The sequence below is a fragment of the Pistacia vera genome, unplaced genomic scaffold (assembly GCF_008641045.1).
Source record: "Pistacia vera cultivar Batoury unplaced genomic scaffold, PisVer_v2 Contig40, whole genome shotgun sequence".
NCBI classification, from domain to species: domain Eukaryota; kingdom Viridiplantae; phylum Streptophyta; class Magnoliopsida; order Sapindales; family Anacardiaceae; genus Pistacia; species Pistacia vera.
Window position 1 is genome coordinate 656,688 of NW_022196224.1, and position 72,089 is coordinate 728,776.

A 72,089-nucleotide genomic window follows, 5' to 3' on the forward strand; every position below is an offset into this window, starting at 1 on the left:
AAGTTGTTTACTCTTCTTTATAACGACAAAATTATAATAAAAGTAAAATAAACCGAGCGTCCGCTTAACAATTTAGTCAATTCTATTCTTTGAATGCTTCCTCATCTCGATGGTGGTTTAAGCAGTAAGCACCACTCTCACTTTTCAAGAGTTTGAATAGCTGCTTCTATTGTTGACCATAAACCCTTACAAAATTCAAATGTTGAAAACAACTTTTTTTTTTTTTTTTTTTCAAAATCTTTACAATTGAAATTTTAAAACCAAAATCATCTGAAAAATTTAATATTATGTTATCCTCCGCTTTTACACATGGGTAGAGTTGTGATTTCAAAAAGAGTTAAAAGACTTTTTTCTACCAAAATAATGACTTAATGACACTTTTTCACCCATATACTTTTAAAATACTTCTTTACTATCCAAATTTATATTCTTATGTGAACAAAGAATAAACTTGTTTCAAGCTATTGGGACTTTTGAAGAGGAGAGGTCGATGAATCTTTTGGTGGTGGGAGTTTGAATTTTGGTGGTTGGAATCAATCAGAATTTGAATTGGAAGGAAGAGTGGTTGCGCAAACTCCAGTCACTTAATTGTTGGCAATTGACAGGGTCGACGGGAGCAGAATTTGAGGGGTTTTGGTGAGTGATGATCGGGAAAGAGAATGGTGGTGGTGTGGGGTCACAACGATGCCGAAGTTGAAAATGGAATATAAATTTGAGAAGTAAAGTAGTATTTTAAAAGTTTATGGGTAGAAAAGTGTCTTTAAGCCATTATTTGGGAAGGAAAAAGTAGTTTACTCCTCTAGAAAATAGTACACTGGTTTAAGGTAGATTTCAACAAAATTGATTTGCCTCTACTCTTTTCTCTCTCTTCTCTAAAAGACTAAGAATTACATGGCAAATTATATTAACCTCCTGAGGTTTCAGATTTTCTAAGATTACCACCACACATTTAAGAAACCCTTGAAAACCTCCCTCCAGTTTTCCACTTTCCTCAAATGCCTCTATTTTACATCATTTTCTAACTATTTTACATCGTTTTCTAACCAAAACCCAAAACTCCTATGGCGCGCCAGCATTCCCTAACCCAACGCTGCAACAAGCCCTCCACCCCTACAAACAGCCCCAACCTCTTCAAACTCACCACACCAGCACTACCCAACATATTGTAACACCTACTTCAAGTCCAATGAAAAATCGCAATTGCCGAGTTGTTGATAGTCGTAGCAAAGAAGAGAAGCCAGCCATTGCAACTAGTGATGCGGGTATGTCTCTTCAATTTGACAAGCGATCCTTCTATTTAGAGTGAAGGTGGATGGTGGTTGGGAGGTGCATTGGAACTTGTTGGAACCCAGATTTAAATGAAAGTAAAATAAACCAAGCTTTTGACATGGGGGTGTGGAAATCCGGTTAATTGAACATGATTGCCCACTTTTCAAACCGAACCAGTTTTTCGGTTCAAAGAATAATTTGAACCAAAACCGGACCGAATTATCCCTTGAACCAATTATTAACCGAACCGAATTATTTGTTCAGTTACCGATTAACCAATTTATAAACAGGTTTTAAAATACCTTTAATAAAATTTGAAGTTTGATTCTTTAGAATAGTAAGGACACCAAATGGGTGCCTCACAACTAGACCTGGCAAAACGGGTCTGGACCCGCGGGTCGGTCCATACCCGGGTAAAAAATATAGGGTACAGATCCAATAAATTAAACCCATTTTTTTGTGACCCGTACCCGTACCCGGTCCAATAAATCACGGGTCATATGGGTGAAGCTGCGGGCACCCGCGGGCACCCGTATTTGCCCTATTCAGTATCTCTGAATCCCTAAGTTTTTAATTTTTTATCACGCAGAGTCCAGAGATCACGCTCACGCCTCCCTCTCATGCTTCCCTTTCACAGAGTCACAGTCTCACTCTCATCTCAATATCTCATCTCTGATCTCTCAGTCTCAGATTGCGGCCGCATCTCATCAGTCATCACGAATCACGCTCACGCCTCCCTCTCACAGTCTCACTCTCATCTCATCTCAAATCACAAACCAAAACCATAGAGAGATGAAGAAAGCAGGGGCAGCAGAGAAAAAAAGGGTGCGAAGATCATCAGCAGCCTTTCAAAATGGCACCAGAGATCCCAGCAACGATACCCCACCTAGGGTTTTTCCCTCTCTCTTGCTTTGTCTTTACACTTTTCTGTGAAACGACACATATCCACATCTCGTTTCGTTGTTTTTGTTCTGTTTCCTGATCTGGGATTTTGTGTTCGTGAGGTTTTATGTAGGTTTAAATGTTTGTGTTATGATGGACATTTTTTATTTGGTGAATAAAGGTTGTGTTTTAATGCTTAATTGTTTTGAAAGTTTATGCCTTTGTGGGAAATGTTTGTGTTATTGTTTTGATCCGTATTTGTGGCGTTTAACGATTGAAAGAGGAGAAAGGAGATTAATTTGTTGGAGAAATTTTGATGTAATCATGCTTTGTTTCTGTGAATTTGAGGATTGTATGTGCGTTTGGTGGTGTTTTTTATTTTTATTTTTTGTTATTTTGTTTTTGGGAAGTACAGGTGATGGTTTTCATGTAGGGAAAAAATGGGCCCACCCGCGGGTCCACCCGTACCCGTATAGGGTAGGGCACGGGTCCAAAATATTGGACCCATATATATCGACCCGTATAAGAACCCGCACCCGTATGACCCGCACCCGTATAACCTAGACCGTACCCGGCCCACCCACCCGTTTTGCCAGGTCTACTCACAAACGTCGGTTTCAAATACCCCAAATCACAATCCAATAGCTTACATAACAATAGAGGTGAGCATGGGTAGCGAGTGAAACCGGAACAGAAACTTACTTGGAACTGACATTGTGCGGGTAGGTTCAAGTTCCAATTTTTTGGAAACGTTACCGTGGAGGTCCAATTTTGGTTCTTATATGTGCAAGAATTGGAATTGGAATTGGAATTGGAATCGGAATCAAAATCAAAATCGAAATCGAAATCGAAATCGAAATCGAAATCGAAATCGAAACTTGAAACGGGTACCTTGGCAGGTACCTGCCTGGATGCCCTAAATGGAATCTATCTTAGAACCAAGTCTATGTACCCGAGTAGGAACCTGTATTGGAACCTAAATTTAAATGAGATATTAGTAAAGAATTGGGGTTCTTTGTAAGTTTACATATAAAAAATTTAAGAAGGTCAAATGAGGCTGAAATATTATATAAAAAATAATAGTGTAACAATAACAATAATTAATCAAATATATATATACAATTAATTATACATATATACTTCATCATATAAAAAACTTTAATATACTATAATATTAAAGTTTCGATTAATTAAGTGTATAAATTATAATTGAAAGTAGGATTCAATTAAAAGTTTTTTTAATATTATTAAAAGGATCATTTTTTAATAAAATAATATATTTGATTGAATAATATTCAGTTATTTACTTCAATTATCAAGTTCTAAGTATATCTATAGTAATTTAGCAATTAATTAATTATATATGATACATTAATAAACGTTAATACATTATTAGTTAAATGATTACCTAATTATTAATTAATTATAAACATTAGTAATTTACTATATTACTTAATTAAATGATTAGAAATTTAATTAATTATAACATTACATTATAAACATTAGTAATTTATTATATTAATACATTACTTAATTAAATGATTTTAAATTTAATTAATTATAAAATTATATTATTACATTACTTAATTAAATGATTAATACATTATAGTATGTTAACTCATGCTTCGCGAGTCACAATATATTAAGAAATCATTAAAGAAACTTAAAGTTAGAGTTATGCTAATTATTTAATTAAATCTCAAACTCATATTAAATTGTTATTTAACTTTATTCTTTAGTCACAAATTCACAATTAATGTAATTTAACTTTATTTTCACTCGAGTAATTATAGATTATATAAATTTGTATTTTGGATAATAAGTTTACTAAAATTTAATTCCCCAAATTAATTCCATAACTATACTTTGTAAAAATATATATTATATATTTAGGGTTTCTTAATTTGTAGGAGTGTGTTTGTGTAATACCCAAGATATCAAATGTATGTTCCTAACTCAATAGTCTTAGATGTTAATTTTATGTAAAAAGCATAAATCTAATTAAGGGCAAAATAGTCAATTCATTTGGAATGGTATGATAAATATCCATAGAGAGGCTTAGGGGCAAAATGGTTATTTTGCCTATGGATAAGCATTGAAAAAGTCAAGGATGAGTAGGCTTCATTGCATCTAATAGCATTAATAAGTAATAATTATGTTAATGTGAAATGACCAAAATGCCCTTATATGAAGAATTAAGGACTTATGAGTTATACAATTAAAATAATTGGGCCAATGCATAATTTTGGAAAATAAATGAAATATTTTCCTATAAATGAGATGAAATTCGTTCAAGCCAAAGGAGAGAGCTTTCTTCAACATTTCTTCCATTTTCTCTCAAATCCCATGAAACAAGCTTTTTCTCTGGTTTTCAAGGAGTTTTGCATAATTTTTCAGGAGAACAAGATAGGAGCTTTGGATCTTCAATTAGAAGGGTTAAGGTAAGGATTAAAAACTTTAGTTTTGATGTGATTTGAGATTGAAGTAGATGTTGAGGTATAATGTTTTATATGTAGGATTAAGGTTAAAAGAAGTCAAAGGCAAAGGATTTGTTGGAGGAAGTCTTTAAAAAGGTAAGGAAGAACCTCCATGACTTTAGGGTTTATGCTAGGGTTTGTAGATTTTTATGAAACCTTAAAAAAGCTTTAAGGCATAGAATTAGTTGATGGCAAGTGTAGTTGAACTTATTTATTCTATTATTGCCTTGAATTCATTATACATATGAAGTTATTGCTATTTAGTTATGAGTTGTGATGTTTGATTGAAAAAATAGAGTATGGATACTGATTGTGGCAAAAATTGTAGTATTGGAGGCCACATGGTTGAATGGTTGCTATTAGAAGTGTTGATGTGTGTTGCATTAGCTTACAATGTTATAGCAATAATGGATGATTATGGGAAGAGATTTACACTTCCTTTAAGATGTTAACACTATTAGGGGAGGTTTATTTGACCATAAGTTAACTATTGGTTAATGTTAATAGGAATTGATGTGGCATAGTAAATATGAAAATTCGGATTTAGTGGGCTTAGGGGTTGTTGATACCCTGTCAGTATTTCAACCTAACTTGAGTTATAAAAATCGAAATGAGATGATTTTGAAGCATTAGAAAGCTAAACAAAGACCGTAACTTTTATGTTTAGTGGAGCCAATTCGTTTGAGAAGAGGATGGAAAATGCGCCAAAGCATAAACTGGTTATTAAGTTTAGATTTAACATAATCAATTCTTATGATTATGAATTGATTATTAATGTATTATTGTAAGTATGCATCCTTACTAATGTCTACCCATTAGTTAGATGATATTTGAAAGATATACATGGTCATGATGTAATACATGATTAATGTTATGAAATGGCATGAAGTTGCAATGTAATACATGTTTCAAGATGTATGTGAGCAAGAGGTAATGAAATGGATTGATAATCCATAGATGAATTTGAGGCTAGATGAATATATGCTTTAGATGCTAATTAACGCGTTAGCATATCTCGTATTCTGATTGAGGAAGATGAACATATGCTTTAGATGCTAAATAACGGTAAGCATGCTCTCGATGATATGAGCTCTAGATGAATTTGAGGCTAGATGAATTATGCTTTAGATGCTAATTAACGCGTTAGCTATATCTCATTTTGATTGAGGATGATGAACATGCTTAGATGCTAAAAAAAGCGTAAGCATGCCTCTCGATGATATGAGCTCTAGATGAATTTGAGGCTAGATGAATATATGCTTAGATGCTAATTCGCGTTAGTACTGATTGAGGAATGATGAACATATGCTTTAGATGCTAAATAACGCGTAGCATGCCTCTCGTGATATGAGCTCTAGATGAATTTGAGGCTAGATGAATATATGCTTTAGATGTAATTAACGCGTTAGTATTCTGATTGAGGATGATGACATATGCTTTAGATGCTAAATAACGCGTAAGCATGACTCTCGATGATATGAGATCTAGATGAATTTGAGGCTAGATGAAATATGCTTTAGATGCTAATTAACGCGTTAGCTATCCTCGTATTTTGATTGAGGAAGATGAACATATGCTAGATGCTAATAACGCTAAGATGCCTCGATGATATGAGCTCAGATGAATTTGAGGCAAATGAGAGAAAAGATAAATATATGTCTTAGATGTTAAATAACACATAAGCATGCCTCGATGATATGAGCTCTAGATGAATTGAGGCTAGATGTATGAAGTGCAAGTGATAAGAAAAGTCCGATGGCGGACGTTAAATTGTTTCATATGCATTTAGTGCATACATGAGTTATGAGTTATTTACATCATGAGATGATTTATACTCATGTTAGATGATTTTAGATGTTATGTCATGATATGTGATGTGTGTGTACACATTGATGTTTATATAGCCATGGGATAAATGATGAAAAGCATAAGAATTGTAAGAAAAAGGGAAGCACACTAGATGTAAAAGGTAGTGGTGTTAACAAATATGTTAAATAAGATCAAATAGTACATTTAGAATGAAACAGATCATTCCTTACTGAGCGATTAGCGCTCCCCCTTTCATTGTTGATTGCTTTGCAGGTAGACTAGAAGCGAGGGATGCTAGAGCAGCGGGACTACACGTGAGGGGAAATGATTTATTGTCATCTAGAGTGTTTTATTTGATATAAATAATGTAAATGATAAATTTGTTGAAATACTCTGGAAGCTTCCACCCTATAAATATGTTTTGATTGTGTAATTTCTTAAAGTTTGTAAATTATAAGTTTGGATCCTGCGTGACATTTTATATGCATGTTTTGGATATTATATTATTATTATTCTTATACAGATTTTTTAAATACAACTCGTTTTCAGACATGTATCTCGGGATTCTCATTGAGGGATATTCAGAGGATACCTGACTGGAGAGGGGTTTTACAGTTTGTAAAATTAAGGTGTGTTTGTTATTTTTTAAACTATTTTTTTTCCAGGGGGCGGCGGGGGGAGGGGGGGCTGATTTTTTATAGGGTATCTGGGTAAGGAATTGAAACCTATATTTTAGGTTTCGGTTACAAGAATCAAAGAATGAACTGAGAAACTTGCAGGGGCAGTTTTAGTTTCTCCAAAACGCAGGATACTTGGAACCGTGCACCCTGATAAAAAGCAAACCAACACTTGAGACACATAGAATCAGTTTTACTTAGTTTCAGATGAGACATCTTATAAACAAAAAAATAGAGCTTCCAAAAACAATCATACTTTAAAAATCTATCAAACCATTGAAGAAGAAGAAGGTTGAAGTTCGATCATGAGCTTCTCGCCTCTTACAAATCCAAATAGAAATGTTGTGAAGGAGAAGAAATGGAGAAGACGAAAAAGAAAAAAGAAGAGAAAGTGAAAGAGCAGAAGATGAAAAAGAAAAATAAAAAGTAGCGGAGCTGATCCAAGAAAAAGTGGAGTGGAAGTTGATGCACTTTGCTGACCTAATATCCAAGAAAAAGTGGGGGAAAAGTAGGGAGGATTTTCTTTACTCTGTTTTTTTTTTTTTAAAAGCCAGTTTGGGTTAACCGATTTGACATGGCCTTAAGCATCAACAAAAAGATCGGTTTGGTCATTTTTAAAAACCAAAACCGAATCAATTAATCTAAAAAATTGGTTTTTCGATTCAGTTTCCCAGTTTGGTTCAATTTGATTTTTCGTCTTTTTTTTTTCAGCCCTAGTTTGGTATATTAGTTGGTCGACTTAACAATTCTCTTCTTTGAATGCTTCCTCATCTCTATGTGGTTTATAAAGCACTACTGTCACTTTTCAAGAATTTGAATAGCTCCTACTGTTGACTATAAACCCTTACTAAATTCAAAAGTTGAAAACAAAATTTTTTTTTTTTTTTCAAAAGTCTTTACCATTGAATTTTTAAAACCAACTGAAAAATTTAATATTAAAAAACCTCTGCTTTCATTGAAAGTAGGTAAATTTCAATGAAACTGATTTGCCTTTATCCTTTTTGTCTCTCTTATCTCAAAAGACTAAGAATTAGATGGCAGACTACAGTGCTCTGCCCTCCCGAGGTTTCAGAGTTTTTAAGTGTACCACCACGCATTTCAGAAACTTTTAAAAACCTCCCTCCAGTTTTCCCCTTTCCTCAACTACCTCTCCTCTACACCGATTTCTACTTAAAGCCCAAAACTCCTGCCGGACGCCAGCATTCCCTAACCCAACGCTGCGACAAACCCTTCACCCCCACAAGCAGCCCCAACCTCTTCAAACCCATCACGCCAGCACTACCCAGCATACTGCAACACCCCACTTCAAATCCAACGAAAAATCGCAATCGCCGAGTTGTTGATAGTCGCAGCAAAGAAGAGAAGCCAGCCACTGCAACTGGCGATGTGGGTATGTCTCTTCAATTTGGCAGGCGGTCCTTCTATTTAGAGTGGAGGTGGACGGTAGTTGGGAGGTGCATTGGACTGATTATCTGGAAGTGGATTGAAAACAAAGCGATAGTAATTGATAATACTAATGAAAATGCGGAAACCAACTACTTGGGGATGAATCAAAGACAGCATTGTGGACATTTCAAATTTTCTGTTGAAAAACGTTGTAAAGGGAGGAATTCAAGAAAAGTGGAAACCAAAGTCAAAGAGGAGGCTTTTCAGAATTTCTCAAACGTATGGTGGTTATTTTAGGAATACTGAAACCTCAGTGGAGGTATTTAATAATAAGCCTAATTACATTTAAGTTCTTCCCTGAGCCGCCCGCAAATGTTGATTAAACTGGTGGGTCCTGAGCGTAGTCAAAAAAAGTTGCATCCAAATCCATTTTCTCTTATTCTGATTGGACGGATGTATATTTGCTGCCTACATTGAAGACCCTTTTATAATATTCAAAAGGAACTTTACAGATATTCCTTGCTTGCGGTTCTCAAAATCCCCTGGTCAACTGCGTGTTCGAAAGGTTAAGCAAAGCGCGCGTACAGACAAAGAAACAAGAACATAAATGAGACAATATATCAAAACTACTAACTCTGAAGATTTAAGGTTTCTTTGATAGTAATAGCAATGCCTCCCATCTCTTACCTTATGTTCTTCACTATCTTTCAATTCTTATTCTTAGTTCTGGCCTTGGCTGTACAAGAAGATGGAGGCAACCCCAGATGTAAACCTTTTGATTGTGGAACTCTGGGACCCGTAGGTTTTCCCTTCTTCAATGGAACCAATTCTGATTGTGGAATATGGAAGATGAGAAGTGTGAAACAAGTCCGAGGATTCAGCTAACAAAGATTGGCCATGGTTTATGTTACAGCTATCTCTCAGACTAAACACTCACGCTTCAAGAAAACAGTACATTTACAACGAATCCTTTGAAACACTGTGCCTACAGAAACTGGCCTTCCAAGGTCTCCTATTATCTCTGTTGAACCATACAATCAAACCTTCTTCAGTGTCCAAAAATAGAACTTATGCAAATTCAGCGCGTTCTGCGAAGGGTCGAAACACTTCCATATTGGCTTCCAAAACGGCTCAACTGATGATGAATTCCGAAGAAATAATACTGATTGTTCGATGACTCAATCCAAGAACAAGACTCAAAAGGGTGTCACTTCTTCAATTTGTACAACTGGTTGGTTCCGTCTTCAACTGAATGTACCAGAGAATGTATTGAGTGTTTAGAAGAGGAGGCCACTGTATTGACAACCAGGGAAATTTTCAATGTTCAGAAGAACCAATTTCAAGAACAGGTACAAAAAATTACAGTAATACTTGAATACATGCATGTTTCATAAATATTCATGAGCAATCATTGTGTGAAGTTAATTTTAACAATGCTAAAAAAAAAAAAAAAAAAAAAAAATTAAATAAAATTAATCTGGATATTTTTATTGAGGAAGCCACAAAGCTGCTTAGAATGTTACAGCACGATCTATATTCAGTCAGAAGAGCAGCTTTATCAGTTACTTTATGAGATTGTCAAGAATTTTGGAGCTGCAGATCTCTATTTTCTTGTTCTTATACTAAAAACTAGTTCTTGTAACTATTTTGTGCAGGAGATGGAAAAAAAACATTGAAGCTAGGCCTAGCCATAGGTAAAGTTATAAATATCAAAAATTTGAATTCAGAGTAGTGTTCAATAAGTCCACTGATACCTCAGGATCATTTAAAATTCATTTGCTGCACATTAGGTATGGAATCGGAGCTTTAGCAATCGATGTGGGTTCTGTTTGTTATTCGCCATCTCAAGAAACATAAATTTACTTCTACAGCTTCAATTCGAATACATTCCTTCCGATCCCTCTCGAAATCAGAGCTGGATTCGGCGGTGTCTGTGGAGTCCCAGTATTCTCCTACAAAGAACTTGAGAAGCCACTAATAATTTAGTCCTGAGAAAGAAACTTGGAGATGGAGGCTTTGGAAGAGTATACTATGGTAAGAAGCTAAACAATTTATGTTTCGTGAAGTTTATAGGTAGAAAAAAAAAAAAATCTAACTGATTGCTAAATGGCTATTGATCCCTTGCAATCAGCAAAACTAAAAAGCGGGCGAGAAGTTGCAGTGAAGCGTTCACGAGCACAACTACAGAAAGTTGGAGCAGTTTATGAATGGAATTGAGCCCACTGTTTGCGTCACAAAAAATCTGTGTGTCCTTTATGGCTGCACTTCACGTCACAGTCCGCAGGGTCTCCCCTTGTGTATGAATACATTCTAATGGAACTGTTGCTGATCATCTTCATGGGGAAAGAGCGGAGCGGTTCACTTCGTGGTCTATTCGTATGAAAATTGCAGTAGAAACGGCTGGCGCATTGGCATACTCCATGCTTCTGATATCATACACCGCGATGTGAAAACTAACAACATTCTACTTGACAACCGCTTCAGTGTAAAAATTGCGAGATTTTGGGCTTTCACGATTGTTCCCTAGTGATATAACTCATGTCCAACAGCTCCACAAGGAAGTCCAGGCTATGTGATCCTGAGTATCATATGTGTTATCAATTGACGGATAAGAGTGATGTTTACAGCTTTGGAGTTGTCCTCATTGAGCTTAATCATCAATGCTGCTGTCGATATGAATAGGCACAAAAATGAGATTAATTTGGCTTACTTAGCAGTAAACAGGATTCAGAATTCTGCAATTGAAGAGTTGATGACCCATGTCTTGGATATCAGTCAAAATGAAGAGTTAAAAGGATGACAACTCAGTTGCAGAGCTGGCCTTTCTATGTTGGCAACAGAACAAGGAAATGAGACCGCCATGGATGTAGATTGGAGGAATTGAGAGAATTGAAAGTGAAGAGTGCAAGCCAAAGAATTTAACAATGAAAGAGGTGTTGAAGAGCATGCAACCAGCAGCTTCATCACCAGATTGTGATGAGTCTTCCTTGCTGAAAATATAGGCGGTCAACTACATCTGTTACGCAAACTGGACTAGTGGTGACATACATCTAGTGCCAGTTGTTAAGGTTTTTGCTGCCTGATCCACAACGTGGATAATTAAAATATGTTGTAGCATTTGGGTATCTATTTCAGATTCACATAACGTATCACCCGAGATTATTTTAAGTTTCATGCAAACGTCCTTTACTCAAAACATGTTTATGTAAAGAGAAAACTCAGGATCTTATTCGCTAACGAGGTAGAAACACACATTACAAGAGAGTTGTTTCTTGTATTTCTTTCTAAGGCTCTGTAATTGTATATTGTATTCTAGTGTTTATATTGTAGATATTTTTCAATATAGAAGACTAAACTTGAAAAGTCACAATCTGTCCGTTCCTTACCGCTGGTGACAACTTTTCTTTAATTATAAACATAAAATGACACTAAAAAGGACGTTTCTGGCATTAAATAAAATCCTTTCATTCTTATCACTTCTCCACAACATGCAAGCCAGCGAAAAAATGACCTTAAGTCAGTCAATAGTTGACCAGAGGTTGGTTAAAATGGGGGCAATTTGATGCCATGTTAACAGTTATTTTTGAACCTTGTTCTCAGGATGTTTAACATATCGTAAAAGTTTTGGTTGCGAATTACTTGGTAAAGACAAGATTCTAGGTTTTCATATTATTCAAACTCAATAAACTTAGAATTCTTCCTGATGGTATCTGTTACAAATGTTTTCCAATCTTTTAAAACTATACGTAATTAGCATGTTTCTAAAGAATTGTGATAAACAAAAAAGATAAGAGAACTTTTTCTTTTTCTCAGTATTGTAAGAGCCACATCCATTCAGTATGAGAATAGTGGATGGTTTATTAAACTTTGGGTTTTCTCCCTTACAATTAGCTCTACATTGGGTTTGCAACTATTGGTAGCGCTCATAACGGGCCTCGTAGCCGAAAAGGGGCTTGGAAAACCTGCCTGGGAAAATGAATTGTTAACACAGGCAGAAAGTCCAAAAGTTTTCCCATCACTGGACATTTATGATTTAGAAACTGTCCCCACTTTCTGTTTACAAGTCTGATGCCTTCCTAATTCCAAGTCAACTGCGTGTTTTAGAGGGAAAATACAGTAAACATATTATAGATAAGAGAACTCGAGTGATATTTGCTAACTTTCAGTTTTTAGAATGTGTATCTCTTATCTTGTGTTTTCTTTATCTCTCATATTACTTTTTGTCAAGGTCAAGATGCTAAAAACTCCAACCCAAGATGCCATCTTGGTTCAGTTGTGGTGTTCTCGGCAATATAAGCTTCCCTTCTCCAATGAAACATATCCTCATTGTGGGTTCTTGAAAGTGGTAGGCTGCACAAAACAAGTTCAAAGAATTCGGTGGGGAAAAATTTACCATGGTTTTACGTTACAAGTATCTCTCAAGATAGTTCGCTTGTGCTTCGAGATCAACCAGAATATGAAAAGCCTGCGGGAAACCATAGCTGTTGAATCCTTGAGAAATTTTATCGTTCCAGCTCTGATTTTATCTCTTTTGGAGTAAACAATCAAACCTTTTACAAGTGTCCCAGCAAGCCTTCCGTGCTCCCGTAGATTACTCTTCGATTTGCCGTGACTCCAACCACTCCATTCTCTACTACAGCGGCTCAAATAATCAGAATCCATCAAAGTTTAGTTCTAACTGTTCACTTATCCCGTTCAAAATCAAAAGACTCAAAAAGGTCTTCAATTATTTATTATACACCGGTTGGTTCCGGCTACGAGTGAATGTAACCGCAGAATGTCGTGAGTGTGTCTGATGGGGAGGCAATGTCAAATTTATGAGGGGAAATTTCATTATCTAAATGCTATAACAGATAAAAAAGGTACTAGAACTTTACGTTTTGGTTCTTGTTTGAGGTTAATTCTTTAATAGCATGGCTCAAAATTGATGCTTTTCTTTGATTTTGAGGCCTTTGTCCCCTCCCCACCTTTGTTTGGGAACTCAGACAGCTAAACAGAATGTCATTTGTATGATGTTGTATGAATGTGATGAAGAGATCAGTAATTTTTTGTTTTGTGAACTGATGGAATGTATTTGTAACTATTTTTTCCAGGGGACGGGAAATCACCATTGAAGCTAGCCCCAGCGCAGTAAAATAACTCTTGATCAGCTCTTATAACCATGAAAAATTCTGATTTAGACTAGTGTTTAGTCAGTCCATTGATGTCTCTGGATCGTTTGAATTTCTTTGCTGCATGTTCCTTGACTGTATTTTATGGTTTACCTTTGAAGAAGTGTCAAGGGTGCTGATCAAGAAGTTTATAGCTCTTCTTTTTGCTAATTAGGTGTGGAATCGGAGCAGCAACCATCCTTATTGCGTATCTGTTTGTTATTCAGCATCGCACGGAACAAAAATTTATTTATCGAAGCTTCAACTCAAGATTCATTTCTACCGATCCCTCCTCAAATTCAGAGGTGGAAGATTGCAGCGTCTGCTTTGGGGTCCCAGTCTTCTCCTACAAAGAACTTGCAGAAGCCACTTATCATTTTAATCTTGAGAATGAACTTGGGGACGGTGGATTTGGAAGAGTATACTATGGTAAGAAGCTGAACAATGTATGTGTCTGTTGAATGTTTTTAGAATTATATATATAATTACTAGAGAAAAAAGATTAGAAGAAGAAATAAATGGTTGCTAAAATAGCCTATTTGATACTTGCAATCAGCAAAACTTCGAGACGGATGTGAAGTTGCAGTAAAGCGCTTTCATGAGCACAACTACAGAAAATTTGAACAGTTTATGAATGAAATTGAGATCCTCACACGTTTGCGCCACAAAAATCTTATGTCACTTTATGGCTGCTCTTCGCTTTACAGTCAGCAAGGTTTACTCCTGGTGTATGAATTCATTCCTAATGGAACTGTTGCTGATCATCTTCATGGGGATAGAGCAAAGCCTGATTCACTTCCGTGGCCTATTCGTATGAACATTGCAATAGAAACAGCTAGTGCATTGGCTTACCTCCATGCTTCTGATATTATACACCGTGATGTGAAAACTAACAATCTTCTTCTTGACAACAGCTTCAGTGTAAAAGTTGCAGACTTTGGGCTTTCCAGATTGTTCCCCACTGATGTTACACATGTCTCAACCGCTCCACAAGGATCCCCTGGCTATGTTGATCCTGAGTATCATCTGTGTTACTAGCTAACTGATAAGAGTGATGTTTACAGCTTTGGAGTTGTCTTGATTGAGCTCCTTTCATCAATGCCTGCAGTTGATATGAATAGGCACAAAGATGAGATTAATTTGGCTAATTTAGCCATAAACAGGATCCACACTTGTGCAATTGAAGAATTGATTGACCCATGTCTTGGATATCAATCAGATGATGAAGTTAAAAGGATGATGACTACAGTTGCAGAGCTGGCCTTTCTATGTTTGCAACAGAACAAGGAAATGAGACCTTCCATGGAAGTGGTATTGGAGGAATTGAAGAGAATTGAAAGTGAGTGTGCAAGCCAAAGAATTTAAACAATAAAAATGAAGTGTTGAAGAGCATGCAACCAACAGCTTCATCAACAGATTGTGATGAGGCTTCCTTGCTGAAGAATATCAGGCTGTCACCTACATCTCTGTCATCAGAGTGGGCTAGTACATTTACATCTAGTGTCAGTTGTTAAGGTTTTCACCTATATCCATGTATCTTAAATCTTAAGCATGTATCTTAAGAGTTGTTGACAAATAAAATAAGATAGAAAAGATCCTTTTTCTTATTTTTTTCAGTCCAAAAGTTTTCCCATCACTAGACATTGATGATTCAGAAACTGTCCCAACTGCACTGAACAAGTTCCGAGTATTAATCTGGAGAAGCATTGGCCAAAGTTTTATGTTGTAAGCATCTCTCAGGATAATACGATCAGGCTTCAAGATCGGCTAGAATATGACAAGTCTTCAGGCGACCATTTAGCTGCAATGAATCCTTCAAGAATTTGACCCTGCCCAGCTCCACTTTCATCTCTTTTGAAATCAATCAAACCCTGTTCAATTTGTTGGTAAAGCCCTAACTTAAAATAAACTCTATGGGCTCTCTCTCAGTTATGGTTTGGGTCACCTTCCGCATGAGGGAAACCCAAGCCCAACACAATTGTTCCCGTGACAGATCCCCCAAAAGGAATGTCCTCAGTGTCATAAGAGAGGTGGCGAATGTCAAATTGACAAGGAGAAATTACACTGTTCATCAAATGCTATAACAGGTATTGTAAATATTTCTCAGTTTCTTGATGAAGGTTAATTCTTTAGTTGCGTGGCTAAAAATTAATGCTTTTGTTTGAATTTGGTTAGCCTCAGCCCCCTCCTCACCTTAGCTTGGAGGAACTGAGAAATATAGCTTAATATGTCACAAGAAGATGTATATTTAGTTTACAGTTTCAATTTTTCTGTTATTTCTTGAAAGAAAATAATGTACCAACAAAATATTTCCAATTGAATAAATTTGTAAGGAGCAAAACCTTGAGCAAATATGTCTGAAACAACAATCAAATTCATAAGAGACACAAGCAATTTTACGTGAAAAAACCTCTTTGATATGAAGAGATAAAAAACCACGAGATCGAATGATCCACTTAAATCCATTATGATAAAAAAGTGTTTACAACAGCCACAAATCATCAACGGTATTCCATGCAAAATTTAAAGCTTTATAACAACTTTAACAAAATGAAATACACAAAAGAGTTACGAAAAGATAAGAGTAAAATCACCAGCAGAGCAACTGAAATGCAAGTTATATAACTCCAAACTCAGCCGTTAAAATCGAAAACTAACTGTCCAGATTGAAGAGCCAAATGTCATCTGCATTTTGACCAAAAATCAGGTTGACCAGACTAGAATGACCTTCCGATCGTTAGGTTGAAGAATGACCGATGGACTAAAAATTTTTTTAGCTCAACTCTTTGATTTGATTGTATTTCAAGAGACAAAACTCCATAAAAAAGATGGCTATCACAAAACTGACCGTTGGATGTGAAGATCTTTCCGTCAACAACAACACTCTGAAATTTGACCAAAAATGAAGTAAGATTCACCGTTGGATCGTCGCCAAAATAACTTGGTATAGCTACCTCTTTTTCACTTCTGCATATTTTGTGTCAATGAACAGTATCCTATTTTTCACACTATTCATCCACTAAAAAAAAAAAACTAATAAAGTTGCTATATTTTTGGGCTTTAGGATTTTGGGCCATCCTCTCCACATGAGGGAAACCCAAGCCCAACATTTCTATGATCATGTCGAGAATATGGATGATGAAGATAATGGCTTCGTTTGGTTCACAATTGGGTGTTTTTGGGAAAAATTTTCTGAAAAAAGTTAAAAAAAAGTTGAATTGGGCGGGTATTACGATGTAGGATTTATAAATTAATAAAATACCCCCTATATTTGTTTATTTACAAAACACCCCCTATAATAAAATCTTAAAAGTTAACAAAAACACCCCCAACCCAATGTCAAATACGGACAGCCGGCCACCACCGCCGGAGGGTGGCCGGGTTCACCGTATTGGAGCATGACCGGCTGGATCTTGCCGGTCGTGCACCGATATGGCCTTTGCCGGCTAGATCTACGGCCAGATCTGGCTGTATTTTCTCGTCAACGACGACCAACAAACGGTCGTCGTTGATGGTCAACGACGATGGTTTGTTGGTCGTCGTTATAAACCGTTACGGCCAAAGATCTGGCCGTCAACGGCCAGATCTTTGGCCTTAGATCTGGCCTTTTCCGGCCAGATCCACCGTGGATCTGACCGGAAAAGGCTAGATCAGCGTACTACCGGCCAGATTCAGCCGGTAGTGCGCCATCCTAATAGATTCTGGCCATTTTCCGGCAGTGGTGGCCGGAATCTGGTAAATATGAATTATTGGGGTGTTTTTGTAATTTTTAAAAAAATATTTAGGGTTATTTAATTAAATTATCAAATTTAAGGGGTTTAAAAAAAGTTGAATAATATTGGGAGTAGTATTCCCAAAAATCAAAATTTTTGGGTATTTTACTGTTTAACTTTTTTGGGAATACTAAAAGTAGTATTCTGAAAATTGAAACAAACGAAGCCAATAAATTTTAACTATTTTTAAGCCAATCCTTTGGAACTATTTTTGCGGATTTAAAAAAAAAAAAAAAAAAAAACTGAATCTAGTCCTAGGACTAGGCAAGGCACTTTTTAAACCAAATCAAACATATGAATGTTATAATGTATTTATGTGGTTGGACTTTCTTTTTCCTTGAACTAGCTTTTAGGATGAATGTTACTCCAATTCATTTTATCGTGGTATTAGAGCTACTCTTGTTATGGATGGGTAGGTCCTGATCGATTACGCTACCCTCAAGTGGCGGGTGGGTTGTGATCGATTATGCTCAAGTGAGCTTGGATACTGTAGATATTTTTCACTAATGGAACACTAAACTTTGAAAAGACGAAATCTATTCCTTTCCTTTCACCTCATGTAAACTTTTCTTTTGTAACACAAAATAAAAGTGACACTAAAAAAGATGCTTTCTGGCATTAGATTAAATCATTTTCACCTTCTTATCACTTACTCCAAAGATGTAAGTCAATTAGAAAGCAGACTTTCAGTCAGTTCATAATTTATTAGAAGTTTCGTTTAGAGCTGGACAAGGACCAGGTTTAATTGGTCCTGAGTCTAGGCCCAATGGTACCGATCCCAAATTGGGACAGGTCTTGAGCCCATGAAATTTTTTAAGGCTTGGACTGATCCCTAGGATTAGTCATGGGCCCATAGGACTGGTCCTATAGGATTAAAAATTTTTAATATGCCCCATAATACGTAAAATTTCATTTTAACCCGTATATTTATTGTCTATTTTGTATAAAATAGTGGGATTTTAGATATTTACCAAAGGCTTAAACAAAATTGGGTGGGAAAAGGGGGTTTGAGAGCGGTCCTAGGCTCGAGCCTTAGAGGAGGGACTGAACCTGGGCCTGAGCCCTCCTCCATGAGCCTGGTACGATTTGGGATGACTGATGATAAGAGCTTGAAAATACACATTTACTTAGTGGTCTATGGGGATTATTTGTGAGAAATTAAGCTTAATTTGGTAAAGTTGCTTAATTTTTTCATAATTGTCTTTTATGGGATCATGAGTGTGTTTGAGTGTTTTTTAGGTTATTAATGCTAAATGTTATGCTCAGAAGAAGAATCATATCGGCAAAAAATGAGTGATGAGTAGAAACAAACGGAACAAGAATTGGGTTGAATTGAAGAAGTTATGGAGCTTTGAAGCAAAGAGGAGACTCTGGATTACGCTCCAGTTTAAGCATGTCTTGGTATTTCAATAATATCTCGAGCTCTAGGCCTTGGATTAAGATGATTCTTTGACTATTGGAAAGTTGATTCAAAGGGATACATTTTATATGCTTACCACTTCTCTAGATTCCATCGTTATCATGCTAAAAAATCATTTTTAAAGTACGGAGGAATGATGCAAGATTTGAACTAAAGGAGAAGAAGTTATCATTGTGCGCAGCACACTTTGTCCAGAATCGACCGTGCCGCAACACAGTGCCGGGGCACAATCATGACAGTTATGAATTTTTCTTTCGTTTTTTATTAGGAAAATAGGGTTAAGAGTCCTAAACAAAATAGAATTAAAGAAAATAAAACCCTAACCCTTATGAGATATTAAGAGAAGTCTTTTAGCATTATTTTAGAGTAGTGATGGCAATGGGCTGGGTACCCCTTGGGCCAAGCCCAAGCTCGACCTCATAACAAAGGCTCAAGTCCGGCTCAACGGGCTTTTTGTAACCTCAGGCTCGGCCCAAACCCGCCTATTTTTATAATGTGAATTTTTAAATATTAATAAATTTCATTTTTTTATATTTTTAATTCTAAAAACAATTTTTAAATGTTAATTTATTTTTGAATACTCACTAAATATATAAATAACTTTCCACAAAGTGTATCCATCATCCATGTAGGGTTTGGGGAAGATGAGTATATATATGTAGAATAATCTTGTAATTAAATATATAGTATAAGGGTAATTTAATATAATTAATGCTAAAATTGTCGGGCTGGGTCGGGTCCAGCCTGAAGACATACCCAGGCCCGACCCATACCCGAGGTCAGGCCTTAAAATCAGGCCCAAGCCCAAGCCCAAGCCCGCGAACATCGGGTAAAGCCCGACCTTTTTGGGACATGCCGGGTTGGGTACCAGAAAATATCGAGCCCATTGCCATCTCTATTTTGGAGATTCTTGGGAGAGAATAAGAGAAGAAAAATCTGTAGAGAAGAAAAGTGACAAAATTTCTGAAGCTTTGATTCACAATATAGGGAAGTTTTTCTTGTTTCTTTCTTATAAACTCATCTTGATTATTTTAATAAAGATGATTGTTTCTTTCGTGTTTATTATGAACTAACTTTATTTTCCAAGGGCTAAGATGTAGCCCAATCTCTTGATTATGTATTGAGTTACTTATATTGATTCATTAATATTTCTTCCTAAGTTTTATTCTTATGTCTCATGCTTTTGATTCTTAAGAACCCTAGAATTGAATGAACTAATGGACTATGTTGAGATCGAGAGATGAAACTTAGTTGGTCTACGGTAGTAAAATCATAGGTTGAGTGAGTACTAGAGATAGGTTACCATGATTTGTGAGATTTTGATAAACTCTACAGAGCGTAATAATCTCCAATTGCTTAAATCTGATTAGAGATAATTTAGGTTAATAATTAGGGGTTAATTTGATAATTGGTCAAAAGAAAGTTATTAGAAATTTAAGGAGTTTGACCTATAGGAAGAGCTTAATAAAATTATCATAAGTGATCAATATATATGAATAAGAGTTAGTGTGAAATCTATATCCTAAGAACATCTTTAGTGGTACTCTTTATTTTGAAGAGCATCTTTCATATAAATAAAGAGCATCTTCATTAATTTTTAAATATAAAGAACACAATTTTTATTTAAATTCAATAGATTCTTTAAATTTAATGAAGCTATTCTTTATTTTTAAGAAAGAGACTTAATGGGAGAGAGAATTAATAAATAAAATGCATAGGAACTTATAGTTTACTAATTAAAATTATGATAGAAAGTGAAATTTGACTCTCTAAATGTGGAGAGTCAAACTCACTCTCTAATTTATATTTTAAAGATAAAGAGTCTGTTGGACTCTTATTTTTATGGATAAATTCTTTATAATAAAGAGTTTTGATCATAAAGAGTCATTTGAATATGTTGTAAGTCTAGTCATCTTGCTTTAAACTCAAAGATTTATTTTAATTGTTTTCTTTTAAGTTTCTTTTAATTTCAATTGTTAATTTTTTAATTTATGTTTTACTTAATACAATTTAGATTGATTAAATAGTAATAAAATAGATTATTTTGGTAAATGATAATAGTTATTCTCTTCTGTTCAACATTCATATTTTTACGCTTTATTATTTGCATAATTTTGAACACTTGTAAAAATTCACAATCGATCATTTTGGGTCGGAGCCCAAATTCCCACCTCTAGTTTAGTTAGTTAAATAGCTGTAACCTCATGTCTAATGTTTTCCCATCACTGGACATTTATGATTTAGAACTGTCCCAAACTTTCTGATGTCTTTACAAGTCTTCGCTTTCTACTTTCCAAGTCAACTGTGTGTTTTAGAGGATAAACAACTGAAATATCACAAATGAAATAAAAATTGAAAATTAAGAAAATAATTTAATATGAAAGAAAACCCACCGCCACCCGGAAACCAAGCAACCCTACGGGCTAAAACAAAACCCAAAACTCCTTCGGCGCGGCAACACTCCCTAACCCAACGCTGTGACAAACCCTCCGCCCCACAACTTCTTCAAACCCACCACCCCAGCACTACCCAGCATACTGCAACACAACACCCCTCTTCAAATCCAACGAAAAATCGCAAGCGCCGAGTTGCAACACCCCACTGCAACTGGCGATGTGGGCATGTCTCTTCAATTTAGCAGGCCGTCCTTTTATTCAGAGTGGAGGTGAGCCGTGGTTGGGAGGTGCATTGGACTAATTTTGTGAATTGAATCTTCGTGGATTGAGTTTTGATGGTTATAGGTTTTTTGCTTTTGTTTCTGTGATTTTCTGGAAGTGGATTGAAACCAAAGCGATAGCAGTTGATAATACTGATGAAAATGCGAAAACTAATCGGGCGCTAGAGGATGAATTAGAAGTTGAATTGGCTTCCTCGTTACTTTGATTTCAGTTTCAGATGTGTCGATGAAACAAAGACACGGTTGAATCTAAAGCAGGTTCACCCTGCTAAGTTTACTTCATTTGTTTTAGGATTTCGATATTTTTTCTTAAAATTTAGTTTTTAATTTTTCAATTTTGGAAGGGTGCATTTGATGGAGAGAATATTGTATTATTGAGAATGTTATATTAAATAAAAAATATATTATGAATATTATATTAAATATGTTTTTTAAGATTGAAATAAATTAATGTGTATATTATATTGATACGTTTGGATTGAAAGAATATAATCATGAGTATGTTAAATAGAAATTATCTTTCTATTTTGAAGTTATTATTTATTAATATTGTTTAGATTATTATTTCAACCTTTACGATTTAAAGAATTTACTAAAATACCACTATAATAAAAGTTTAAAAATTAAAAAAAAAAAAAGATTCCTTAGTTTTGAATTTTGATTAGTCCCTCACCCGGGTTTGTACTTTAGAGGAAGTTAATCAGCTACTTAGCTCATCACAGCATTAGTTCAGATAGGTAGATTTATCAACTGTTTTATAGACATATTTTGATGATGCAGATAACTCTTCTCCTTCTTTTAAAACTAACACTTTGTAACTATTTTTGCAGATGGGAAATCTTTTTGAATCTGGGTCTGGCAATAGGTAATGTATCTCTTTAATCAATGTTTTTAATATCCATAATTCCAGCTCTGTCATAAGTTCCTGTTCAACCTTAGGTATTTTTCAATAGTGGAACCTAAACTTTGAAAGTCAAAGTCTGTTCCTTTCCTTCCACATGGTGGAATTTTTATTTTATTTTGACATCTTCAATAATTCAACATAATATGAGCATCATAAATGGCAGTAAAAAAGACGCGTTCTGGTATTAAATTAAATCATTTTCACCTTCTTATCACTTACTCCAATAAAAAAGTAGAGTTTCAGTCAATTGATAATTGGCCAGAAGTTAGTGAGTTAAATGGCGGCAACTTGATGTCTATGTTAAACAGTTAATTTTTTAAACTGCGGTAAACATAAGAATTGTAAAATAAGATAAATATTATTCTTTTTTCTTATTTTTTCAGTCACACGCACGCCGGTCCAAATGTTTTCCCATCACTGGAAATTTATGATTTCCTGTTTGAAAAAAACCTAGATGTCAATTTGTATGATGTTGTTATGAATTGTGATGAAGCAGATCAGTAATTTTTTGTTTTGTGAACTGATGGAATTGTATTTGTAACTATTTTCCAGGGGACGGGAAATCACCATTGAAGCTAGCCCCAGCGCTAGGTAAAATAACTCTTTGATCAGCTCTTATAACCATGAAAAATTCTGATTTAGACTAGTGTTTAGTCAGTCCATTGATGTCTCTGGATCGTTTGAAATTTCTTTGCTGCATGTTCTTGACTGTATTTTATGGTTTACCTTTGAAGAAGTGTCAAGGGTGCTGATCAAGAAGTTTTAGCTCTTCTTTTGTGTAATTAGGTGTTGGAATCGGAGCAGCAACCATCCTTATTGCGATTCTGTTTGTTATTCAGCATCGCACGGAACAAAAATTTATTTATTCGCGCTTCAACTCAAGATTCATTTCTACCGATCCCTCCTCAAATTCAAGGTGGAAGATTGCAGCGTCTGCTTTGGGGTCCCAGTCTCTCCTACAAAGAACTTGCAGAAGCCACTTCATTTTAATCTTGAGAATGAACTTGGGGACGGTGGATTTGGAAGAGTATACTATGGTAAGAAGCTGAACATGTATGTTTCTGTTGAATGTTTTTAGAATATATATATAATTACTAGAGAAAAAAGATTAGAAGAAGAAATAATGGTTGCTAAATAGCCTATTTGATACTTGCAACAGCAAAACTTCAAAGGATGTGAAGTTGCAGTAAAGCGCTTTCATGGCACAACTACAGAAATTTGAACAGTTTATGAATGAAATTAGATCCTCACACGTTTGCGCCACAAAAATCTTTGTCACTTTATGGCTGCTCTTCGCGTCAGTCAGCAAGGTTTACTCCTGGTGTATGAATTCATTCCTAATGGAACTGTTGCTGATCTCTCATGGGGATAGAGCGAAAGCCTGTTCACTTCCGTGGCCTATTCGTATGAACATTGCAATAGAAACAGCTAGTGCATGGCTTACCTCCATGCTCTGATATTATACACCGGATGTGAAAACTAACAACTTCTTCTTGACAAGCTTCAGTGTAAAAGTTGCAGACTTTGGGCTTTCCAGATTGTTCCCACAGATGTTACACATGTCTCAACCGCTCCACAAGGATCCCCTGGCTATGTTGATCCTGAGTATCATCTGTGTTACAAGCTAACGATAGAGTGATGTTTACAGCTTTGGAGTTGTCTTGATTGAGCTCCTTTCATCAATGCCTCAGTTGATATGAATAGGCACAAAGATGAGATTAATTTGGCTAATTTAGCCATAAACGGATCCACACTTGTGCATTGAAGAATTGATGACCCATGTCTTGGTATCAATCAGATGATGAAGTTAAAGGATGATGACTACAGTTGCAGAGCTGGCCTTTCTATGTTTGCAACGAACAAGGAAATGAGACCTTCCATGGAAGTGGTATTGGAGGAATTGAAGAGATTGAAAGTGAGAGTGCAAGCCAAAGAATTTAAACAATAAAATGAGTGTTGAAGAGCATCACACCAACAGCTTCATCAACAGATTGTGATGAGGCTTCCTTGCTGAAGAATATCAGGCTGTCACCTACATCTCTGTATCAGAGTGGGCTAGTACATTTACATCTAGTGTCAGTTGTTAAGTTTTTCACCTATATCCATGTATCTTAAATCTTAAGCATGATCTTAAGAGTTGTTGACAAATAATAAGATAGAAAAGATCTTTTTTCTTATTTTTTTCAGTCCAAAAGTTTTCCCATCACTAGACATTGATGATTCAGAAACTGTCCCAATGCACGAACAGTTCCGAGTATATCTGGAGAAGCATTGGCCAAAGTTTTAGTTGTAAGCATCTCTCAGATAATACGTCAGGCTTCAAGATCGCTAGAATATGACAATCTTCAGGCACCATTTGCTGCAATGAATCCTTCAAGAATTTGACCCTGCCCAGCCTCCACTTTCATCTCTTTTGAAACAATCAAACCCGTTTCAATTTGTTGGTAAAGCCCTAACTTGAAATAAACTCTATGGGCTCTCTCTCAGTTATGGTTTGGGTCACCTTCCGCATGAGGGAAACCCAAGCCCACACATTGTTCCCGTGACAGATCCCCCAAAGGATGTCCTCAGTCCATAAGAGAGGTGGCGAATGTCAAATTGACAAGGAGAAATTACACTGTTCATCAAATGCTATAACAGGTATGTAAATATTTCTCAGTTTCTTGATGAAGGTTAATTCTTTAGTTGCGTGGCTAAAAATTAATGCTTTTGTTTGAATTTGGTTAGCCTCAGCCCCCTCCTCACCTTAGCTTGGAGGAACTGAGAAATATAGCTTAATATGTCACAAGAAGATATATTTAGTTTACAGTTTCAATTTTTCTGTTATTTCTTGAAAGAAAATAATGTACCAACAAAATATTTCCAATTGAATAAATTTGTAGGAGCAAAACCTTGAGCAAATATGTCTGAAACAACAATCAATTCATAAGAGACACAAGCAATTTTACTGGAAAAAACCTCTTTGATATGAAGAGATAAAACCCACGAGATCGAATGATCCACTTAAATCCATTATGATAAAAAATGTGTTACAACAGCCACAAATCTCAACGGTATTCCATGCAAATTTACCTTTATAACAACTTTAACAAAATGAAATACACAAAGAGTTACGAAAAGATAAGAGTAAAATCACCAGCAGAGCAACTGAAATGCAAGTTATATACTCCAAACTCAGCCGTTAAAATCGAAAACTAACTGTCCAGATTGAGAGCCAAATGTCATCTGCATTTTGACCAAAAATCAGGTTGACCAGACTAGAATGACCTTCCGATCGTTAGGTTAAGAATGACCGATGGACTAAAATTTTTTTAGCTCAACTCTTTGATTTGATTGTATTTCAAGAGACAAAACTCCATAAAAAAGATGGCTATCACAAAACTGACCGTTGATGTGAAGATCTTTCCGTCAACAACAACACTCTGAAATTTGACCAAAATGAATAAGATTCACCGTTGGATCGTCGCCAAAATAACTTGGTATAGCTACCTCTTTTTCACTTCTGCATATTTTGTGTCAATGAACAGTACCTTTTTTCACACTATTCATCCACTAAAAAAAAAAAACTAATAAAGTTGCTATATTTTGGGCTTTAGGATTTTGGGCCATCCTCTCCACATAGGAAACCCAAGCCCAACATTTCTATGATCATGTCAGAATATGGATGATGAAGATAATGGCTTCGTTTGGTTCACAATTGGGTGTTTTTGGGAAATTTTTCTGAAAAAAGTTAAAAAAAAGTTGAATTGGGCGGGTATTACGATGTAGGATTTATAAATTAATAAAATACCCCCTTATTTGTTTATTTACATAACACCCCCATAATAAAATCTTAAAAGTTAACAAAAACACCCCCAACCCAATGTCAATACGGACAGCCGGCCACACCCCCGGAGGGTGGCCGGTTCACCGTATTGGAGCATGACCGGCTGGATCTTGCCGGTCGTGCACCGATATGCCTTTGCCGGCTAGATCTACGGCCAGATCTGGCTGTATTTTCTCGTCAACGACGACCAACAAACGGTCGTCGTTGAGGTCAACACGATGGTTTGTTGGTCGTCGTTATAAACCGTTACGGCCAAAGATCTGGCCGTCAACGGCCAGCTTTGGCCTTAGATCTGGCCTTTTCCGGCCAGATCCACCGTGGATCTGACCGAAAAAGGCTAGTCAGCGTACTACCGCCAGATTCAGCCGGTAGTGCGCCATCCTAATAGATTCTGGCCATTTTCCGGCAGTGGTGGCCGGAATCTGGTAAATATGATTATTGGGGTGTTTTTGTAATTTTTAAAAAATATTTAGGTTTATTTAATTAAATTATCAATTTAAGGGTTTAAAAAAAGTTGAATAATATTGGGAGTAGTATTCCCAAAATTCAAAATTTTTGGGTATTTACTGTTTAACTTTTTTGGGAATAAAAGTAGTATTCTGAAAATTGAAACAAACGAGCCAATAAATTTTAACTATTTTTAAGCCAATCCTTTGGAACTATTTTTGCGGATTTAAAAAAAAAAAAAAAAAAAAACTGAATCTAGTCCTAGGACTAGGCAAGGCACTTTTTAAACCAAATCAAACATATGAATGTTATAATGTATTTATGTGGTTGGACTTTCTTTTTCCTTGAACTAGCTTTTAGGATGAATGTTACTCCAATTCATTTTACGTGGTATTAGAGCTACTCTTGTTATGGATGGGTAGGTCCTGATCGATTACGCTACCCTCAAGTGGCGGTGGGTTGTGATCGATTATGCTCAAGTGAGCTTGGATACTGTAGATATTTTTCACTAATGGAACACTAACTTTGAAAAGACGAAATCTATTCCTTTCCTTTCACCTCGTAACTTTTCTTTTGTAACACAAATAAAAGTGACACTAAAAAAGATGCTTTCTGGCATTAGATTAAATCATTTTCACCTTCTTATCACTTACTCCAAAGATGTAAGTCAATTAGAAAGCAGACTTTCAGTCAGTTCATAATTTATTAGAAGTTTCGTTTAGAGCTGGACAAGGACCAGGTTTAATTGGTCCTGGTCTAGGCCCAATGGTCCGATCCCAAATTGGGACGGGTCTTGAGCCCATGAAATTTTTTAAGGCTTGGACTGATCCCTAGGATTAGTCATGGGCCCATAGACTGGTCCTATAGGATTAAAAATTTTTAATATGCCCCATAATCGTAAAATTTCATTTTAACCCGTATTTTATTGTCTATTTTGTATAAAATAGTGGGATTTTAGATATTTACCAAAGGCTTAAACAAAATTGGGTGGAAAAGGGGTTTGAGAGCGGTCCTAGGCTCAGCCTTAGAGGAGGGACTGAACCTGGGCCTGAGCCCTCCTCCATGAGCCTGTTACGATTTGGGATGACTGATGATAAGAGCTTGAAAATACACATTTACTTAGTGGTCTATGGGGATTATTTTGAGAAATTAAGCTTAATTTGGTAAAGTTGCTTAATTTTTTCATATTGTCTTTTATGGATCATGAGTGTTTGAGTGTTTTTTAGGTTATTAATGCTAAATGTTATGCTCAGAAGAAGAATCATATCGGCAAAAAATGAGTGATGATTAGAAACAAACGGAACAAGAATTGGTGTGAATTGAAGAAGTTATGGAGCTTTGAAGCAAAAGAAGACTCTGGATTACGCTCCAGTTTAAGCATGTCTTGGTATTTCAATAATATCTCGAGCTCTAGCCTTGGATTAAGATGATTCTTTGACTATTGGAAGTTGATTCAAAGGGATACATTTTATATGCTTACCACTTCTCTAGATTCCATCGTTATCATGCTAAAAAAATCATTTTTAAAGTACGAGGAATGATGCAAGATTTGAACTAAAGGAGAGAGTTATCATTGTGCGCAGCACACTTTGTCCAGAATCGACCGGCCGCAACACAGTGCCGGGGCACAATCATGACAGTTATGAATTTTTTCTTTCGTTTTTTATTAGGAAAATAGGGTTAAGAGTCCTAAACAAAATAGAATTAAAGAAAATAAAACCCTAACCCTTATGAGATATTAAGAGAAGTCTTTTAGCATTATTTTAGAGTAGTGATGGCAATGGGCTGGTACCCCTTGGGCCAAGCCCAAGCTCGACCTCATAACAAAGCTCAAGTCCGGCTCAACGGGCTTTTTGTAACCTCAGGCTCGGCCAAACCCGCCTATTTTTATAATGTGAATTTTTAAATATTAATAAATTTCATTTTTTTATATTTTTAATTCTAAAAACAATTTTTAAATGTTAATTTTTTTGAATACTCACTAAATAATAAATAACTTTCCACAAAGTGTATCCATCATCCATGTAGGGTTTGGGGAAGATGAGTATATAATGTAGAATAATCTTGTAATTAATATATAGTATAGGGTAATTTATATAATTAATGCTAAAATTGTCGGGCTGGGTCGGTCCAGCCTGAAGACATACCCAGCCCGACCCATACCCGAGGTCAGGCCTTAAAATCAGGCCCAACCCAAGCCCAAGCCCGCGAACATCGGTAAAGCCCGACCTTTTTGGGACATGCCGGGTTGGGTACCAGAAAAATATCGAGCCCATTGCCATCTCTATTTTGGAGATTCTTGGGAGAGAATAAGAGAAGAAAATCTGTAGAGAGAAAATGACAAATTTCTGAAGCTTTGATTCACAATATAGAAGTTTTTCTTGTTTCTTTCTTATAAACTCATCTTGATTATTTTAATAAAGATGATTGTTTCTTTCGTGTTTATTATGAACTAACTTTATTTTCCAAGGGCTAAGATGTAGCCCAATCTCTTGATTATGTATTGAGTTTTACTATATTGATTCATTAATATTTCTTCCTAAGTTTTATTCTTATGTCTCATGCTTTTGATTCTTAAGAACCCTAGAATTGAATGAACTAATGGACTATGTTGAGATCGAGAGATGAAACTTAGTTGGTCTACGGTAGTAAAATCATAGGTTGAGTGAGTACTAGAGATAGGTTACCATGATTTGTGAGATTTTGATAAACTCTACAGAGCGTAATAATCTCCAATTGCTTAAATCTGATTAGAGATAATTTAGGTTAATATTAGGGGTTATATTTGATAATTGGTCAAAAGAAAGTTATTAGAAATTTAAGGAGTTTGACCTATAGAAGAGCTTATAAAATTATCATAAGTGATCAATATATATGATAAGAGTTAGTGTGAAATCTATATCCTAAGAACATCTGTTTATCAATTGACGGATAAGAGTGATGTTTACAGCTTTGGAGTTGTCCTCATTGAGCTTATATCATCAATGCCTGCTGTCGATATGAATAGGCACAAAAATGAGATTAATTTGGCTTACTTAGCAGTAAATAGGATTCAGAATTCTGCAATTGAAGAGTTGATTGACCCATGTCTTGGATATCAGTCAAATGAAGAAGTTAAAAGGATGACAACTTCAGTTGCAGAGCTGGCCTTTCTATGTTTGCAACAGAACAAGGAAATGAGACCTGCCATGGATGTAGTATTGGAGGAATTGAAGAGAATTGAAAGTGGAGAGTGCAAGCCAAAGAATCTTAACAATGATAATGAGGTGTTGAAGAGCATGCAACCAGCAGCTTCATCATCAGATTGTGATGAGTCTTCCTTGCTGAAACATATCAGGCGGTCACCTACATCTGTTACTGCAAACTGGACTAGTGGTGACACTACATCTAGTGCCAGTTGTTAAGGTTTTTGCTGCCTGATCCACAACGTGGATAATTAAAATATGTTGTAGCATTTGGGTATCTATTTCAGATTTCACATAAACTGCAGATTTATTTTTAAGTTTCATGCAAACGTCCTTTACTCAAAACATGTTTATGTAAATGAGAAGACTCAGGACTTACACAACTCAGGATCTTATTCGCTAACGAGGTAGAATACGACACATTACAAGAAGAGTTGTTTCTTGTATTTCTTTCTAAGGCTCTGTAATTGTATATTTGTATTCTAGTGTTTATATTGTAGATATTTTTCAAATAATGGAAGACTAAACTTTGAAAAGTCACAATCTGTTCCGTTCCTTACCGCTGGTGACAACTAACTTTAATTTATAACATAAAATGACACTAAAAAGGATGTTTTCTGGCATTAAATAAAATCCTTTTCACCTTCTTATCACTTTCTCCAACACATGCAAGCCAGCGAAAAACTGACCTTAAGTCAGTCAATAGTTGACCAGAGGTTGGTTAAAATGGGGGCAATTTGATGCCATGTTAAACAGTTATTTTTTGAACCTTGTTCTCAGGATGTTTAACATATCGTAAAAGTTTTTGGTTGCGAATTACTTGGTAAAGACATGATTTTAGGTTTTCATATTTATTCCAAACTCAATAAACTTAGAATTCTTCCTGATGGTATCCGTTACAAGATGTTTTTCCATTCTTTTAAACTATACGTAATTAGCATGTTTCTAAAGAATTGTGATAAACAAAATAAGATAAGAGAACTTTTTCTTTTTCTCAGTATTGTTAAGAGCCACATCCATTCAGTATGAGAATAGTGGATGGTTTATTAAACTTTGGGTTTTCTCCCTTGCAATTAGCTCTACTCATTGGGCTTGTAACCATTGGTAGCACTCATAACGGGCCTTGTAGCCCGACGAGCGGCTTGGAAACACCTACCTGGGAAAATGAGTTGTTAACACAGGCAGAAAGTCCAAAAGTTTTCCCATCACTGGACATTTATGATTTAGAAACTGTCCCGACCTTTCTCTTTGTACAAGTCTTATGCCATCCAAATTCCAAGTCAACTGCGTGTTTTAGAGGGAAAATACAGTAACACAGATTATAAGATAAGAGAACTCGAGTGATATTTGCTAAATCTTCAGTTTTTAGAATGTCCGGTATCTCTTATCTTGTGTTTTTCTTTATCTCTCATCATTTACTTTTTTGTCAAGGTCAAGATGCTAAAAACTCCAACCCAATATGCCCATCTTTGTTCAGTTGTGGTGTTCTCGGCAATATAAGCTTCCCCTTCTCCAATGAAACATATCCTCATTGTGGGTTCTTGATAGTGGTAGGCTGCACAAAACAAGTTCAAAGAATTCGGCTGGGGAAAAATTTACCATGGTTTTACGTTACAAGTATCTCTCAAGATAGTTCGCTTGTGCTTCGAGATCAACCAGAATATGAAAAGCCTGCGGGAAACCATAGCTGTGTTGAATCCTTGAGAAATTTTATCGTTCCCAGCTCTGATTTTATCTCTTTTGGAGTAAACGATCAAACCTTTTACAAGTGTCCCAGCAAGCCTTACCGTGCTCCCGTAGATTACTCTTCGATTTGCAGTGACTCCAACCACTCCATTCTCTACTACAGCGGCTCAAATAATCAGAATCTATCATCAATGTTTAGTTCTAACTGTTCACTTATCCCGTTCAAAATCAATAAGACTCAAAAAGGTCTTCAATTATTTAATTTATACACCGGTTGGTTCCGGCTACGAGTGAATGTAACCGCAGAATGTCGTGAGTGTCGTCTGATGGGAGGCCAATGTCAAATTTATGAGGGGAAATTTCATTGTCTAAATGCTATAACAGATAAAATAGGTACTAGAACTTTTACGTTTTGGTTTCTTGTTTGAGGTTAATTCTTTAATAGCATGGCTCAAAATTGATGCTTTTCTTTGATTTTGATTGGCCTTTGTCCCCTCCCCACCTTTGTTTTGAGGAACTCAGACAGCTAAACTAGAATGTCATTTGTATGATGTTGTTATGAATTGTGATGAAGCAGATCAGTAATTTTCTTGTTTTGTGAACTGATGGAATTGTATTTGTAACTATTTTTTCCAGGGGACGGGAAATCACCATTGAAGCTAGCCCCAGCGCTAGGTAAAATAACTCTTTGATCAGCTCTTATAACCATGAAAAATTCTGATTTAGACTAGTGTTTAGTCAGTCCATTGATGTCTCTGGATCGTTTGAAATTTCTTTGCTGCATGTTCCTTGACTGTATTTTATGGTTTACCTTTGAAGAAGTGTCAAGGGTGCTGATCAAGAAGTTTATAGCTCTTCTTTTTGTTAATTAGGTGTTGGAATCGGAGCAGCAACCATCCTTATTGCGATTCTGTTTGTTATTCAGCATCGCACGGAACAAAAATTTATTTATTCGAGCTTCAACTCAAGATTCATTTCTACCGATCCCTCCTCAAATTCAGAGGTGGAAGATTGCAGCGTCTGCTTTGGGGTCCCAGTCTTCTCCTACAAAGAACTTGCAGAAGCCACTGATCATTTTAATCTTGAGAATGAACTTGGGGACGGTGGATTTGGAAGAGTATACTATGGTAAGAAGCTGAACAATGTATGTTTCTGTTGAATGTTTTTAGAATTATATATATAATTACTAGAGAAAAAAGATTAGAAGAAGAAATAAATGGTTGCTAAAATAGCCTATTTGATACTTGCAATCAGCAAAACTTCTAGACGGATGTGAAGTTGCAGTAAAGCGCTTTCATGAGCACAACTACAGAAAATTTGAACAGTTTATGAATGAAATTTAGATCCTCACACGTTTGCGCCACAAAAATCTTTTGTCACTTTATGGCTGCTCTTCGCTTTACAGTCAGCAAGGTTTACTCCTGGTGTATGAATTCATTCCTAATGGAACTGTTGCTGATCATCTTCATGGGGATAGAGCAAAGCCTGATTCACTTCCGTGGCCTATTCGTATGAACATTGCAATAGAAACAGCTAGTGCATTGGCTTACCTCCATGCTTCTGATATTATACACCGTGATGTGAAAACTAACAATCTTCTTCTTGACAACAGCTTCAGTGTAAAAGTTGCAGACTTTGGGCTTTCCAGATTGTTCCCCACTGATGTTACACATGTCTCAACCGCTCCACAAGGATCCCCTGGCTATGTTGATCCTGAGTATCATCTGTGTTACTAGCTAACTGATAAGAGTGATGTTTACAGCTTTGGAGTTGTCTTGATTGAGCTCCTTTCATCAATGCCTGCAGTTGATATGAATAGGCACAAAGATGAGATTAATTTGGCTAATTTAGCCATAAACAGGATCCACACTTGTGCAATTGAAGAATTGATTGACCCATGTCTTGGATATCAATCAGATGATGAAGTTAAAAGGATGATGACTACAGTTGCAGAGCTGGCCTTTCTATGTTTGCAACAGAACAAGGAAATGAGACCTTCCATGGAAGTGGTATTGGAGGAATTGAAGAGAATTGAAAGTGAGAATGCAAGCCAAAGAATTTAAACAATAAAAATGACGTGTTGAAGAGCATGCAACCAACAGCTTCATCAACAGATTGTGATTAGGCTTCCTTGCTGAAGAATATCAGGCTGTCACCTACATCTCTGTTATCAGAGTGGGCTAGTGGTGACCCTACATTTACATCTAGTGTCAGTTGTTAAGGTTTTCACCTATATCCATGTATCTTAAATCTTAAGCATGTATCTTAAAAGTTGTTGACAAATAAAATAAGATAGAAAAGATCTTTTTTCTTATTTTTTTCAGTCCAAAAGTTTTCCCGTCACTGGACATTGATGATTTAGAAACTGTCCCAAACAAGTTCCGAGAATTAATCTGGAGAAGCATTGGCCAAACTTTTATGTTGCAAGCATCTCTCTAGATAATACGATCAGGCTTCAAGATCGGCTAGAATATGACTAATCTTCGGGCGACCATCTAGCTGTAATGAATCCTTCAAGAATTTGACCCTGCCCCCAGCTCCCCTTTCATCTCCTTTGAAATCAATCCAACTCTGTTCAATTTGTTGGTAAAGCCCTAACTTAAAATAAACTCTATGGGCTCTCTCTCAATTATGGTTTGGGCGGTTTGGGCCACCTTCCACACGAGGGAAACCCAAGCCCAACAGAGTTGTCCCAGTGACAGAACCCCCCAGAAATTTCAGTATGGCTTGCAATAACTCCAGAAACTCCATTGTCTTCTACAACGGCTCAAATCATCATGATGTATCATCGAGGGATCCACCTAATTGTTCTTGGACCCTGTTCAGAATGAACCAGACTCCTAAGGGTGTCGACTTCCTTAATTTATGCACCGGTCGGTTCCTACTTCAAGTGACTGTAACCGAAGAATGTCTTCAGAGTAGTAAGAGAGGAGGCAAATGTCAAATTGACAAGGAAAAATTACACTGTTCATCAAATGCTATAACAAGTATGGCAAATAACACAATAAGGTACTACAATTTTCACATACTGATTTCTTTGATTTTGGTTAGCCTTAGCCCCCTCATCACCTGAGCTTGGAGGAACTGAGAAATATAGCTTAAAATGTCACAAGATGATGTATGTTTAGTTTGCGGTTTCAGTTTTTCTGTTATTTTTATGATCTTTGCGGTTTCAGTTTTTCTGTTATTTTTATGATCCTGTCAAGAATTTGGATGATGTAGAAAACAAAATTTTTACTATTTTGTAAGCCAACCTTAGTAACTATTTTTGCAGCTAAAACACAAAAAATGCTACACCACAACATTTTCTTATAACCTTGACATTTCAGCTCGTAATTAATCAGCTCATAGTAGGTCTTACTTAGGTTCCACTTGATAAATTGCGACTGATCAATTGCAAGCTGTCACGTCAGAGTTGTAAGAAAAAATTTATAAGAAAAGGTTATGGGTGTAGCATTACTAAAAAAAAAAACTGAATCTAGTCCTAAGAATAGGTAATGTACTTTTTTAACCAAATCAAACATCATAAATATATAATATGTTAAGTTGTATTTTTTCTTATATCTATGTCACATTGTATTTGTCTTGTATAATATATTAAATTGTATTTGCTTGTATGTATGTCACATTGTCAATCTAATAGATTGTTATATTATATTTACGTGGTTTGACTCTCTCTTTCTTTCAACTAAACTTTGAAAAGTCAAAATCTGTTCCATTTCCTTTCACCTCATGGAAGCTTTACTTTTGTAACATAAAGCGACAGTAATAACTAATAAATCATTTTTTCCAAAGATGTAAGCCAATCAGATAGCAGACTTTCAGTCAGTTGATAATTGATCAGAAGTTAGTAAATTAAATGGCGGCAATTTTTTTTTTTTCATGTGATCTTGTATCCGGCCCAGTTTAAAAAACTAATCTCTTAGAATCATAGAATTATCGGTCAAATAAAAATTTTAATGACTACTTTTATTAATAATTAAAAAAAATTTTAAATTTTAAATTTATTAAATAATACACTAAAAAATCTTTATTAAATCACTCAATCACCTAAAGTTAACAATTAATTTCAGTTATGGGTCGACCAGTCCAAATGTTTTCCCAATCACTGGACATTTATGATTTAGAAACTATCCCAAACTTTCTGATGTCTTTAGACTCTTTACAAGTCTTCGCCGGCTACTTCCAAGTCTACTGCGTATTTTAGAGAATAAACAACTGAAATTGCTGGAAAAATACAACATCACAAATGAAATAAAAACTGAAAATTAAGAAAATAATTTAATATGAAAGAAAACCCAACAGCCACCCTGGAAACCAAGCAACCCTACGGGCTAAAACAAAACCCAAAACTCCTGCGGCGCTGCAACACTCCCTAACCCAACGCTACGACAAATCCTCCACACCCACCCACCACCCAGCATACTGCAACACAACACCCCTCTTCAAATCTAACGAAAAATCGCATGCACCGAATTGCAACAACCCACTGCAACTGGCGATGTGGACATGTCTCTTCAATTTGGCAGGCTGTCCTTTTACTTAAGAGTGGAGGTGGGCAGTGGTTGGGAGGTGCATTGAACTGATTTTCTGAATAGAATGTTTGTGGATTGAAACCAAAGCGATAGTAGTTGATAATGCTGATGAAAAAGCGGAAACTAATCGGGCACTTGAGGATGAATTAGAAGTTGAATTGGCTCCCTCGTTAGTTTGATTTCAGTTTTCAGGTGTGTCGAGGAAACAAAGACACGATTGAATCTAAAGCAGCGTCACCTGCAAGTTTACTTCATTTGTTTTAGGACTTCGATATTTTTTCTTAAAATATTTAGTTTTTAATTTTCCAATTTTTGGCCGGTGCATTTAGGTTAAAGAATGTTGTATTATAGAGAATGTTATATTAAATGGAAGATATATTACCTTTAAGATTATTAGTAATGTTATATAAATGTATTTTTTAAAATTGGAATAAATTGATAAGTATGTTATATTGATATGTTTCGTTAGGAGGAATACATCGATGAATATATTAAATAAATTATTGAATTGTCTTTTTATTTTAATATTATTATTGTTTATAGTATTTTTTAACCCTCTATGTTTGAGAATTTAGCTAAAACATCCCTATAATAAAAGTTTAAAAATTAACAAAAAGACTCTAGCCACATAAGCCACAGTTGGCCACCACTACTGGTTGTCGCGGTTATAATGGTATACGACTAGTCGGATCTCATTGACAGTGCGCCGATCTAGTTAGAAACTACCAAATCTATTTTGGTCTTTTTCGACCAAATCTGGTTGGTTGATTGTACGTTGTTTCGAAGCCGACGGTTTGGCCATCAGTCTTGGGTAATTGTTTTTAAGTTCAAGAGTATTTATATCTTAAAACTTTTGTATATAAAGATAAAATACCAAATAATTTAAAATATCTAAGAAAATGGTAGTATTCAGATTACCATCTATACAACCAAACGTAATTAGTATTTGTTTTAAAGGATTATTAGAATCTTACCAAAACCTTATATTACTTGACAAATAAATATGGTAACTTACGTAATATAAGATACCACAATCAAAAAGCCTCTAAGAGTATTTCCTGCTCCGATTTCAATTTCTCAATGTGAAATCTAATTCCAAATTACTCCAAAAACAAATCTTAACATATAAACACTTAAATAGTTATTGTTGAATCTATGCGCATTGTGGACATTTCAATGTTCCTATCCAAATTTTCTGTTAAAAAACATTGTAGAGACGAGAATTTAAGGAAAGTGGAAACCATAGTGGCGGTTTTTGAGAATTTCTCAAATTTAGGGTGATAATTTAAGAAATGTTGAAATCTCGAGGAGGTGTTTGATATTAATTGGACAGAGAGCAAATACGTATATTTTATTCTGATTGGACGTATGTATATTTATTGCCTATATTGAAGACCCTTTTATAATATTCAAAAGGAACTTTATGCATATTCCTTGCTCAGTTTCTCCAAGTCTTCGCATCCAATTCCAAGTCAACTGCGTGTTCGAAAGGTTAAGACAAAGAAACAAGAACATAAATGAGACAACATAACAAAACAACTAACTCTTAAGATTTAAGTTCTTTGATAGTAATAGCGATGCATCCCATCTCTTACCTTATGTTCTTCACTGTGTTTCAATTCTTATTTTTAGTTCTGGCCTTGGCCGTACAAGAAGATGCTGGAGGCAACCCCAGATGTAAACCTTTTGATTGTGGACGTCTGGGACCCGTAGGTTTTCCCTTCTTCAATGGAACGAATTCTGACTGTGGATTCTGGAAGATGAACAAGTTCCGAGGAGCTGCGACAACGGCTCCACCCCGACAAGCAGCCCAACCTCTTCAAACCCATCACCCCAGCACTACCCAGCATACTGCAACACCCCACTTCAAATCCAACTAAAAATCGCAATCGCCGAGTTGTTGATAGTTGTAATAAAGAAGAGAAGCCAGCCACTGCAACTGGCGATGTGGGTATGTCTCTTCGATTTGGCAGGCGGTCCTTTTATTTAGAGTGGAGGTGGACGGTAGTTGGGAGGTGCATTGGACTGATTTTCTGGAAGTGGATTGAAAACAAAGCGATAGTAATTGATAATGCTAATGAAAATGCGGAAACTAACTACTTGAGAATGAATCAAAGACAGCATTGTGGACATTTCAAATTTTCTGTTGAAAAACGTTGTAAAGGGTTCAAGAAAAGTGGAAACCAAAGCAAAGAGGAGGCTTTTGAGAATTTCTCAAACGTGTGGTGGTAGTTTTAGAAATACTGAAACCTCAGTGGAGGTATTTAATAGTAAGCCTAATTACATTTAAATTCTTCCCTGAACCGCCCACAAATGTTGATTAAACTCGTGGGTCCTGAGCGTAGTCAAAAAAAGTTGCATCCAAATCCATTTTCTCTTTGCTCTCAAGCAGACCGCCCAATCAAAAAAGTATTCCGTAAAATGAGTACACGTATTATTGTATACTCGTCTAATATAATCGCACGTGACCCTGATGTAACATATATTAAGAGGTCAGAGATTGGATTTATATACATACATCTTATTCTGATTGGACGGATGTATATTTGTTGCCTATATTGAAGACCCTTTTATAATATTCAGAAGGAACTTCATAGACATTGCTTGCTTGGGGTTCTCCAAATCTCAAGGTCAACTGCGTGTTCGAAAGGTTAAGCAAAACGCGCGTACAGACAAAGAAACAAGAACATAAACGAGACAATATATCAAAACTACTAAATCTGAAGATTTGAAGTTTCTTTGATGGTAATAGCAATGCCTCCCATCTCTTACCTTATGTTCTTCACTATCTTTCAATTCTTAGTTTTAGTTCTGGCCTTGGCTGTACAAGAAGATGGAGGCAACCCCAGATGTAAACCTTTTGATTGTGGAACTCTGGGAACCCTACGTTTTCCCTTCTACAATGGAACCAATTCTGATTGTGGAATATGGAAGATAGATAAGTGCGATGAACAAGTTCCGAGGATTCAGCTATACAAAGATTGGCCATGGTTTTATGTTACAGCTATCTCTCAGACTACCACAATCACGCTTCAAGAAAACAGTACATTTACAACGAATCCTTTGAAACACTGTGCCTACAGAAACTTGAGCCTTCCAAGGTCTCCTATTATCTCTGTTGAACCATACAATCAAACCTTCTTCAGTTGTCCAAAAAATAGAACTTATGCAAATTTCAGCGCGTTCTGCGAAGGGTCGAAACACTTCCATATTGGCTTCCAAAACGGCTCAACTGATGATGAATTCCGAAGAAATAATACTGATTGTTCGATGACTCAACTCCAAGTGAACAAGACTCAAAAGGGTGTCCACTTCTTCAATTTGTACACTGGTTGGTTCCGTCTTCAACTGAATGTAACCAGAGAATGTATTGAGTGTTTTCAGAGAGGAGGCCACTGTATTGACAACCAGGGAAATTTTCAATGTTCAGAAGAACCAATTTCAGGAACAGGTACAAAAAATTACAGTAACACTTGAAATACATGCATGTTTCATAAATATTCATGAGCAAATCATTGTTGTCAAATTGACCACCAGGGACACTTTCAATGGTCAGAAGAACTAAATTCAAGAATAGGTATAAAACATTACAGTAAGGTACTGCAAATACATGCATGTTTCATAAATTTTCATGATTAAATCATTGTTGTGAAGTTAATTTTAACCATGCCCAAAAACAAATTACTTCCACATGGTGGAATTCTTTTCCTTAGTTTTGATTGGTCCCTCACCCGGGTTTGTGCTTTGGAGGAAGTCAATTAGCTACTTAGTTCGTCACAGCATTAGTTCAAATAGGCAGATTTATCTACTGTTTTATGGACATATTTTGATGATGCAGATAACTCTTCTTCTTCTTTTTAAACTAACACTTTGTAACACTTTTGTACTAAAACTATTGTTCTTGTAACTATATTGTGCAGGAGATAGAAAAATACCATTGAAGCTAGGCCTAGCCATAGGTAAAGTTATAAATATCTCTTTAATCAATGTTTTTAATATCCATAATTCTAGCTCTGTCATATGCTTCTGTTCAACCTTAGATATTTTTCAACACTGAAACCTAAACTTTGAAAAGTCAAAATCTGTTCCTTTCCTGGAATTTTTATTTTATTTTGAACATCTTCAATAATTCAACATAATATGAACATCATAAATGACAGTAAGAAAAGACGCTTTCTGGCATTAAATTAGATCATTTTCACCTTCTTATCACTTACTCCAATAAAAAAGTAGAGTTTCAGTCAATTGATAATTGACCAGAAGTTAGTGACTTAAATGGCGGCAACTTGATGTCTAAGTCAAACAGTTAATTTTTTTAACTGTGGTAAACATAAGAGTTGTAAAATAAGATAAATATTATTCTTTTTTATTATTTTTCCGGTCGCAGGCAGGCGGGTCCAAATGTTTTCCCATCACTGGAAATTTATGATTTACTGTTTTAAAAAAAGAAAACACCCATTCTGTCACTTGTATATGCATTTTAAAATTACTAGTGTTATGCTTCTTTTAGCTTAATTTAGCAGTGAAATATTATAAATTATGAGAATTAACATAAGACAATCTTGGTTTATAAATGTTTAGTGCTCATATCATACAATAAGCTGATATTTGAGCCAGATTATCTTTTTGGAGTTGCTCAAGTCTAGTTATGTTATGTGGCAATAATTATCCTTGGAAACCATTCTTATAAGACTCTTTTATTACAGGCATGCTAGCCGCCATTGGAATTGGCATATTCATAATTCTAGCCTTTTACTTCATGAAAAGATCACCAGATAACTACATGATCTTCTGGAAGAAAAAAGCTAGCAATTATCAGAACATTGAGGTGTTTTTAAGGAACAATGGGTCCCTAGTTCCTAAAAGATATTATTATTCAGAAATCAAGAAAATGACTAACTCATTTAGAGAAAAACTAGGCGAAGGAGGGTACGGAGGTGTTTACAAAGGTAAACTACTCGATGGGCGTAATGTTGCAGTGAAGGTCTTAAAAGAAGCCAAAGGTAATGATGAAGAATTTATCAATGAAGTGGCTAGTACGACTGGGACTTCTCATGTCAACATAGTTGCTCTTTTAGGCTTCTGTTTTGAGGGTCATAAAAGAGCTCTTGTTTATGAGTTTATGCCTAATGGTTCTCTTGACAAGTTCATATATGAAAATAGTATGGAAACAAATCAAAAGCTGACATGGGAAACCTTGTACCAAATTACAGTGGGCATAGCTCGAGGGTTAGAGTACTTACATCGTGGTTGTAGCACAAGAATTTTGCACTTTGACATAAAACCCCATAATATTCTCCTAGATGAAGAATTTTGTCCAAAGATCTCTGATTTTGGTCTTGCTAAAATTTGCTTGAAGAAAGAGAGTATCATATCATTAATAGGTGCACGAGGAACTATTGGTTATATTGCTCCAGAAGTAGTTAGTAGAAACTTTGGAGAAGTCTCTCACAAGTCGGATGTTTATAGCTATGGAATGATGGTTTTAGAAATGGTTGGAGGAAGAAAAAATGTTGACATTGGTGTTAATCATACCAGTGAAATATATTTTCCACACTGGATTTACTGTCGTCTTGAACTAGATGAAGAACTTAGACTGAAAGACGTTGAAAGTGAAGAGGATGAAGAGTGTGCTAGGAAGATGATCATGGTGAGCTTGTGGTGTATACAGACTAATCCTTCAGACAGGCCAACAATCAGCAGAGTAGTAGATATGTTGGAAGGGAGCATAAGTTCTTTGCAATTCCCACCCAAGCCTTTCCTATCTTCTCCGAGATCAGCCCCAAAGAGATTCTTCATCTATACTACTAAGCTAAATAGGTCATGATGTGTTAACTGTTAAGAAATCCCACAGTAATATGTTTATGTTTGTACTCTTCAATGAAATTCTATGGATACAGTTATATTTAAGCGTAAATTAAATTTCTACTCTGAGCAAGGTCTAACCTATTGAAAGCCGAAGAGTAATTGCCTTAGGGAATTTAACAAATACTCTCAACAATCTGTCAATTTAGGGAAGTTCGCATGTTAACTTTACTTTAGTTCTTTGATAATTATTAAAACACATAGGCACTGCAGGGTAACCTAAGCACATAATCAGTAATAAGAGTTATCTGATTTTAATTAGATGAAATAAAAAAGAATAACAACTTAAATTGCTGAGCTGGCCTTTCTATGTTTGTAACAGAACAAGGAAATGAGACCTTCCATGGAACTTGGTATTGCAGGAACTGAAGAGAGTTGAAACTGGAGAGTGCAAGCCAAAGAATCTAAACAATACAAGAGCATGCAACCAACAGCTTCATCAACAGATTGTGATGAGTCTTCCTTGCTGAAGAATATCAGGCTGTCACCTGCATCTATTACAGCAAGATGGGCTAGTGGCGACACTACATCTAGTGTGAGTTGTTAAGGTTGCTGGATAATGAAAATATGTTTCAATTAATTTTTGGGTATCTATTTTACTTTTCACGTAAGTGTTTTATATTCACCAAATTTACTTTTAGGTTTCTTAGAAGAGAAGTCTCAAAGTTTGTAAGCTAGTTTACGCTCTCAATGTAACTTTAAGGCTCTGAACTTGAATTCTAGTGTTCACACTAAACTTTGAGAAGTTAAAAGTCTGTTCCTTTCCTTCCAGCTGGGGAAAACTTTTCTTTTATAACATAAAGTGACACTTAAAAAAATGCTTTTGGCGTTAAATGAAATCCTTTTCACCTTCTTATCACTTGCTCTAATCATACAAGCCAATGAACTACCGACCTTAAGTCAGTCAATAATTGTCCAGAAGCTAGTTAAAATGGCAGCAATTTGATATCTTAGTTAAAAAATTATCTCTTTGTTATAATCTTTTAAATTGCACTTAATTAAATACAAAGCATGTATCTTAAGAGTTGTGGATAAATAAAACAAGTTAGAGAAGATCTGTTTATTAGATTTTCAGTTACAGGCAGACCAGTCCAGAAGTTTTCCCATCACTCGACATTCATGATTTAGAAAATGCCCACTTTCGGTTTGTGCAGGTCTTCACCGTCCAGATTCAACTGCGTGGTCTAGAGGTTAGAAAAATGAAACTACAGGGAAAATGCAGCATCAGAAATAATAGAAGTAAAGAACTCAACACGAGTTTTTCAAAGAGTTACGATGTTTGTTAAATCTGTTGCCAATTAGAGTTCAATTTTTAGAATGTCTGCTGTCTCTTATCTTGTGTTCTTCCTTATCTGTCATCTTTTACTTGGCTCTTCGGCTCAAGAAGAAGAGCGCTCCAGCCCAAAATGTCAACCATTCAAGTGTGGATCCCTCGGCCAGATAAGCTTCTCCTTTTTCAATGAAACGTATCCTGAATGTGGATTCTTGAGAGTAGATCACTGCGAAGAAGAGTTTCCGAGGATTCAACTGGGGAAGCATGGGCCAACGTTTTATGTTACAAGAATCTCTCAGGATTATACGATCAAGCTTCAAGATCAACCAGATCACGATCCACAAGAAATTGGCGAGTGTTTGGGGAACCACAGTAGCTGTGATGAATTCTTCAAAATTTTGACCCTGCCCAGTTCCCCTTTCATCTCTTTTGAATTAACAATCAATCTCCCCCTGTTCAGTTGTCCACATAACAACAGACACACCAAAAATTTCACAGTGGCTTGCTGTGACTCCAGACAGTCCATTATCCAACACAACTTCTCAAATTATCTTAGTGTATCATCAACGGTTCCACATAATTGTTCTCGTACCCCCTTCAGAATGAACAAGACTCAAAAGGGTGTTGACTTCTTTAATTTATACACCAGTTGGTTCCAACTTCAAGTGACTATAACCGAAGAATGTCTTCAGTGTCGTAGGAGAGGAGGCAAATGTCAAATTGACAAGGGAAACTTTCACTGTCCAATTGCTATAACAGTGTGGCAAATAAACCAATTACTCTGCATATTTTGATTGGAGCCATTTAGTCTCAGAGGGTTAGATTTATCTGTTATTTTTATGATCTTACCAAGAATTTGGATGACGCCCGGCACACAATTTTCTTGTCTTCTTGTTCTAAACTAACACTTTGACTATTTTTGTAGATCGGACATTTTTTTTGAAACTGGGTCTAGTACACCTCTTTAATCAAATGTTTTTGATATTCATAATTCCAGCTGTGTCTCATATGCTCTGTTCACCCTTAGATGAATAATAATAGTAGTAATTTGCAATTCTTGTCTTTGCTATTAGGTATTGGAATTGAGGATCAACCGTCCTGATTGTTGATTCGACATCTCTAAATGACACTAAAAAAGATGCTTTCTAGAATTAATTAAATCCTTAGAATTATTAAAACAATTTCTAAAGAGGTATTTCTTATACGATTTTATGGCCTACTTCGCTGCCATAAGAGAGCTGCTAGACAATCTTCAACCACGGTTCGGAATCTGGGCACACAACGTTATACTTCTTCTGAATAGGGGACTATCATATGGTTTCACTAGTGATTTCAAAAATCATGAAATTTTCTTTACTCTACTAATATATGTTGTGTCAAATCATGAAATTTTCTTTACTCTACCAAATTATATTGACAAAGAATGTACAATTTCTATAGACTAAACAACTAACACTTTGTAACTATTTTTGCAGATGGGCAATCTTTTTTCAAACTGGGTCTAGGAATAGGTAAGTACCTCTTTAATCAAATGTTATAAACATGCATAATTCCAGCTCTGTCTCATATCGTCTGCTCAACGTTAGATATTTTTCAGTATGGAACCTAAACTTTGAAAGTCAAAGTCTGTTCCTTTCCTTCCACATGGTGGATTTTTATTTTATTGAGCATCTTCAATAATTCAACATATATGAACATCATAAATGACACTAATAAAGATGCTTTCTCGCATTAAATTAAATCCTTTTCACCTCTTATGCCAATAAAACAGAGACTTTCAGTCAGTTTATAATTGATGAGAGGTTAGTTAGTTAAATGGCGGCAACTTCATGTCTAAGATAAACAAAATATTTTAAACAAAAAATCCATTGAGGACATCTTCTGGCACAATGTTTGTGCCATTTTATGTTTCCGTTAAAAAAAAGAAAACACATTCTGTCATCTGTATGATTTTAAAATTAGTGTGTTATTCTTCTTTTGCTTAATTTGGCAATGAAATATTATAATTATGAGATTTTCTATTAGGAAGAGGTAAATTAACATAAGACAATCTTCATTTATAACTTTTTAGTGCTCATATCATACAAAAGCTAATATTTGATCCAGATTATCATTTCGAAGTTGCTCAAGTCTAGCTACGTGAGGTGAAATAATTATCCTTGAAACCATTCTTATAAGACTCTTTTATTACAGGCCTACCCAGCCGCCATTGGAATTGGCATATTCATAATTCTAGCCTTTGCTTCATGAAAGATCATCAGATAACTACATGATCTTCTGGAAGAAGAAAGCTAGCAATTATCAGAACACGGAGGCTTTTTGAGGAACAATGGGTCCTTGACTCCTAAAAGATATAATTATTCGAAATTAAGAAAATGACTAACTCATTTAGAGAAAAACTAGGTGAAGGAGGATACGGAGGTGTTTACAAAGGTAAACTACTCGATGGCATAATGTTCAGTGAAGGTCTTAAAAAAGCCAAAGGTAATGGTGAAGAATTTATCAATGAGGTGGCTAGTATTAGTAGGACTTCTCATGTAACATAGTTGCTCTTTTAGGCTTCTGTTTTTAGGGCAACAAAAGAGCTCTTGTTATGAGTTTATCCCAATGGTTCTCTGGAGAAGTTCACTATGAAAAAAGTATGGAAATGAATCAAAAGTGAACTAGGAAACCTTGTACCAAATTGCAGTGGGCATAGCTCAAGGATTAGAGTACTTACGTCGTGTTTGTAGCACAAGAATTTTGCACTTTGACATAAAACCACATAATATTCTCCTAGATGAAGAATTCTGTCCAAAGATCTCTGATTTGGTCTTGCTAAAATTTGCTTGAAGAAAGAGAGTATCATTTCATTGACAAGTGCACGAGGAACTATTGGTTATATTACTCCAGATAGTTAGTAGAAACTTTGGGAAGTCTCCATAAGTCAGATGTTTATAGCTATGGAATGATGGTTTTGAAATGGTTAGAGAAGAAAAAATGTTGACGTTGGTGTTGATCATACCAGTGAAATTATTTTCCATATTGGATCTACAACCGTCTTGAAGTAGATGAAAAACTTGGATTGAAAGGCATTGAAAGTGAAGAGGATCAAGAGTGTGCTAGGAAATGATCATAGTATTGTGTGGTGTATACAGACTAATCCGTCACAGACCAATAATCAGCAGAGTAGTAGATATGTTGGCAGGGAGCATAATTCCTTGCAAATCCCACCCAGGCCTTTCCTATGTTTTCCAAGATCAGCCCCAAGAGATTCTTCACATACACTACTAAGCTAAATAGGTAATGATTGTTAACTTTTAAGAATCCCACAATATATGTTTATGTTTGTACTCTTCAATGAAATTTTATGGATACAGTTATATTAATTGTAAATTATGCTTCCACTCTAAGCAAGGTCTAACCTATTAAAGCTGAAGAGTAATTGCCTTGGGATTTAACAAATAATCTCAAACATCTGTCAACTTAGGAGCGGTCACATGTTAATTTACCTTATTTCTTCAACAATTTTGCAACACATGGACACTGCAGGGTAAAATAAGCACATAGTCACATAAGAATAATCTGATTTCAATCAGATAAGAAGTTAAAAGAATGACAAGTTCTAATGCTGAGCTTGCATTTCTATTTTTCAACGAACAAGGAATTAGACCTTCCATGGAAGTGATATTGGAGAAACTGAGGAGATTGAAAGGGGAAGTGCAAGCCAAGAATCTAAACAATATGATGATTTGAAGATTAGCGCAAGCAGCTTCATCTCCACATTTTGATGAGGCTTCCTTGCTGAAGAAAGAATATTACGTTAAGCAAAATGGGCTAGTGATGACATACATCTAGTGTCCGCTGTTAAGGGTTTTGCCTACAAGCTGCCTGATTCACATGTGGATGATGAAATGTGTTTTCAATTATATCTCTGTTTGTATTTTTTTCTAAGCGTTTGGCTTTCAAGTAAGTGTTTTGCATTCACAATTTACTTTTAGGTTTCATAAAAAGTGTCTATTCACCCAAATGGTGCATACTTAGAAGAGAAGTCTCAAAGTTCGTAAATTAGTTTATGCTCTCAATGTAACTTTAAGCTCTGAACTGAATTCTAGTGTTCACACTAAATTTCGAAAAGTTAAATCTGTTCCTTTCCTTCCGCTGGGAAAACTTTTCTTTTATAACATAAGTGACACTAAAAAGTGCTTTTGGCAGGAAGTGAAATCCTTTTCACCTTCTTATCACTTGCTCCAAACATACAGCCAATGATAACCGATCTTAAGTCAGTCAATCTTGTCCAGAAGTTAGTTAAAATGCAGCAATATGATGTCTTAAGTTAAACAACTATCTCTTTATTATAGTCTTTTAAATTGCACTTAATTAAATATGAAGCATGTATCTTAGAGTTGTGGATAAATAAAACAAGTTAAGAGAAAGATCTATTTATTAGGTTTTCCCATCACTCGACATTCATGATTTATAAACTGCCCCAACTTTCGGTCTTCACCATACAAAAGTTTCCAAGTCAACGGCGTGGTCTAGAGGTTTTCCAAAGAATTCTGATGTTTGTTAACTCTGTTGCCAATTAGAGTTCAGCATTTAGAATGTCTCTTATATTGTGTTCTTTATCTCTTATCTTTAATTTGATGTCTACGTTAAACAACCATGTCTTTGTTATAATCATTTAAATTGCACTTAATTAATATTAGGACAATTATCAAAAACCACCCCTATATTTCAGCTCTCACCAACAAAATAACACTATGTGTAAAATTATCAAAACTACCCTTGGCCTAACTTCCATCCATACCGTTAGTGGGTAAATTCATTCCAGCCCTGAGATTTTGGTTCACTTGTGATGGATAATAATTTCAGGAACTTGTATTTAAACATATATTAGGAGATAAGTTATGTAGCACAGAATTGATATACAAATTAAAACTATAACATTCTAACCCATAATTTTAACCTCTCACTAAAATATTTTATTTAAAATACATAACAATTCATTTGATACATAATAAAAAAAAATTACATCATAGAAAACATTCCATAAAAATTATACAAAAAAAAAAAAAAAAAAATAGTTAATTCCCCCCCACTCTCACCTCATTTTAATATTTCCCATTATTTTGACTCAATGCAACACAAATATAGAATAATTTAAATAAAATAAAAACCCATAACATAAATTTACAAAAACATATTCGAAAGTTAATATTAAAAAAACTTGAATTCCTCAAATTTATTTTGTTCTGGTAAATTTATGTTATAATAATAAAGTTTAAGAGGAGTAAGACATTAAATGAGATTTTATATCAAATTATAAGCATTAGATTTTTAAATAAAAATTAGTGGTTGATAGCGGTTTAGTAAAGTAATAAAAAATGAAATAAATAATATATGATACAAAATAATTAAAAAATTAAGAATATTGAATTTTAAAGTTAAATTAAAAAATGATTTTTAAGGGTATGCAGTTTCATAAGATTATGTTATAAAAGATTGTGCAAGGGAATTTGGTCAAATTTCAAATCGTCCCCTTTGTCACTAACTGGGACGGAAGTTAGGGCCAGGGGTTTTTATGAAGTTTTGTAAATAGTATATTTTGTTGTCTCTGCTGAAACTATAAGGGTGGTTTTGATAATTTTCTTTTATAGTTTTCAGTCCAAACGTTTTCCAACTTCGGTTTGTTCAAGTCTTCACAAACAAAATTCCAAGTCAATTGCATGTCTGAGTTAAAAACTGAACGTACTGGAAAATGCACATCAAATGATAGAATTAAAGAACTCAACACATGTTAATCTATTGCCAATTAGAGTTAGCTTTTAGAATGTCTATTGTCTCTTATCTTGTGTTCTCTTATCCACTCATCTTTACTTGTTTCTTTGGCTTGAGAAGAAAGGGCTTCAGGCCAAAATGTCATTCTTTCCATTGTGGAGCCCTTAGTGTTAGCCAAAATCGTCCTTGGCCCAAATAGGAAGAGACCAGGCCCATCCTGCAAAGCCCAAGCCATGCTAGTTCTATTCTAAACATGAGAACAAACGGCCCAAACCGAGCGGGCACAAGCCTCTCAAACCTGGCCCATGTCCTAGGTCCATGGACGAATCCAAAACCCACAGCCCTGTCAATAGTGCTTTCCTATTCCTAATCACCTTCCAATTCGAAGACGCCTTCCTAATTTTGACCATTTTCCTACTTAGCACAAAGTAACCTTCCTATTTGAACATGGGAAGACAACTCACCACGACCCTAATTCTTTTAGGGTTTACATCAGAGTCAGATGAGGACTCCTGTTTCCACCAGGATTGGGAGACTAGACGACCACTATATAGCAGAGGCCTGCCCTCTCACAAAGGAGATGAACATTACACCTTCACACCCGAGACTCTTCACTCGAGAGTTTCACTGATTCGCCGTAGTCACAGTCCCCGACTAGACTTCCGTAATCTCTTATTCCTTAGCCCTCACTATATTAGCCCCTTTCCCCTTACTGACTTGAGCGTCGGAGTGCCACGGCAAACACCACCCGGTGTTTCCCGTTCGCTTCACGCGTGTGTTTCCTACGTGTGCAGGTGCAGCGGATCGCTAGTGGCCTTGACCTCACGGGATCGACCCCCCTTCCGTACAGGTAGATTTTTACGTCTACAGTTTGGCGCCCACCGTGGGGCCTCTAGCAACATTCGGCGTGACGAACCCTGCCACGTGGAGGTTCCCATGGCTGACAATCCAGGACGTTAACCAGGCTCGAGGCCAGACTGGAGGCTTTGACCGCTCTCGTGCAACAGAACTTAGACAAAGTGGCCGCACTGGAAGCCGAAAACGCATCCATCCGGGTCAGAACCAGTCGCTGAAAGAGACGGTCAGTCGATTCTAAACTCGTTTCCTCCCCGGCCAAGCACCCCCCAACCGGTTCCGCACCATTATCCCCTCCATGCAACCCCTCTCCACACCAGGGCACCAACACTCGGATTCTGGTAAAAGGCCGGTCCGCTTGACGCATTGGCGGCCGCTACTCCGTTCTGACTGACGGAGATAAGACATAACGGCGCGCGGCCCAGTCGACCCATCCCAGCCTCATGATCAAAACGGTCTAACAATAGAGAATCCTAAGGATCATCCCATCTCCACCATGCCACTCCCCCTCCAGTCAACTCAAACACAACCCCCTCCTGCCTAGCTCATCCTCGCGGGGTGAACGGCCAAACCAAACCAACTCCAGCCCTTGAACTCATCCATCCCGAAAGACCAAATGACTACCAGACAACTCCCCTGACCATCCTGTCGGGAAGAACAGAACTACATGGGAGTCATCCAGCCAGAAGGGATGAACAGACATATGCTACCAAGGAACGCACGACGGACTGATCCGTCAGTCTATCCCCCGGGGGATGACCCCACGAGGCGTACCAGACCCGGTAAGACGGGATGACCCGATAGCATTTCCTTCCCCGTAGAACAGTTATTGGCTAAAAGACTGGCCGACGTCGAGGCAGTAATGAGGCGTATCCCAGGAATGCCAATCCCAACCAAGAAAAGCAACCGAATTGTTACGCGGAGTCACCTTTGCGACGAGATCGCCCTGGCTGACATGCCCCTAAATCATTATCCCAACATGAAACCATACGACGGTACCACCGACCCGACGACCACATAGCCCGTACAAACAGCGGATGTTTACTGTTTCAATACCCCACCGCTCAGAGAAGCCGTAGTGCAAAGTTTCGGTTCTAGTTTGTCTGGTCCGGCGCTCCAATGGTACACGAATCCCCGAACGGATCCATCGATTCGTTCGCTCAGCTATCTGACACTTTCGTGGAACAGTTCGCCAGCAGCAAGAAGCAGAGAAATTGTCGGCCGACTTGTACCGAATATACCCGGAGAGGGGAACCATTGAGAGAGTACGTTAGCAGGTTCAACAAGGAGAAATCTCTATTCATTCCTGTAACCCTGAGACTGCTGTGGACGCTTTCAGGAAAGGCCTCCTTCCAGACGAGGAACTATACAAGGAGCTCACAAGCTAGGCTGCACTACCATGGAAGACGCTCTGGCCCAGCCGTGATCCAGATAAGGTGGGAGGAAGATGAGATGAACCGGCCGCCCATTCCAGTACGAACCTAGGCGGAACGACAGAAACCAACCTAGACCGGCAGAGCACCCTACCAACCCCCCTCACGGAATATGAGCAGAGCCAGAGACCATATGACCGCCAACCCTCCAAAACAATAACAGTCATCGGATCGAATCAATTCAAAATACCAGAATATAGTCTGGCATCGAACCAACCGTCGTAGCGATATGAAAGTATGATCCGCTGTCAAGTGGCCTGGTAAGCTCAATCAGGCCAGGAGAGCACACCAAGGTGCGAGTTCCACAACACCATGGCATATACCGGCGACTCATCGCCTTGCGGCTCGAGGTTGCCGCACTCCTAAAGAGAGGACACCTCCGTGACCTGCTCACCGACAAGGGAAGAACACCATTAGCCAGAAAAGCTCCAAACAACAGTCGCCCCCTCCGCAGACCGACACCCAAGGGTTCTTCTCGCTCCCTCCGGAGGATCAGATATCAGTGGGGTAAGTTACTCCTCGGCCAGCGTACGCTAGAACCACCCACCATGAAGTACATTCTGTTCATCCGGTCTCAGGACATACTCCCATCAAGTGATTCAGTTCGAGGATGACGAGCCGATCACCCTAGTTGCCCCTCACCACGATGCTTTAGTCCCTCCCTGCAAATAGCCAACATCCTAGTGAAAAGGGTGTTCGTAGATGGAGGTTCGTCAGCAATATCCTGTTCCTCGAACAGTAAAAGCAGATGATTGGAAGAAGCAAATATCAACAGGCGACCGACATTGCTAGTCGGATTCAGTCGGTAGCAGAAGTCACAATCGGGAGATCCCCTTCCTATCTATGCTGGCGGAGTGAACAACAACAGTCTTCCTAGTGATCGACTGCCCATCCCCCTACCAACGTCATTCTGGGCCGTCCCTGGATACATGACATGCGGGCAGTGCCATCGACCTTCCATCACGATCAGGTTCCCGACCAAGTGGGAGTACGGGAGATCAAGGGCGACCCTAAATCTCTTGGGATTGCTACAAGAACGCCTTCAAAGGCAAGGGAAACTCCTCTAAGCAATTACAGTCTCGTCCGACCCTCCGAACCGAGCCCGATCAACCGACAATGGAGGACTGGATGAGGTGCAGATACATCCGGACGACCCAGAAGAAAAACAAACATAGGCTCCCGCCTCGACCCCGAGACAAGAGAAGACTGATAGACTTTTGACAAAGAAGAAGACTGTTGCCCTGGTCCCATGCCGACATGACCGGATCAACCCAACGCGATGGTCCACCAGCTCAAGGTAGATCCAGATACACCCCTGTCAAGCAGAAAAGGAGAAAATTCGCAGCTGAACGGAACCAGATCATCAATGAGAATCGAAAAACTCCTAAACAACGGCATGATCAGAGAAGTCCACTACCCCGAATGGCTGGCAAACGTCGTAGTCGTAAAGAAGAAAAACGGGAAGTGGAGAGTCTGCATCGACTTCACAGACTTAAACAAAGCCTGCCCCAAAGATCTTTCCCCTCCCACATATGGACATGATGGTAGATGCGACCGCAGGGCACGAACTCCTCAGTTTCATGACGCCTTCTCGGATACAACAGATCCTAATGCATGCGGACGACCAGGAGAAGACAGCTTTCATCACCGAGAGGGGAACCTATTGTTACAAGGTAATGCCGTTTGACTGAAAAACGCCGGAGCCACCTACCAACGTCTGGTCAATAAAATGTTTTCTGACCACTTAGGAAGACCTGGAAGTTTACATCGACGACATGCTCGTCAAATCCCTGATTGCTGAACAACACCTTGACCACCTTGCCAGGCATTCGCCATCTCCGGAAGTACACATGAAACTGAACCAGAAAAGTCTCATTCGGTGTCTCATCAGGTAAATTCTTAGGCTATTGGTTACTCAGCGAGGAATAGAGCAACCCCCGCCCAGATCAGAGCGGTTCTCAGCATACCATCCCCAACTTGCGTCAGAGACGTCCAGCGTCTTGCAGGGCGAGGGTGCCGCCCTGACCGTTCATCTCCAGGTCGCCGACAAGTGCCACTTCTTCTTCCACCCCTCAAAAAATCCAACAGGTTTGATTGGACCCCCTCATGCAAGAAGCCCTACAACAGCTGAAGAGGTATTTGACTACACCCCCGCTGCTATCCAAACCCACGACGGGAGAAGCTCTATGCTTACCTGGCGTCTCGGAGACACCGTATCGGCGGTGCTAGTCCGAGAAGAAGAAACGAAGTAGTCACCGGTCTACTACTTAGCAAATCGCTCCTCGCACGCAAAACTCGGTACAAGCCAACTGGAAAAGCTTGCCCTTGCCTCATCCATGCATCCAGGAAGCTCAGACCGTACTTCCAATGCCATCCTATATTGTGATCACCTCATTCCCGCCAAAAAATATTGCACAAACCAGAGCTATCAGGCCGACTCATGCAATGGACAGTAGAACTCAGCGAGTACGACGTGTCATACAACCACGCACCGCCGTCAAGTCCCAAGCACTAGCAGATTTCATTGCCGACTTCACACCAAGCGAAACCGCCCAGCCGAAAAAGAATTACTATGCATAAACGGCGCACCACTTCAAAGTGGACTCTCCTAGTAGACGATCCAGTAATGTCAACGGAAGCGGACTCGGAATAGTACTGATCACACCAGAGGAGACATCATCCAGCGAGCAGTCCGTTGTGGGTTCAAGTGCACGAATAACGAGCCAATACGAAGCCCTCTTAGCTGGACTTAACTTGGCCAGAGATATCGGCCCCAGAGACTAGAAGTGAAGTCAGACTCCCAACTCGTGTTCAATCAACTACAGGTACGTACCAACACGGTACTCAAAAATGACATCCTACCTAAGCATGGTCAAAGAGTTGCAGACCAAATTCGACGAGTTCTCGATAGTACAGATCCCCAGAACCGAGAACAATCATGCCGACGCCCTCGCCAACCTTGGCTCACAGCTCCCATGTTCCTCTGAGTCATCCATCCCCCTCCTATTCATGCAGTGGCCGTCATGGAAGAACCACCACCCGACAAGTCTACTAGAGAAGCCATGGGCATTGAGCAAACCGACTGTTGGATGAATCTGATATGTGAAGTACCTGAAGACGATGAGCTCCCAGCTGACAAGAACGAGCACGCCGATTGAAAGCAAAAGCTGCCAGATTCACCCTACATGACGGTCAACTCCTCAGAAAGTCTTTCTCGGGTCCCTACCTCAAATGCATAAGCCCAGAAGAGGCCCAAACTGTCCTATCCAACTCCATGAAGGCGAATGCGGTAACCACGCAGGGGGACGCAGTCTGCTCACCGGGTGACACCGCGGGTTCTACTGGCCGACTATCCGTATCGACTCGATCGCTTACGCAAAGAGATGCGATAACTGCCAAAGTTTTTGCCCACGTCTCACACCTCCCACCAGACACTCCACTCCATTTTGACACCGGGGCCATTCATGAAGTGGGGAATGGACATCGTGGGAAAGTTACCTACTGCCCAGGGCAACGGGTCTTCATGTTGGCAGTGACAACTACTTCACCAAGTGGATCGAAGCCGAGGCATTGGCCCAAGTCAGAGACCGAGAAGTCAAAGCTTTCATCTGAAAAAACTGTATGCCGGTTCGAATACCAAAGAGATTGTCACCGACAATGTCCCAGTTCATTAGTTTGGGCTTCAGGGATTTCTGTGACATGTGGGGAAAAGTTAAGCTTCTCGACACCCCCAACCCCCAGTCTAACGGCCAGGCCGAGTCGTCAAACAAGACAATCATGCAGACACTGAAGAAGCGATTACAGAAAGCTAAGGGCGCATGGGCGGACGAGCTACCCGGAGTCCTCTGGTCATACCGACCCACGGCTCGATCATCAACTGCGAAACACCGTTCTCCCTAACTATGTGTTCAGAAGCAGTCATCCCAGCCGAAATACCAGTTCCATCCACCAGGCTCCAGTGGCGCGGACGAGAAATCAAATAGCCAAACCTTTGCCAGAACCTTGACACTGTGGATGAACTATGAGAACAAGCAAGTATCCGCAACGCAGCCTCCACAACAAGCCGCCCGTCATTACAACCGCAGGTGAGGATTCGCACTTTCAGGTAGGCACTGGGTCCTTCGTAAAGTCTTCCAAAACACCAAGGAGATCAACCTGGCAAACTCGGACCCACCTGGGAAGGCCCCTACAAGTAATCAAGGAACAGGAAAGGCGCTTCCAAACTCCAGACCCCCGAGGGCAAAGACATCAACAACATTTGAATGCCGTCCACCTCAAACGTTACTACTCATAGGTAACCCCGTATTATCGGGAATTTTGTTTTGGTTGCTTTTTCATTGTTAATAAAAGGATGAGTGTGCCTGTCCACCTCCTCTCAGACAGTCGCCGCCTCATGGCCAGATACTCAATGAATTACTATCAATATTCTCATCTTCGAAACACCTTCAATCGGCCCTGCCCGATAGACATACGAACACTCAAATCGGCCATGACCGATGTACGTACGAACACCTTCAAATCGCCAGCCCGATGTACGTACGAACTCCTTCAATCGGCCCTGCCCGTGTCGTACGAACCCCTTCAATCGACCCTGCCCATAGATATACGAACACCTTCAAATCGGCCATGCCCGATGTATGTACGAACCCTCAATCGGCCTTGCCCGATAGACATACGAACACCTTCAAATCGGCCATGCCCGATGTACGTACGAACACCTTCAAATCGGCCATGCCCGATGTACGTACGACACTCCTTCAATCGGCCCTGCCCGATGTACGTACAACACCTTCAATCGGCCCGCCCGATAGACATACGAACACCTCCAAATCGGCCATGCCCGATGTACGTACGAACACCTTCAATCGGTCATGCCCGATGTACGTAACTCCTTCATCGGCCCTGCCCGATAGACATACGAACACCTTCAAATCGGCCATGCCCGTGTCCGTACGAACACCTCCCAGTCGACCCGGACGATGAACTACTCACGCTCGAATCCGCCCATCCTACTCGCGAGAACATCGTCAATCGGCCCGCACAATCCAGGCTGGCACCTTGGGTCCGGCTCCATCCAACCCCGAAACTGAACTAAAGATGGCACCGCAACTCATCCAAGTGACTACATACTGGGTCAACCCGACGAACGAAGGACCCCCAAACTGTTAAAGAGTTTGGATCAACACTAACCCACCCAACATAAACCTACGCGTCTCAGCCATCAGGTCACATGAGGTAACATGCACAAATACTAGGAAGAGAAACAAAAGAACAAGTGATTCATCCAAAGAAACAGAGAAACCAACAGTCAAATCATATATTATAGGGCACCAACCCCCAAGTTCGAATAGAAAAACGGCACAGACGCCAGATGAAAGGGCATCGCAGGCCCCAAAATACAAAAAAAGGGGGGCACTAAGCATCCTCGCACGAGCCTCATCCTCCGTCAAATCGGTCGCCAGGCAAACACCACGTGCTCGGCCCCGAGCCGGGCCGCTCTCGTCCCCAATGCCCGCCGACTAAGCTCAGCGCCTGCTCCTCGCCTTGCCCCACCGGATGACCATCTCCTCTTCCAATAACCCTGCATGAGCAAAATGTCCTCATCCGGATCCCAATGAGAGGTCCCCCCCTCTTTAAACTCCAGCATGAGCTCGCCTCGGGCCTTATAATGGCGTCATCAGCAATAGAGATGCACTGCTTCTGCGGGACTCGACCTCCGCGTTCCTCTCGGCTAACTCGCGCCGCAGCCTCTCGACCTCAGCCTCACTATCCCGGAGGCGCTGCCGACTCACCTGTTCAGCCTTTCGGGATGCTGCCTCCTTTTGCCGCAAACCAGCATTGGCCTTAATATATCCTTGTATCCGCTTTTCCTGCGCCACGACAACCTCCTCAGATGGAGACTGCTAGTGAGTACCTGCAAAACAAACTGAGCAATGAGAAGTCGTCAAACAAGAAAAGTAAACAAGCACGTCATACCTGAACAGCGCGAATACGCCCCAGTCGCGGCAGCAACCACAACCCATCTGGTTCAACGCGCCTCGTCAGCCGGGAACAAGAAGGAGTCGGCCAGTCTTACTCATTGATGTCCGTCTGAGTAAGTCACGCAGTAGCCGGATCGTAATAGTGATAGTTCCGGCTCCTCATCCACAATGGCAGCCTGGGACACCCACTCCCGACGAGGGCTGCTGACTCGGTGGCTGCCGACGGGGCGGCGTCGCCAATACATCCTCGACCCTCACATCCGCTCTCACCAACGACTCCCTCTTCCTCTTCTCTCTCGACCCTGGCGATGGATTCGCTCGCGCTCGGACAGTCAATTTCTTCATGAGCGACTCTGCATGCAAACTCTCCAACGGTTATGGGTTCAGCCCGACTCCACCAAAAATGAGATGGTTGAGTACCGACTCAGAGCACATCCCAAGTCTGCTTCAGCGAGGGGAAGGGTACCTCTCTGAATAGCCTTTACCCGCCCAAAGAATACTGCTCCTACAGTTTGACTCTGCTAGCACCACTCGCCAATCCCTCTGCTCCAACGATGGCTAACACCCTCTGGGTAGCTACGTCCAAGCCGTCTCCGCTCTGCCACGCGATTGAAATCGAGCCTGCAAACAAAAAACATAATCAAGATTTAGTAATCAAAAGTACGAAAGAACAACGAAGTTCTCACCGTTGCTTGCCACCCGGTCGGGATCTCGCCCATGCCCCTATCTCCAAAGACGGCCTGACCCTTCAAGAAAAAGTAACGGTCTTTTCCAGTTTTTGTCACTGGACCGCAGGTCGGTCCACCAGATGAGACCGATCGTGCCTCAAGTTCAGCAGATATCGGCCTTTCTCCTTATCGTTCTCCTTCAGGAAGTACGAGTACAGCAGCTCGTGCAACCCGAACACAATCTGTGCCGACACACAGATCCCTCAAAGCCATCAACAGCCTCCAGGCGTTCGGCATAAGCTGGGAGGGGGCTGATGAAATGATTCACACCTCCCAGACAGGCGAGGCACAGGTAACCTCAACCCATCGTGAAACTGTTAGTGTATATTAGTGTTGCCCTAGAAACCATTCGTGTTGTCGGTTTCAGAGCATTTTTCTGATCTATATATCATAAATAATAAGAAAGAGTTCTTCAATTCATATATGTAAATTGCTTCCTTTATTCAGTCATGCATTTAAATAAGTATTTATATGAATTGTCCATGATTCATTTAATAGGAAATGAATTATCGAAAAGGGTTCCCTACGAGTAATATAAATTTGGGCAACTATATTGTACAGTAGGCATACCAGATGCTTCCGAAAGATATCATGAGTTGATAAATTACGGATGACGATGATAGTCTGTCACTAGGGCATTGGTATGGATTAACGGTTGGTGAACTGTTTTTCGAACGTGACCGAATAACGACAAATCACTTGGAAAAGCTGTAGTCAATGATTATCGTTTGGTTTATATCAGTGCACGATGTAGTCCTTTGACCTGAACATTGTAGTCGGATCCGATATGGATGCGTATGGTTCATACGGTGTATAGTACGAGACAATCATGTTTCGTACAATAAAGCCTATTTGGTCAGCGTTGTTCATATGCGGAAACGAACGATGTCAAGAGGGATCCTTTGACTCGGAAATATAGGATCGGGATTACCGCTGACTCCATCCGGATTCGAGTTCTAGACTAGACACATCATAAATGTCGAAAACTGAACTCTGGCCAGAGTCTATTATTGTCATACAAAAGTAAGTTTGTGATGACAAGTTCCGGACATATTGATCGACAATTCGATAGAAATCGAGTTTAGGATTTTGACGTTCCATGAATCCATACTCGATTAGGATATCTCAATGGAGGACTTTACCTGCATGGTACGTATGATCTGAAATGGGTTCGATGAAGTATTTCTTCATCGTGGTTTAGGGACTATGGCACTTGCTAGATGGTTTACCATAGTTTTGTTGGGCCTCCGGACGGGTTTTCGGATTCATCCAGAACCGGCTCACGGCTAATCCACGGTGGACCTACATGGTCACACAATACCTTGAGAAGTTAAGATGACGAGAGAGAGAATGATATCCGAAGAGGGCTAGCACCTTCCGAGGTAATAACGGGATTTTATAGTAATGTTCATAGAAAACAATTTGTGACATTTTAAGGGTTAAAAGGGGTCAAGCATATTAATTATATTTATTATTATATCTTAAAGTGTTAGATTAATGAGATGAACAAAAAATAACCTTTTTAATTAAAGGGTAAAAAGGTAATTATGGGTTTGTTAATGTAAACTAGTTTAGTTTACATGGCCCTTGAATAATATTGATTATTCAAAGGGTAGCATTTAAATTCGTGGGTCCCTTTATAAAATAAGATTTTATTGGGCTTGGAAGTGAAAAAAATAAGCAAAATAGCCCAAGTATATATAGTGCAAAGGTTGCATTTTTGTCATTATTCACTGTTCACTCAAACACAAACTAAAGCTCTCTCTCCCTAGCCAAGGCCACTCTCTAATCCTCTCAAGGTGGTGTTAAAGTGTGAGGTTTCATCCTTTGAAGCTAATCTTCATCAATCCAAAGCAAAGGAGTAGTATAATCTCATATCCAAGCTTTGCATTTAAACCGTTTTTTTTAATCCTTGCTTTCATGCTTTCATTCTCCATCTCCACCACTCTTCATGCATGCTGATCTTTCAAATGGTATCAGAGCTAAAAGCTCCTTGCATGTCGAATTTATAAGCTAAAATGGCATTTTCCATGTGTTCATATTTCATCAACTTGGTTGAGTTTGCATGTTAGTGTATGGTTCAAAAATGTTTTTTTCATAGGTAGTCTTTACATGCATGTCTCGGCCATACATAGATCAGAGGTAAATGTCATCTCTTCTCTCATTCTTATATTGTTTGAATGATGATAATGGTTATAATGAGCATGCCTGTATTGGATGATTTATTTGATGTAATAAGCATGTTTGATGCATGTGTATGTCTCTGCCATCTCTTGACTTTTTGGAAAACATGTTTTCTTCTTGCTCTAATATGTTTGGGTATGTTGAATATGATTTAAAGCATGTTTGGATGATGATTATTGCATGAAATGTGTTGAAAACTCCATGCATGCATATATGTCATTTTCGGCCATGACTAGTTTTGCCAAAAATGTCATTTCATTCATGTATTGATGAATGATGTTTTAGGAAATGTTGCATGATGATTCATTTAGAAAAATGTTCATGCATGTTCATTTCCATTACTTTGATTAATGGTTTATGCTTTGACATGCTAATGTGTTATCTTTATTTGATTAAAGAATATTTTTGCATGAAGTGTATGCAAATGTTGCAAGTGTTTAGTGGTGGAATTTGATGTTAGCAAAAGTTATGGATTATTTATTCATATGTAATTATGATTTATATATGATTGTGGTAAATTTAATGTAGGATGTTATTTTGATTAAATTATCTATAATGCATCATTGCATGGAAAATTATTATTATTTTTGAAATGTAATATTTGGTTTTTGAATGGTTTCAAAATGATGATGCAAGATGGCATGATTGTCTTTGAAAAGATAAATATGTCATAAAAGTATTACTTTAGTTAAAAGTAACTTGTGTCATAGAATGTTACTCTTGGAGTAATAAACCCCCTTATCTATGCCATCCTGACTTTTGTGAAAAGTTTTGAAATGTGTGCTAACAATTAATAGTATATCTTTGGTGTGGAAATTGACAAAAGTGTTTGTGTAATGATTCCTATAAAATGTGTAATGTTGCATGGCCCAAGTTATAATTAAATTACCACATGAATATAATATATAATATCTATTAATATATGAGAATATTTATATATATTTATCATGCCTTTAAATAATTTGTTTATTATATTTGGTATGACTGTTTAATATTTATTTATGTGATGAATGAATATTAGATTAGAGGTTGATCATGGGCGCCATTTGGTTTTCAAAATATTCAAAAGTATTTGTAATATTCTTTTATTAAATGGCTTGTAATATTAAATTTTATTTATTATTTTAATCGGGCCTGCGTGCCTAAGATCCAATATGTAATGGAATCGGCTAGACGAGAACCGAAGAGCATCCGAATGACTATCCACGAAGATATAGTATTAGGGTAAATAGTTTGCCTTTAGATGTATTTTCGAAAAGCCCCATGGTCAACCCACATGCTTTAATTTATGCATATAGTGATATGTTATGAATTGTTAATTAAACATGGCATGCTAAAATGAATTAACTAAAGGTTAAACCTAAATCTCCCCAATTTAAAATTATTAAATCCAAGTCCCCATTGTGGGATAACTAAATTCTTTGATATAAATTTTAATATCCCAGATTTCTATTATGTGAGGGATACAATCTTTATATCATAGAATTAAGTTGATCTTGTTCTTGGATGGATATTTTCACCTTGACCAAGAATCTATTATGTGGGACATGATGAAAATGTCATCCTAAGAAAGCCAATGGTTCGGATTTAACTAGCCTAGGGTACCAAGAATTCTATTATTGTGAGTATCCGAAGCTGACAAGGAATATGAATCAAACCTTATAAGATGATATAAAGGAAAGAGTTTCCTACTTATTAAGACTTAATTAACCAAGATTCTATTATGTGAGGTTAATTGAATTTGATAAGAATTGATTCCCCACTAAGAAATTTAATCCACGAAAATTTTCCGTATCCTATTTAAGGGAGTGTAGGACTCGAATAAAATATGGGAGCTAATTTGATTATGCATTAAAGGTTTAAAAGATTCAAGACACTAATAAAATTACTTTTCTTTGCAGTTTCATCTTGTGATAAATAATCGAAAAATGGCCAACATGTTCTCCTAAGAGAATGGACAATAACATGTTAACCGGCACCCAACCTAAAAGATTGGCTAAGATCTTAGAATTGTTCTAGATTTTGAAAGAATTGCTTATGTCCTAGAAGCACCTCTTCCACTTGATATGGACCGGATGCTCCACAAGCTGAGCTTGATGCTCTTGAAAAGTGGAGAGAGATAGTAGGAGGGCTAAAAATTACATGTTAGCCTCCATGAATAGAGAGCTTCAAACTAAGCATGAAGAGTTTCAAATGCTTATGATATCCTCATAGCTCACAATTGTATAGCGAAAATCCAAGAGTGGTTGAGTATGATTGTGTGCATCCCTCTTTAGCATGAAGTTGAGGAAGGGGAACCTCCAGCTGATCATACTCTTAAATGATCAATGGATTAGATCGACTGGATGGATATGGGTGGTGGTCATGCCAGACCGCCTCAAAGTGAATTTGATTCTACAATCCCTTCCTCCAAGTTATAAACCTTTATACTAACTACATCTCAATAGGATTGAGAGAAACCTCTCTGAACTGCTAAATGAGCTTAAAGAATTTCACAGCCAGAATGTGAAAGGGAAGGGACATGAGGATGTTTTTGCCGCCCCACTAGCAGGGCCAAAAAAGCCCAAAGTGATACCAAAGAGAGGTCCAAAGTTGACCCAAGAATAAGGCTTCAAGAAGCCAGCGCAAAGGCAGAGAAGGCCGATGCAAAAGGAAAATGTTTCCACTGTGGAAAGATGGACCTGGAAGAGGAACTGTCCTCAATACCTGAACAGTCTGAAGAAAGGCAAAGGAAAAAGTAACCATTTGTCTTATATTGAATATGAATTAAGTTTAATTCGATAGTCATTCCTGATATTATTCAGCACGCAACATCTCCATGTTTGTATGTCTTTGCAGGTACTTCAGAATAGTTTCTGAGGTGACAAAGGGCGAGATCATTTTGCGATGGCAAATGGGGCACGAGTTGCAGACCGAGGCCATGGGGACTTGCTCACTAAGACTACCTTCAGGACATGTTTGAATTTGTTTAAAGTATTTGTACTTTGAAAAGCCACAAAACAATCATTTCTATTTCTGCTTTGTGTAGGCAGGTTATTATGTACTGTTTAATGGAAATGAATGTTCATACATTTTGGAAATGTTTTAGTTGGTAAAGCTGTGATACAAATGGTTTTGTATGTCTAGAATTGAATGACTATGCTTCAATCAATACCATTTCTATAAAAGAACTCGATCTGAATCAAATCCTAAATTCTATGGCATCATAGATTGGGTCATATAGGAGAGAAGATTAATACAGCTTGGAGAAAGTGGGATCCAAACTCATTGGGTTTTGAACCCTATCCAACCTGTGAATCATGTCTCCAAGGAAAGATGACCAAGTCTCCCTTTAAGAGTAAAGGACGCGAGCTAAAGAACTTTTAGAACTCATACAACAGATGTTGTGGACCATTTAGTACTTTAGCTAGGGAGGTTTGAATACTTCATCCTTTTACAGATGATATGTCATGATATGGTATTGTATTTAATGAAATACAAATCTGAATCCTTTGAAAATTCAGAGAATTCAAGAATGAAGTAGAAAATCAAACTGGAAAGAGTATTAAATACTACATCAGATCGTGGGGTGATACTTAAGTACAGAGTTTCACAAGAGTTCTTAAAGAAAATGGATCATCTCACAATTGACTCCTCCTTATATACCCCAGCTTAATTGGAGTGTCGAAAGGAGAAATCGTACCTTATTGGATATGGTACGATCGATGGTGAGTTTTACAGACTTACCAATGTCTCTGTGGGGGAACGCTCTCCAGACCGCTGTGCCCATCCTTAATGGTCCCGTCTAAAACTGTCCAGAAAACACCGTATGAGATATGGTATGGAAAACGTCCAGTCTGAATTATATGAAGATTTGGGGCTGCCCAGCTTATGTTAAAATTGGTTAAATCTGATAACTGATGTTAAATCCGAGAAGGTCGGTTCATTTGGCTATCCTAAGATGTTTAGGATATTGCTTTTACTTCCCAAGTGATCAAAGAGTTGGATCATAGAAATGCGCGCTTCCTCGAGAGAGTTCTTGGAGGAAGGCGCGTTGAAGAAATATTGAACTCAAGGAAAGTTTGAAGAGCCAAGAACCGAGATTGCTGAAGATGAACGTCCCGTCAGCGAACCTCAGTATCAGATACTATGGTTCCGTACGAAAGTCTTCTAGAATGTCGAAACCTCCAGAGAGATATGGGTTCCTACATGAGCAAGATTTTTGAATCTTACTTAGTGGGAGTAGATGATCATGGTGATGATCCTAGAAGCTACGAAGAAGCAATACTGGATAGAGATTCAGGAAATGGCTGGAAGCGATGATTCTGAGATAGAATCATGCATGCCAATCAAGTATGGTCGCTTGTGGATCCACCTTAGGGAATAATTCCTATAGGTTGTAAATGGGTCTACAGAGAAAAGTTGGCAAGGATGGGAGGTAGAGACCTTCAAAGCTCGACTGTGGCGAAAGGTTATACTCAAAACAAGGATTGGATTATGAGGAAACCTTCTCGCCTGTAGCATGATTAAATCCATCCGTATAATGCTAGCCATCGCAGCATACCATGATTAGAAATTTGGCAGATGGATGTCAAAACAGCTTTCCTCCAATGGGTTTATTGAGGAAAACTCTATAATGAACAACCGATAGGTTTTGTATCCTCTGACTGAAAGACATAAGGTATGCAAATTGCATCGATCCATTTATGGATTGAAGCAACTTCAAGAAGCTGGAACATTCGATTTGACGACATAATCCAATCGTTTGGTTTTGTCAAGAATCCGGATGAGCCCTGTGTATCAAATGGTTAAGATCATGCCATCACGTTTCTCTATATATGTAGATGACATACTTTTGATGGAAATATATAGGCATGATGACAGGGTTAAGATTTGGTTGTCCAAAACCTTCTCGATGAAAGACTTAGGAGAAGCGACATATGTCCTTGGCATTCGTGTCTATAGAGATAGAACGAAAAGGGTAATTGGATTATCCCAAAAATTGTACAAGAAATGCTAAAAAGATTTAGCATGGAGAACTCTAAGAGAGGTCTTTTGCCCTTCACTCATGGTCTTTCATCTTTCTAAGGAATGGGTCCAAGACCGATGAAGAGCGACACGGATGCGTAATGTGCCTTATGCGTCTGCCGTAGGTAGCTTAATGTACGCAATGCTATGTACAAGACCTGCTATAGCTTATGTTGTAAGTGTTACGAGCAATATCAGTCAAACCCAGGGGAGAACATGGTGTCTTGTAAATCGATCCTTAGTACTTGAGAAGAACTAAGGATCTACTCTTGCTGTTATGGATGTTCCGAGTTAAACATTCAAGGATACTCAGATTCTGATTCCATCAGTATTGATGATAGAAAGTCTAGTCGGGTACATTTTTATAGTAATGGAGGTGCTGTTAGTTGAAAAGTTTCCAAACAGCAACCACAGCTGACTCCACTACAGAAGCTGAATACATTGCTGCTTTGGAAGCAGCGAAGGAGCTGTTTGATGCGAAAGTTCGTAATTGAACTTGGTGTGGTTCCGAACATGGCTTACCCATAAGCATGTTCTGTGACAAACTGAGCTATTGCCAGGCAAAGAACCAAGGGCACACCAAAAATCCAACACATTCAGCGTAAGTATCACATTTTGAGAGAATTCGTTGGAGCTGGAGAGATTTTGATTCTGAAGACTCCTTCAGCAGAAAATGTAGCTGATCCACTGACTAAGCGATGACACTGAAGCAATTGGACCATCATCTTGAGAGATGGGTAGAGATACAACATCTGATTGGCTTTAGTGCAAGTGGGAGTTTGTTAGTGTTATATGTATGCCCCTAGAAACCATTCGTGTTGTCGTTTCAGAGCATTTTGTCTTGTATCTATAATATCATAAATAATAAAGAAAGAGTTCTTCAATTCATATATGTAAATTGCTTCCTTTATTCGTCATGCATTTAAAATAAAGTATGTATATGAATTGTCCAGTGATTCATTTAATAGGTAAGAATTATCGAAAAGGGTTTCCTACGAAGCAATATAATTTGGGCAACTATATTGTACGTAGGCATACCGGATGCTTCCGAAAGTATCATGATTGATATAGTACGGATGACGATGATAAGTCCATGTCCTAGGGCATTGGTATGGATTAAGGTTGGTGAACTGTTTTTCGAACGTGACCGAATAACGACAAATCACTTGGAAAGCATGTAGTCAATGATTTATCGTTTGGTTATATCATGCACGATGTAGTCCTTTGACCTGAGACATTGTAGTCGATCCGATATGGATGCGTATGGTTATACGGTATAATTACGAGACTAATCATGTTTCGTACAATAAGCCTATTTGGTCATGCGTTGTTTCATATGCGGAAACGAACGATGGTCAAGAGGGATCCATTGACTCGGAAATATAGGATCGGAGTACCGCGACTCCCTCCGGATTCGAGTTCCTAGACGAACATCGATAAATGTCTAAAACTGAATCTCTGGCCAGAGTCTATTATTAGTCTACAAAGAAGTTTGTGATGACAAGTTCCGGACATATTGATCGACAATTCGATAGAAGATCGAGTTTAGGATTTTGACGTTCCATGAATCCATACTCGATTAGGATATCTCATGGAGGGACTTTACCTGCATGGTACGTATGATCTGAAAGGGTTCGATGAAGTATTTCTTCATCGTGGTTTAGGGACTATGCACATTGCTAGATTTTACCATAGTTGTTGGGCCTCGACGGGTTTTTCGGATTCATCCAGAACCGCTCACGCTAATCCACGGTGGACCTACATGGTCACCCGAATAGCCTTGAGAAGTTAGAGAATGACGAGAGAGAGAAATGATTATCCGAAAGAGGCTAGCACCTTCCGAGTGGTAATAACGGGATTTCTATATAATAGTTACATTAGAAACATTTGGCATTTTAAGGTTTAAAATGGTCAAGCAATAATTAATTATATTTAATTATTATTCTTAAAGTGTTAAGATTAATGAGATGAACAAAATAACCTTTTAAATAGTTAAAGGTAAAAGGGTAAATTTATGGGTTGTTAATGTAACTAGTTTAGTTTACATGGGCCCTTGAATAATATTGATTATTCAAGTTACATTTAATTCGTGGGGTCCCTTATAAAATAAATTTTATTGGGCTTGGAAGTGAAAAATAAATAATTGCAAAATAGCCCAATATATTATAAGTGCAAAAGGTTGCATTTTTGTTCATTATTCACTGTGTTCCTCAACACAAACTAACTCTCTCTCTGCCCTACCCAAGGCCACTCTCTACCCTCTCAAGGTGTGTTAAAGTGTGGATGTTTCATCCTTTTGAAGCTAACTTCCATCAATCCAAGCAAAGGAGTAGGTATAATCCTCATATCCAAGCTTGCATGTAACCGTTTTTTTTTAATCCATGCTTTCATGCTTTCATTCTCCATCTCCACCACTCTTCATGCATGCTGAATCTTTCAGAAACCACTTCTCGTATACGCAGACCCAACCTTCAGCCTCCCAATCAACACGTTCGTACGACCGCGGGGTCCGAACCTTACAGAACCAGGGATAGATACAGGGTACGGAGGCGCCACACGTCACTGTCCCTCAGCACGGCGATAGTCCCTTGTCAGAATCCCACTGCCCTGCTGGCTCGGCTCCTCCCCAGAGCTACTACCGGACGTAGAGGGACTTCAGCTCGGAGTCTTCCCCACTCCTACCATACCGACCCGATACCACTCGGCCCAACTCCACTCGACCCTGGAGCTGCCACCTGACTCCGTTCGCACACGACCGGAACATTCCCTTCATGGCATTACCACCATAGTGGGGGCACTATCATACTCTTCCCCCAAGTCCACCTTGTGACCGAACTGCGCGGACGTATCACCCACATCGGATCACTCGCCCGCTCCAACCGACCGAATCCTTAAGGAAAATCTAAGTGAACCACAGATCGCCCTTCAACGCCGAACGGTGCTCTCCAACCGACCTCCTTAGCCTCGGTCGAACCCTTTCTACCGAAGTGACCTTAGTCGCCCCACCCTAGCCGACCGACCGACCGACCGAAAGGGTGAACTAGCCAGTCTTCACCACAAACGACTCTACTCTGGTTCGACCTATCCAACCGAACGAACTCAGTCAAATTCAAAGACACCCAACTCGTTCGCCCCGGACGACCGATCCAATTCAAACTTAACCCTGCCGTCTACTCACCTCGATCACTAATCCCTCAACCTAACTCACTATCGCCCTGAGTGACCTATCCCCCCAGACCACCGCACGCCTCCTCGTTACTCCGGTCAGACGCACCGACCGACCTAAACACACCTAGCCGACTTCTTCTTCCAGGCCCAATCAAAGAAAAAACCCCAAAAATCAAATAAAATATATCGAAACTGCCGGAATTTTCCCCCAATGCTCCACCGGAAAATCAAACTACACCTTTTCTCCTAAAAAATCCTAACACCAAAACACTCGAAAATCCATTTCAACCTACTCAAAAACTTATCTCACTTCCAAAAATCTTTCGAAGAGAATCTAACCTACAGAGCAACAAAAACGATCTTAGAAGAAATTACCTGGAAGATTGAAATAGAACCACTTTCTCAAAAACCTGGACAAAAACGCAGAAAAGGAAGAAGGATTTTTGAAAGAAAACGCAAAACCAACGTGAATGGAAGATGAAACGTCTGCTCCCCAATTTTGTAAGAAAAAGGCAGACACGTGGCAGCTATGATTGACATTGTCCAGAAGTTCCCTTCGTTTTTCCCGCTCTCGATAAACTACTATCATCCCCCCATACACTGGCAACGGATCCTAACCATCCTTGGAAACGTGGACCTGGGGGTATGGTTTCCGCATCTCGTCGACCGACCCTCCCGACCGACTCAGCCGACATCCAAAATATGCCTGCACGCCATTTCGCCCCAATACGCACTAGGCCCGTTCGACCCATCCACCCGCTCGAGCTCCTCAGGCCGACCTCTCAGACGTCCTCCGCTTTCAACCGACCCTTGAAGGCTCGCACGTAGAACTGCACGTCTCGGCGTGCCCGAGTAAAACCGTCAGGACAGCTATCAAGCCTCGTCAATTCGCCCCATCCGAGGCGAACGATGAGTCCCATGTTTCGGTCCTCCCGCAGTCTATCTGGGTCGTCCCCTACACAGCCTCCACGCAATGGATCTTGTAACACTTCTGTGCTTTCCGCCCGATCTGCAGGACGAATAACCGCCCCTCGGTTTTCCGTCGTATAACGCGCCAACGTACTCGAGCGCCGGACCTAGCTTTCGGTTCTTCAGTCATCGAAGCCGTCAGGCACAACGCGTGGCAGCATCTCTTGTTCAGGAACGGATACCGACCAGACCCCATCAAATTACTTTCGTCGGTCAACTCTCCCATGATCGCACGTCCCCATGAGGACAGAACGAGCTCGCCTTAACATAACCTACTCTCTAACTTGAGATACCTCTCAACTTAGAGAGTGGGTGACCAACTGTTAGGACCAAAAATCGCCTTGGCCCAATAGGGAGAATGGAACCAGGCCCAGTCCTGCAAAGGCCCAAGCCATGCTAGTCTATTCTAAACGTAGGAACAAACCGGCCCAACCGAGCGGACAGCGCCTCTCAAACTGGCCCCATTCCTAGGTCCCTGGACGAATCCAAACCCACACCCTGCCATAGTGCTTTCCTATTCCTAATCACCTTCCAATTCGAAGACGCCTTCCTATTTTGAGCCATTTTCCTACTTAGCAAACAGAGTAACCTTCCTATTTGAACATGGGTAATACAACCACCCACGACCCTAATTCTTTTAGGGTTACATCATCAGATCCGATGATGACTCCTGTTTCCACGCATGATTGGAGACTAGACGACCACTATATATGCAGAGGCCTGCCCTCTTCACAAGAGGAGATACATCCACCTCACATCCCCTGAGACTCTCACTCGCAGAGTTCACTGATTCGGCCGTATCACAGTCCCCGACTATACTTCCGGTAATCTCTTATTCCTTAGCCCTCACTATATTACCCCTTTCCAGCCTACTGACTTGACGTCGGAGTGCTACGGCAAACACCAACCCCGGTGTTTCCCGTTCGCATTCCATGCGTGTGTTTCTCTAACTGTGGCAGGTGCAAGCGGATCGCTAGTGCCTTGACTCACGTGAATCAGACCCCCCTTCCGTACATGTAGATTTTTTACGTCTACTGCGATTCCCGTTCTCCAATGAACATATCTTGAATGTGGATTCTTGAGAGTAGATCACTGTAGAGAGAAAGTTCCACGTATTCAAGTGTGAAAGGGGCTAGGTTTTTTTGTTTCAACTATCACGAAAGATGATATGGATACAGATACTAATGTATGGATACCTACGCTTGAGATCACCTGGATTCGAAAGCCTCCTTTGAACCGTAGGTGTTGAATACTTGAAAATTTTGCCTTCCTAGCCCACCTTTTATGTCTTTTAAAGTATTACAACCAAACAATCAAACCATGTTGAAATGTCCGGGTAGGACGAATCACAACCTTCGCGTAAAGTATACTTTTACCTGCAATGACTCCACACATTCCACCATCTTTTACACCGACTCAAATCTCTTCATGGCTCTCAACAGTCCTTCTCACTGTTCACTTATCCATTCAAATGAAAGGCTTAAAATGTTCTTGACTTCTCGAATTCTTATACCGTTGTTCCAACTTCAAATGAATCCTGATTATCATTTTCATAGAGGAGGTGATTGCAAATTGACCACCAGGGAAATTTCATTGTCAAAATGCTAGAACAGGTATGACCATGAAACAGTAAAGTACTAAACTTGCACAATCTAGTTTCATGTTGGAAGTTAATTCTTTGATTCTATTAGCCTCGTTCCCTTGTCACCCTGGTTTGTAGGAAATCAGAAAGCTAACTTAGAATGTCACAACAAGTTTATATTAGTTTACAGTTTTAATGTCTCTGCTCTATTTATGATCGTATCATGAATTTGGAGGATGCAGATAACAATATTATTCTTTTCTAAGATAACACTTGTAATTTTTTGCAGATGCAAAAATATCGAATCTAGGGGTAGGAATTGGTAATGTTCCTCTTCAATCTTTTCTACTTTCTCCCTCATATTCTCTCTTTATCTTTGCTTAAAAGTTTGGATCGGAGGATCAACCGTCGTGATAGTTGTTCCTTAATTTGGTTCATACGCCTCACAAGAACAAAAACATGTAAGCTTCAACTCAGATTCATTTCTTCCGATCCCTCCTAAGATAAGAACAGGAAGTAGACAGTGTCTGCTTTAGGCCCGGTCTTCTCCTGCAAAGAACTTGCAGAAGCCACTAACATTTTAGTCATGAGAAAGACTTGGAGATGGAGCTTTGGAAGAGTATACTATGGTAAGAAGCTAAACAATTTATGTGTAAATGTGAAGATGAAAGATACCATGTTACTTAAACCAATACCTATCGTTTCAAAATAATCTGGACCACATTTTTCAAGAGATCCAATGGCTAAGTTTAGTCTATTCTGGTCAACGATATATAAGCAAACTCTTTCTTTCATCTTGCGCAAATTTTATTCGATGTGATACTGTGTATTAGGTTTCTCTGCTAGGGTTCATCTTTTTGTTCTGAAATCTTATTTTGTGTAACTTGTTGAGTGTTGGGTTTATCATCTCTGATTGAGGGGTATTCCTCTCTTGGGGCTGGGATTCTAAGTGCTAGTTTCCTAGGTTGCTGTTACCAGATAGGGTGATTTCAGTTTTCTTGGACTTCTGATCTTGTGTTTGTAATTTGTAAACTGATTAACAAATTAGTCAGTGACTTCATCGTTTCCGGAGCTCAACATGGACTTAGTCTTCCCATCTTGAAAGGTGAACCACGGTAAAATTGTGGTGTTTTGATCTTTTTTGCGGTGCCTGTTTTATAGGTTATAATCTTTGGTTTGTG

General features: G+C 38.4%; 1 protein-coding gene and 2 pseudogenes across 1 annotated transcript; all 3 read left to right on the top strand.

Moving 5' to 3' along the window:
- Positions 1-12,006: 12,006 nt before the first annotated feature.
- Positions 12,007-15,981, top strand: LOC116141549 (annotated as a pseudogene).
- Positions 15,982-31,193: 15,212 nt separating this feature from the next.
- On the top strand, positions 31,194-33,888 carry LOC116141591 (annotated as a pseudogene).
- Positions 33,889-40,973: 7,085 nt separating this feature from the next.
- LOC116141725 (PR5-like receptor kinase) lies at positions 40,974-42,008 on the top strand. Its single transcript, XM_031427211.1, has one exon. It carries the CDS (start codon positions 40,995-40,997, stop codon positions 41,928-41,930), a length of 936 nt encoding a protein of 311 aa, XP_031283071.1. The 5' UTR covers positions 40,974-40,994; the 3' UTR covers positions 41,931-42,008.
- Positions 42,009-72,089: the final 30,081 nt, after the last annotated feature.

What these genes read in the sequence shown, in the direction of transcription:
- LOC116141725 (XM_031427211.1), top strand. Translation starts at nt 40,995, where the DNA reads ATGACTAACTCATTTAGAGAAAAACTAGGCGAAGGAGGGTACGGAGGT.